Source organism: Mirounga leonina, unplaced genomic scaffold, assembly GCF_011800145.1.
Source record: "Mirounga leonina isolate KUSES-001 unplaced genomic scaffold, KU_Mleo_1.0 Mir_115, whole genome shotgun sequence".
In the NCBI taxonomy this organism is placed as follows: Eukaryota; Metazoa; Chordata; class Mammalia; order Carnivora; family Phocidae; genus Mirounga; species Mirounga leonina.
In genome coordinates this window covers 27,925,294-27,997,382 of record NW_023270268.1, presented here as the reverse complement: position 1 = coordinate 27,997,382, position 72,089 = coordinate 27,925,294, and the positions used below count along the sequence as shown (strand labels likewise).

Genomic DNA, 72,089 nt, shown 5'->3' with positions numbered 1-72,089 from the left:
CAAAATCATGAATGAAAGAGGAGCGATCACAACCAACACCAAAGAAATACAAACAATTATAAGAACATATTATGAGCAACTCTATGCCAGCAAATTAGATAACCTGGAAGAAATGGATGCATTCCTAGAGATGTATCAACTACCAAAACTGAACCAGGAAGAAATAGAAAGCCTGAACAGACCTATAACTACTAAGGAAATTGAAGCAGTCATCAAAAATCTCCCAACAAACAAAAGCCCAGGGCCAGATGGCTTCCCAGGGGAACTTTACCAAACATTTAAAGAAGAATTAATACCTATTCTTCTGAAACTGTTCCAAAAAATAGAAATGGAAGGAAAACTTCCAAACTTATTTTATGAGGTCAGCATTACCTTGATCCCAAAAGCAGACAAGGACCCCATCAAAAAGGAGAATTACAGACCAATATCCCTGGTGAACATGGATGCAAAAATTCTCACCAAAATACTAGCCAATAGGATCCAACAGTACATTAAAAGGATTATTCACCACGACCAAGTGGGATTTATCCCTGGGCTGCAAGGTTGGTTCAACATCCACAAATCAATCAATGTGATACAATACATTAACAAAAGAAAGAACAAGAATCATATAATCCTCTCAATAGATGCAGAAAAAGCTTTTGACAAAGTACAGCATCCTTTCTTGATCAAAACTCTTCAGAGTATAGGGATCGAGGGTACATACCTCAATATCATAAAAGCCATCTTTAAAAATCCTACAGCGAATATCATTCTCAATGGGGAAAAACTGAGAGCTTTCCCCCTAAGGTCAGGAACGCGGCATGGATGTCCATTCTCACCACTGCTATTCAACATAGTATTGGAAGTCCTAGCCACAGCAATCAGACAACAAAAAGAAATAAAAGGCATCCAAATCGGCAAAGAAGAAGTCAAACTCTCACTCCTTGCAGATGATATGATACTTTATGTGGAAAACCCCAAAGACTCCACCCCAAAACTGCTAGAACTCATACAGGAATTCAATCAAGTGGCAGGATATAAAATCAATGCACAGAAATCAGTGGCATTCCTATACACCAACAACAAGACAGAAGAAAGAGAAATTAAGGAGTCGATCCCATTTACAATTGCACCCAAAACCATAAGATACCTAGGAATAAATCTAACCAAAGAGACAAAGGATCTGTACTCAGAAAACTATAAAATACTCATGAAAGAAATTGAGGATGACACAAAGAAATGGAAAAACGTTCCATGCTCATGGATTGGAAGAAAAAATATTGTGAAGATGTCAATGCTACCTAGAGCAATCTACACATTCAATGCAATCCCCATCAAAATACCATCCACTTTTTTCAAAGAAATGGAACAAATAATCCTAAAATTTGTATGGAACCAGAAAAGATCCCGCATAGCCAGAGGAATGTTGAAAAAGAAAAACAAAGCCGGCGGCATCACAATTCCGGACTTCCAGCTCTATTACAAAGCTGTCATCATCAAGACAGCGTGGTACTGGCACAAAAACAGACACATAGATCAATGGAACAGAATAGAGAGCCCAGAAATGGACCCTCAACTCTATGGACAACTCATCTTTGACAAAGCAGGGAAGAATGTCTGATGGAACAAAGACAGTCTCTTCAACAAATGGTGTTGGGAAAATTGGATAGCCACATGCAGAAGAATGAAACTGGACCATTTCCTTACACCACACACAAAAATAGACTCCAAATGGTTGAAAGACCTCAATGTGAGACAGGAGTCCATCAAAATCCTAAAGGAAAACACAGGCAGCAACCTCTTTGACCTCAGCCGAAGCAACTTCTTCCTAGAAACATCGCCAAAGGCAAGGGAAGCAAGGGCAAAAATGAACTTTTGGGACTTTATCAAGATAAAAAGCTTTTGCAAAGCAAAGGAAACAGTCAACAAAACCAAAAGACAACCGACAGAATGGGAGAAGATATTTGCAAATGACATATCAAATAAAGGGCTAGTATCCAAAATCTATAAAGAACTCATCAAACTCAACACCCAAAGAACAAAGAATCCAATCAAGAAATGGGCAGAAGACATGAACAGACATTTTTCCAAAGAAGACATCCAAATGGCCAACAGACACATGAAAAAGTGCTCAATATCGCTCGGCATCAGGGAAATCCAAATCAAAACCTCAATGAGATACCACCTCACACCAGTCAGAATGGCTAAAATTAACAAGTCAGGAAACGACAGATGTTGGCGGGGATGCGGAGAAAGGGGAACCCTCCTCCACTGTTGGTGGGAATGCAAGCTGGTGCAGCCACTCTGGAAAACAGTATGGAGGTTCCTCAAAAAGTTGAAAATAGAGCTACCATATGATCCAGCAATTGCACTACTGGGTATTTACCCCAAAGATACAAAAGTAGGGATCCGAAAGGGTACGTGCACCCCGATGTTTATAGCCGCAATGTCCACAATAGCCAAACTGTGGAAAGAGCCCAGATGTCCATCGACAGATGAATGGATAAAGAAGAAGTGGTATATATATACAATGGAATATTATGCAGCCATCAAAAGGAATGAGATTTTGCCATTTGCAACGACGTGGATGGAACTGGAGGGTATTATGTTGAGCGAAATAAGTCAAACAGAGAAAGACATGTATCATATGATCTCACTGATATGAGAAATTCTTAATCGCAGGAAACAAACTGAGGGTTGCTGGAGTGGGGGTGGGGTGGGAGGGAGGGGGTGACTGGGTGATAGACACTGGGGAGGGTATGTGCTCTGGTAGGCGCTGTGAATTGTGCAAGACTGTTGAATCTCAGATCTGTACCTCTGAAACAAATAATGCAATATATGTTAAGAAAAAAAAAAGAAGAAGAAGGTAGCAGGAGGGGAAGAATGAATGGGGGAAATCGGAGGGGTAGACGAACCATGAGAGATGATGGACTCTGAAAAACAAACTGAGGGTTCTAGAGGGGAGGGGGATGGGAGGATGGGTTACCCTGTTGGTGGATATTGAGGAGGGCACATTCTGCATGGAGCACTGGGTGTTATGCACAAACAATGAATCATGGAACACTACATCTAAAACTAATGATGTAATGTATGGGGATTAACATAAGAATAAAAAATATATATATAATGACTGCTAGGTTAACCAGAAGAATTTCTAATTAGTTTCCACTACTTTTTCTGGCCTCCCAAAGTAGTTATTGATGAAGCTGTTACTGGGAGGGCCATTCCCATCAGTGAATGGATGGGTTTATACCTCCAGGTAAAGAAGTTCTGTTTCATCTCCCCGGAGACAAATATAGCAATTGGTCTGTCCAGTGATAGAAATGGAATGAGAAGAAAGGTTCAATTACTTGGGTAATAAGGCTGATAAGATAGGTCAGTGGCCCTGCTTACCACTGTCAAAATCTCAGCTCTCTGCTTGTCCATCTTGCAAATGTGTGCCTGGTTCCATCCAGATGAAAAGAATAGGGTGTCTTCCTGGCTAACTCATACAACCAAGTCCTATCTCTCAGGAAATGTTCTATTCAAAAGTCTGTCTATAATAATTATTGTTTAGAAGAGGAGAAATGAGTCTCTTTGACAAATAGAGTTTCACCAGTAGCAATTTTAGGCTAACAACATAGTCCAAACTCTTGGTTTTCTCATTTTATCTAGGAAATTCCAAAGTCTTATTTTCACACTATCTAAGTAAGCATCATAACTCAGTGAGTCACAGATTGACCATGAATGGCCAAGTCTATGGAGGAAGGCTAAGTGACATAGAGACCTTTTCACACATACATACACACAAAAAGATGAAATTTCAAAAAATAAGTATTGAATTTGCCTGAATTTGGCTGGAGTAAGTCCACACAAGCCTCCAGTCAGAAGCTAATTCCTAAATGAGGACTCAAGATCCAGACCTGGGTCAGACATAATAGTTTCCCAAAAGAGTCATGAGTGAGAGGATCCCAAGGATTAGGTAGACCCTAAAGAGTCCTGAACATCAAAGGTTGTATTCAGAGAATAAGCTAGACACCCAAGCAAGTCAAAGAAACATTACAGACACTAGAACAGAGCAAGGACAAAGATCAACGGTAGTGATGAGGCGAGAGGATCCAGAGCAATTTTTGTGAATCTGACTGGAATGCCTGAGTTTGTTTTATATTGTCTTACGGATAGATGGTAAATCCGATCTAAATACCCAGAATTGGTTTGGATATGTCAGCAGCAAAACTGTTTTCTGATGATCATTTCATGTGATTGATTAGGAGTGGCTCATTTCTGCATGCTTTTAGGGTCTGTTTTGTTCCCTTGTTTTAAAACTTCAAGGGTTGAACACCTAGGATGGTTGCATAGGCAATAATTAAACAAGAGTAGCAAGTAAATGAGCTTATGTTGGGAATACACAATAATCAGTTTCCCTGACTGTGCCAAGACTTCCTCCTGGCTGTCAGTGAGTCCTCCATTGCCAGCTTGTGGTTTCCAGACCCATTAAGCCACACAAATAGAGTCATCTCTTCTTTTCCGGTCTTCAAGTGCCTTTTCCTCCTCAGGGACCCAGCAGGAGGTTGTCTGTAGGCATCAAATCATAGCAATCAATAAACCACGAGCAGCATGGCTTATTTAGAAACAGAGACACAGGCATTTTGCTGGAAGAAACAGTGATTACTTACCACAGGTCCAGAGAATCATGGTGTTTATTAGAGGTCAAAAATGTGGGATTCAGCATGGCCCAATACTAAACTATCCCTTGGCCCTCAAACTTGTTTTTCTGTGATTCCTGTCTAGGTGAATCGTACACCAAAATACCTAAGCCAGAAGTTTGGGAACAATTCTAATTTTTTCTTCCTCCTTTTCGTCTCTCTCGACCCCAACATCTACTTAGAGATTGAGACCTATAGTTGCCATTTCCTTACTATCTACATGATCTTCCCAATTTCACAGGTTAAGTTCAGGCCCTCATTGGACTTCTGTTTCTCCCTCTTGTTCATTCTCCACTTGGCAGCCAGAGTGATCTCTCTATATTGCCTGCAGAGGACTAATCCAACCAAGGAATTCTATAGAGTATTCTGCCACTTGATAAATACTGGGGTGAAATGACTTCATAAAAACAGTGAAATAGCACCCTATTCCAATGGTCATGTAATCAGTGCCCAGAGTATCTGCACATGAAACATAGTAGATATTCAGTAAATATTCATTCAATGATGAGTAAATAGGCAGTATGGTATACAGAAAAGCACAGACTCCCCCAAGAGACCAAGGTTCAAATCCCAACTTTACCACTTTCTAACTGAGTAACCTCAAGAAAGTTACCTAACATCCCTGGGCTTCAATTTCTTTCAAAATATTGTTATCAGTACCTACCTAGCAGGTTTGTTGTGAGGATTAAGTGAGATGTGCTTAGAGAACTTGGCAAACAAAAATAAATCAAATGCTAACTGTATTAAAAACAAATAACTTGACAGAACAGAAAACATGTAATTATTAGGCACCACCTATACAGGGTACTTTACAAGGAAAATTGATGATTTGTGACGTCTGACCTCCGGAACTTAAAGCCTACATTGCACATCTCACCCCAGTTCAGTCAGTCAAAGAACATTTACCCCAGGCTCATCACTCAACTGGAATTCAAAAACTTGCCAAAAATCTAACATGGGAATCTAATAGGGAATTTAACACGGGGATACCCCAATGTCAATTTAGTTTGATAACGTCAATACCTATTGGAGTTAGATCTGTATTGGGTAAAAATCAAATGGAAGATTTTAGAATTTGCCTTCCAACTTTGGTGAGTCATTACTATCTAGAATGGAGGCAATGGCACAGGACGCATGATACAATCATTCTTCCCAGAGTTGATCAAGTATGATCCCGCTGGTGGGTGGGAATGACACTAGTGAAGGAGAAGGAATCACTTAATTTTTCAATCGTTTTAAGAGTAGGACAGAAACTTAAGGACATTGAGTCTAATCCTTTCTTTCTCCAGATGATAGCCTTGAGCCCCTGAGAAACAAAGTATCCTGCTTAAAAAGGTAACAGCCATTCTGAGACCAAGAGCACTCATTTCCTGACTCTGTCCAGTACTCCTCCCACTGAGAGCTGTGCTGAGCATTTGTTTCTGTGACTCGGTGAAAAGCAAATCTTTATTCAGAATGTTGAGATTTCCCCCCCAAAGTGCCTCTCTCCCTAGTATCTCTCTAACATGAGATGTAGGTGGGCTTCTATTTCTTTTCATGGCACATATTGTGGATACAGTGTCTCAGACTCTTGAGTCCTGAAACGGCCTTTCTGTCTTACAACTCTGAGGTTATAAAGTTATGACGTTATAGGTTATATAACTAATCTAAATTCTAAATGAAATAGATTATATTCCTAATCTAAAGTCTAAATTCTATATCGGTTCCTACAGATCCTCCAAAACATTAGGAGGGAATTGTTGCTTACCATTTGTGAAAAGTCCTCCAAGATTCTTGTATGAAAGATGCCATTCACATGTTTGTTTCATTCACTCATTCATTTACCCAACTGAGTCCTTAATTTTACACTTTTTCCATATGGGATTAATGTCTGTTTTTATGACTAGACTGTAAGCTTTATGCAAGTAAAAATTAATTCATCTATCTTTACCATTCATTGCTCTATGTATTGCACCTAGCTCATTTCCTGACAGTGTAGATACTCAGTAAAGGTGTGATAATGAACCAAAAAAAATAATAATAAAATAGGAAAAACAAAACCCATAGTCACTTTTTCAATCTCCTATTATCAAATATATCAGATTCATCTGCAATATGCTTCAGGAAATATACAGAGGAGGTAAAGATATAGAAAAGAGAGACCGGGAGCCAAGAGAGTGCGAAAGAGGTCCTTAGAACTCCTCAAGGAGAACCATACTTCATTATATGTTAAGGATAGTATGCATCATACCCCAACAGCCTACTAGACTGACTTATATTATTGAATATCTGTGCATTGAGTAGAGATTGTGTTCATATTTGCAATTCACATAAGGAAGTTTCCTGAGTCCAACACCCATCAGCCCCTGATTGACTATCAGCTTCTCAGATGGATCTTACACCTGTAAACTTGGTAGAAAAGAGTGGTACAGTTTGAACCAATTCAGAGTGACTTTGATCATGAAGATAGAGCTCTTGTTGAAAGCTTGAGGCATCAGTCACTGTCAAAGCCTGCCTCTTCACTGTGCCCACACAACCACGGGAGCTTCAATCTTCCTAAAGAGTAGCGAGGTGTGAAGTTAAAGAGGTTTGGACAAGCATTTGGGAGCCTCTGAAGCTTATCTGAACTAACCAAGCCTCCCAAAGCCATAAATCTCCAATGAAAGCTTCCAAGAGTGACATACTTCGTTGTGGAATGTCTCAGGGATTGGCTGCAGTCCAGAAAAGGAGATGTGTGAGCTGCAAGATAAAGCCGACGTGCACATCACCCTTCCCTCCTGGGAATCTCTCAGTCCAACTCTCATGAGGGTAACCTTTGAGAATGTTGCTTGCCTGCTTAGAGCAGTGCTGCATTGCATGATCATTAAGGAGTCAGGATGGCTCTTGAATGTTACTTTCTGTTTGTGGTCAGGTTTCTCATTGGATTGAAAAAGACAGTGTGAGCCAGGATGTAAATATAACTATTGCCACTGTCATCCCAGACTCCTGGATTTTCTGTCTATTGCTTCTCAAAGTGTCCAGAGGCCACGTGCATGGAAACTGGCAACATGCTTGTTTCGAAGGCAGATTCTTGGGACTCTCCCCAGAAAACTGAATCAGAATCTCTGATAGGGCCTGGGAATCTGAAATTTAACAAGCTTTCCTTAGGCATACTAAATCCTTAGGCATAACATTTTCTTATCACTGTTCCTTTAATGCAAGCCAGTCACTTTGCAGAAGACGACTGAGGCCCAGAGAGGTAGAATGACCTGCTTAATGTCTCCTAGCTGGTTAGCATCAGAGGCCACGCCAGGACCCACCTCTGTGCTTTCCCAAATCTGTCCTTTTTCACCACCACATCTCCGTCATCATATCCTGGAGCATTCATCATGGCATAGCACAAGTTCCTGCAGGGAAGTGCTCTGAGATGCTTGCAGTGTCTCTGGAGCATGTAACATGAGGGAGACAAGAGACTCAACTGAGCAGATTACATTCCAGTCCCGTGCAGGCTCAAGGGTAAACAAGAGGATGGAGAAAGTAGCTCTGTGTCCTCCAGTTGTCCCTGCAGGCACCCAGAGTGCTCTTCTGCTCTATCTGTCCTTACTTTATGCTCAGAAGAGGATCTGCTTTTAGCCATTTATCCTTCTATATAAATAAATTAAAGAGCTCTTATACTTGCATATGCCGCTTGGCAGGTGCTATTTTCTTATTTGCTCTTAGAAGCCTTCCTGACTGTCCATGGTGACAATCCTTGGCACAACCCCCCAGTTTTGACATGTCCACTGTATTATCTATTTGCAAGTGCATCTCCTGTGCTAAATTGTCAGCATCTTGAGGGTAGGAGATAGTCTTTCATCTCTTTATACCCATTGCCAGCATAATCTCTCGTCCATGGTAGGTGATAAATAATATATATGTGTCAAATAAATTCTTGCAAAAACCTAGTGAATAGAGAGGACTTATCATCCCTACCTTACAGATGAATAGACTAGGTAGGAAAAGGCAAAGTGATTTGGGGATGATTACACAGCTGTCCAGGGAGAGGGAAGAGATTTGAATCAAATTATGAATGACTCCAAGCGTGCTGCCATTTCTCCCCTTATTAAACCACTAGCATGTTACCCCCAAGGTCAAGGTATTCCCTCCCCTGGGGGTCACTACATCTTCAACCAACTCTCTAGTTTTGGAAAAGGCAGTTTGGCCTGATTACTAGAAATGTAGTGAGACAAATGCAAAGTATAAATTGAGAGCAGATTTGGAAGAAAAAGCAGCAGTTGACAGCAAGAGAGTCGAGAACCAAAAAAGCAGATTGAGTTAAATGGCACTGACCCGAGTCTACAAGGGGAATTCATGCTTTGGGATCTTCCTCCCACTAAGCACCTGGTCTAAATTTCAGGATTAGAGGAAGCTGCATCATTCTGGACATATAGTACTGAAAAGGAACAGAGTACTCCCCCACTGTATCTAGACTTCATGTCCCAGATGCTCTGTTCCTCTTGAGGTGGGGATCAGTGAGTGAGGGCAGGCCAGGCAGGGAAAACAGATGGTGGATGACTATGCACAGCCTCATTTATAGGGTCCACACTGGAATTAAAACATGCCGGCATACCCAATATTTAGTATAGATTTTTTTTTAAAAGACGGGTGCTAGGACCTACATTTTACAAGGTCTTGCTTCATCAACTAAGGCAAGACCTCTGACCTCGCTCCCCTCTACTTTAAAGTTCACTCTTCAATTATTTCTTTGAAAATTTCAAGCAGGTTCTTGCATCCCTCACCCACAAGTCATTTCAGCTACCTCATGGCATGGGCCATGCCCTCCACCCTCCTTTTGTGCATTTTCTCCTGCTTCTGCTACCCCTGAAGCCAGCTGAAGGCCCTTCTCCACTTTCACTGGATCAGAAGCATTAACCCCAAGCCAAGGCACATCATATTCCATGGATCCCAGAGATTCCAGCACCATTTTCTCTCTGCTGCTGTTGCTGCTCCCATTATCCCTCCTCCCCCAGCCCCCAAGCAATACCTCCCCAGCGTGGAGGTGCACCTGAGTCCCTGTGACTGCATTCTGGTACTCTCAGTGCATCAGAACCACTCTCTCTGTTCTCTTGGCCTACATGGACCCTGCTATTTTGTGAAAACTGCTCTTTCAGGCTACCTTTTTACTGAAAGCCCCCTCCCTGGGAGAACTCAGACATGAATCCTCAGGGGCAAAGCCTGTGGAAAAACCTGAGTGATTGTCACCAGACTCTACTTAGCCTTGCCCCACTCCTGTAAAATCCAATTCTTTGTTCCTGGACCCATCTCTCTCTCCTCACCTTAGATTGAGTCCCTCAGATTGAGAGACCCAGCCTACTCCCTCCTCACCTTAGATTGAGTCCCTCAGAAGATACTTGGACTGTCATACAGACAAATTTCCACTAGTCCTGCCCACCATTCCAGCAAAGGTGGCTCCTAGAGATGGACGTGGTTGAGGCCTCTCCCCTCCATCTAGATCCTACATATAACCATCCAACTGGATCCAGCTTCAGGCTCTGCTCTGCTGTGAAGCTCTCTGTCTTTACTCCATGTAGCACTCTGCCCTGCCAAACTCAGAAGTCCAAATCAGAGTATTCATGTCACAATGGAGGAACTACTTTTAACTCTTATCCTAACAGCTGGGTCAGTCAGATAGTTATTGCCAGATCTGCAGTGAGCAATCAAAATAAAGTGATTAAAAGATAACCAAGGGAGCTTGGATCCTCTCCCCATGGATATACCCAGCCAAGGTCTGCCTGTGCAAGTCACAACCATCAAATAAACAAATATATATTTGATATTCTTTTTGTAGATATTTAGAGTGCTATATAAACCACTAAACCAATTTTGTGTTAAGGGTTGTCATTGCATTTTTACAAAAAAGAAGTCAACCCAAATACTAAATTATGGGTGAAATTCTCACAAATCCCTAATCATGGCTGTCTTGAAATATGATTGCATGTATTTGCCTAAAAGCCCCATAAAATGATAGAATATTGCCTGATTTCCTAAAAGTTGCAGTTAGAAAACTGATCTAGACTGAGTGATATGAGAACACAGTCTGGTTTCTACATTGTTAGCGTTTAATCTCGATGGTCTCAATTTAAAATTTGACCTTTAAATGAACCCAGTAAGACCCCTCCTGGGTTAATCATTCTGGGCAATTTTAAAGAGTTCTTATTATCAAAGAGAACATTAAAAATGTATATAAGTGTATTCTTCCCTGAGAGAGGTCAGATATCATGAATTAGTTGATTATTTAAAAAAAAGAAAGAAAGAAAGAAAGAAGGAAAGAAAAGAAAAGAAAGGAAAAATAAGCTGTCCATTGGAAAGGCACCCGGCAGAAGTATATTGTGAAGCGATGTGGTATAATGACAAGGGCCCTGGATGTAGAGAAATGAAGCCAGGTTCAGGGTCTCATTCAACTCTTGCTAGCTCTGCACTTGGGAATAAGTCACCTTCAGTTGCTTTATTATATTTTAGGATCATCATCTGTAAAAAATGAACCCGTTTTCTCCCAGGGGCTGGGTGGCTTTTGTGAGGATCACCATGAGACAATGAACAATGGACTTTTAGCTCTCCAAGGTGTATAAAGATACCTAGCAAAAGAGAGCAAAGAGAGTATTGTTGAATTAGCCAGGTATTAATAGTTAAATAAGAATTGTATTGCTTTAATATGATAGTCTCAGACTTTGGAACAGAAGGTTGAAAAAGGAATAAAGATGCAATGTCATGTAACTAGGGAATTCTGGATTGGAAAGGAACTTCACATTCCTTCCAATTCTCGTTCCTCAGACACCCATTTTATAGATAAGGAAACCAAGGCACAGAGGTTGAGAAGCCTTCCCGAGGTCTCACGGCACTACCCGCAGAGGTCAGACTAGAATTTAGCTCTCCTGCTTCCCAGCCCCTAGCACCTGTGACTACAATCCTTAAATTATGTCCATAATCCCATTTCTGCATTCCTACACCTACAACCACCAAGGCTTATTTTCTGGTTCAGTTGTCTCCTTTAGTAAAAATCAACGAGATGAATGCAATATCTTCCTTTCCCTTTCCAGTGTAGACAGGACCAAACACTCAGAGAACGCCATCAACTTGACTCAGGGAGAGAGACCTTTTTCATTCACTTATCAAATATTTATCTGAGTTTTTACTTGTGCCCAAGAATTGTGCTAAACCCTGATAAAAAATCTGAGTGTTCAGAGGTTTCCTTCAAGTCGTGGATATAGGCCAGTGATGACCATGTAGCTGGAGATGTTAGAGCAGTTATAAATAGATTGCAATGGAAGCTTAAGGGGATGGTATGACTATGGAGCCAGGAGAAACGTGACAGCAAATTCTGCTTCACCTAAACAAATTAAAGGAGACACAAATAAATGGAAAGACATTCCGTGTTCATGTATTGGGAGACTTAATATCATTCAAAATATCCATACTCCTCCAAGTGGTCTACAGATTCAGTGTTCTCTCCATCAAAATCCCAATGGCATTTTTTTTACAGAAATAGAAAAACAATCCTAAAATTCATATGGAACCACAAAATCTCCTTTATTTTAAAGTCAACTGATTATTAACTGATCAACTGTGTCTATAAAATAATTTCACTGCAACACCTAAATTAGTGTTTGATTAAATAACAGTACTGTAGGGGCACCTGGGTGGCTCAGTTGGTTAAGCGACTGCCTTCGGCTCAGGTCATGATCCTGGAGTCCCGGGATCGAGTCCCGCGTCAGGCTCCCTGCTCAGCAGGGAGTCTGCTTCTCCCTCTCCCGCTCCCCCCTCTCGTGCTCTCTCTCTCTCTCTCTCTATCTCAAATAAATAAATAAAATCTTTAAAAAATATAACAGTACTGTAGCCTAGCCAAGGTGACACATAAAACTGACCATCACAAAAGGCTAATGAACAGTAAGTTGGCATACCTTTCTTATAATGGGTTCCATGCAAATATAAAATAAGAACAGGGTGGAGTAATGCAAACTCTCAAGACACACCTATCTATGCAATTCACAGACAGAGCTAAAGACCCCAGAGAGCATGCACACACTGCTGTCTGTGCAGCCTCTTGCATGGGTACAGTGAACATTTTCTCTCTGTTGCTTGGTGCATTCATTGAGCTTCAGGGAATCTTAATAGTTTATAGTTTTAATCACAGAATGGGTTTTTTTACACAGAGCAAATTAAGAAGACCTCGATTCTGAATTTCTGCTTCCATTAAGAGGCAATATGGTATATTTGAAAATATATCAGCTATGGCACCAGACACCTGGATTCAAATCCATCTTTGTCACTTTCTAGGTGTCCAGTCAAGTCATTTAATCTCTCTAAGCCTGTGAATGGCAATTACCTATGAATGGTAATAATAGTATTGTCGTTTCAAGGTTACTGTAAAGGATTAAAGACCATAAACCAAATGGCAACGGATTCAGAAAAGATGATCAGTTAAGACAAGCTATGAACTTCTTTTAGTTCAAAGATTATCTAATGTTAGCTGAGTGGTCTTGGGAAACTTACTTTACTTCTCCCTGCCTCTTGTTTCCTTATCCACAAAATGAGCATAACAGTAAATTGTTCTGGGGATTAAATGAGTTGATATATATTTTTTATATATATAAAGTAAATATATATATATAATAAATGCTCAGAACAACATCTGGTACACAGTAAGCACTATATATGGTTTAATTATGATAATTTGCTATTTGTGTGGTAGCTGTGAAATCAGGGATGTGGGAAACCTGGATTTTAGTCGTAGCCCCGCACTGGGTGAACTCACAGAAGCCACTTCACGTCCCTGCCATAATGGCCTTCTCTGTAAAATGAGGGAGTTGTTTGGACCCCCTGTGGAGCTCAGACATGGTAAGACTGCATACTACACTCTGCTGCGAGACGCAGGAACTTGAGAAGACTTCTGGCTCACAGAGAATTTCCAGCTGCTGATCTCTCACAGGTCGGTCAAGGCTTCCTTATTGATTCACACCAAGAACCCTGCCTCGGTCTCAGTTTTTCTACAGGGCAGCCGATCTGTTTACTTTTCACCAAAATGCGTTCCTCTCTCAACCACATCAGAGCTGTCACAAGCCAGCTTCATGGCACAGAGAGATGGAAAAAGTGTTTTTGTTTTTCTGCTTCACTGTGTCTTCCTTCCTTTAAGGTCCCTTCTGAGAAAAGTCAAAGCAGACTTCTGCATCTGCCGTAATGAGAAATGCTAGCCAATCGAAGAAGCAGGGCCCATGTGAGCGACAGGGCCTGCCCCCGGGGGGGGGGGGGGGGCAGGATTAGAGTCCTGTCAAACCTGACTCCTCCTCTCCAGCCCGTGGAGGGTCCATGGTCACTCTCTCTCTGCCCCTGAGAGATAGCACATTACAAATGTCCTGAATGTTGTGCATGGCGGGGAGAAGGAGGGAAAGTTACTAACTACAGCATGAGGGGATATCTAATAGTGGGCAAAAAAGGAGTAATGTGGTTTTTGCCTAAGATTTCACGACAAGATGAAGTACTCTGTACATCCCCTCTTGCTTTTTCTATATTCCACTAGGACTAGGGAGGCAGGAGGAAGGGGATTCAACCCCTTCTTCAATGCAGAAGTGTTGAAAAGGCTGCTTCCACTTCTTTTCTCTCCTGTGCTTCTGCCCCCTTTGTCTCTTTATCTGCTCCTCAAGGTAGAAGAGTATCTTAGCGTCAGCCTCAGGTGTCTCAGGGCTGTATTTACTACCAGGCAAAGTTAGGAGCCTTAAGGACAGGGTCCTGAGAACCACCCTTCTTTCTTTCTGTGTCCAGTCCCAGGTCATACATGTGTAAAGAGGGAGAGGCAGTAAGGAGAGACTGGCAAACAAAGAGAAAAACCCCTGGTTATTAGTGACTGCAGATCAATGCACAGTATTCAACAATGTCATATTTACAATGCATACTCTGAGCCATTTTTCCAAGTGGATGAATCATTGATTGGTTCCACCGTCCATTGGAATAAATGAGGAAGAACTTCGTCCTACTTTGAATTAAAAAGGGAGTTCTCGTCATTCCTACCAAACATTGCAGTGCTTAGCATTGCAACCAGAAAGAGCTAAGCCTTTCACTGATGTTATTTTGCAACCTATACAACTCCAACTAATCTTAGCATCTCCAAGTTAGAGGAAAATTCAAAGAACATCCCACCAAATCCTCTATAACATTGTCTACTTGACTTTCTCTACCACATTTTTGGGGTATAGTCCTGCAGTTTCTTCTTAAACATTTCCAACAATGAAACACTCACTCTTACACAAACAGATGACTATTTCTGGACAGGTGTAATTCCTGAGAAATACTTTTTTTTGTTATTTCTTTGTAACTTCCTCACAAAATTTGTTCTCCTCCTTTTGGAGTCAAAGTAAGTTTAAATACCTTTTCCTATGACAGCACTTTAAGGACTTAAATGGTTCTCAGACTGGGTTATGTGGTAGCAATCTCAGTGGCTGAGAACGGCAGTGATTTATTTCTTATACATACAAATGTCCATCCTGGGTCACCTGGGGACTCTGCTGCGCATTTCGCTCACTTAGAGACTCAGACTGATGTAACGGATCCTATTAGTAGTTTACTTTTAGCATCTACCAATTGAGTAAACATGTAATGACCAAAAAGCATAAATTGAATGGTTTCAAACTGAATGTTAATTGTAATTCTCCAACTTCCTGGGGACAAAGATTCATTTCAAAATCTAGATAAGATATCTTGAGTTCTACTTCCATGTACTGCAGAAGTTGACACCCTCCCCAGTGTTTCTGTGGGGTTCCATTCCTAGGAGTCATCTGTCCAGCTCTCTTTCCGCAGCCCTGCTCCCTCAGTTTTTAATCCCTACGGGCCATATCACACTGCTGTCCTATCTGCTTGTCCCAAAACATGGACATAGCCCCTCACCTTTATTCTCCAAGTCACAACAAGCAAAATGTTGTTATGGGTGGCAGATTTACTAGAGTCTCAGGGATAACAGGAGAGGAGGAAGTAGAGAAGACACATGAGGGGAGAGATATCTAAATGACTTGACCTTGAAATTTAGACCTCACAGTTTCCAAAGTTCCTTACTTGTCTCTCACCTCTTCCTACTCCAGTATCAGGCCCATCTTCAGCCCTCTGATGAATCCTTGCCAAACTTCTTCTCAACCCACAGCCCTGGTTTATGTGTCTAGTTGCAAAGGGAAAACTCAGCTTGACATTACTTTATTCAGCAGAGCAGTGGAGCTCCCTTTGTCTTAACCTCCTCCACTTTGATTTATTCTGATACAATCTCCTTCATAACCAAAGGAGTTATTAATACGTTTTCCAAGCAAAAGAATTATCTACCATAGCTTCCACATTGAAAGAGAAAGCAAAAGTTGAGAAATTCGTTTTTCTTTGAGATGCCTTCAAAAAGAGGCGCCTGGGTGGCTCAGTTGGTTAAGTGTTTGCCTTCGTCTCAGGTCATGAACTCTGGGTCTTGGGATTGAGCCCCCACCCCTGTTGGCCTCCCTGCTTAGAGGGGAGTCTGCTTCTCCCTTTCCCTCTGCCCCTCCCCACTGGTCATGCTTGTGCTCTCTCTCTGTCAAATAAATAAATAAAATTTTTTAAAAATTAAAAAATTAAATTTAAAACTTAATTAAAAAAAAAAAACTATAGAAACCAAAGGCATACTACATCCCACATGCCACACTCTAGGATTGTGGCATCTAGACCAGGCATCTCTCATCAGTTCTTCCTCATAAAGTTCACAATGCCGTCAGCTACTGTGGATGCATTCTTGATTTTTTTTTTTATAAGATACTTCTTTCCTCTTGCAGTGCATAGTGTGGGACTGGGACTCCAATGGCAAACACGACTTCATTGGAGAATTCACCTCGACATTCAAGGAGATGAGAGGAGCGATGGAAGGGAAACAGGTAGGTGGTAAACCACACATGATATTTCGCCCAGACACTTCTCTCATGATGCAACCTTAGCACCCACTACACATGGAACACCTAGAGAAGAGATATCAATATTTGATTAAATGTGACAAGTAGGAAGCGTGGTGGGATTTGAGTACCTAGATTCTACTACTAACCCAACCAAAGCACCCAGTATGACCTTGGAGATGACACTGCACCCGTGTGGTGCGGTTTCTCTATCAGTAAAACAGAGAGGTCAGAGGAGAATATTTCTAATTTCCTTTAGCTGTGTAGCCCTGGATTAAGTGGCTTAACTTCTCTGTGGCTCAATTTTCTCACTTAAAAAATGAAGGTGGTAAGTGTACCTACCTAACAGAACTTTGAGAAGATTAAATGAGATGATCCATGGTAGGCACTGAGCAGAGTGTCTAGCATGTAGCTAGCACTTCCCAAATACCTGCTTATGGTAGTACTATTCTTTCCATGACTTGGTGACATTAATTACACATTCACTGCTTTGGAAAAATTATTGGATTCCTCCAAATATTCATTATGGCCACTAGATTTTAATTTGGCTCCACCATTTCACTCAACGCACTGGATACTGAGACATGGACCCAAACACTAGCACGTAACAGGGGCATATAGGGATTTCATAGCATCACACAGAAACCTAAACCTCCTCTCCATTTCTCTCAGACACACATACATTCACATATCTATAAATTTATAGACATGGACATGGACCCTAACCATGTAACTGCTGTTCTTACCTGTTCATTGTTCACCTGCCCAATTTCTAGCCATAAAACCTGTATCTCTTTGCCTATGGGCTTTCTCTGGTGATTGGAGCCTGTTCTGCCTATGCCCACAGCAGGCTGAAGTATGAGGGGAGGTGTAGCTCCTTCCAGGGAGCAGCCCTCAACAAGTAACTAATAGGGAGTGAAGTATAAGTATTCCAGCTCTCTTGCCGCACAGGGGGCAGAACTCTGAATGTGTCCTCTATGCAGTTTCCTAGAGCTCCCCAGCAGAAATCGGCCCTGGTTGCCCACAGTGGTAACTGACTTGCACAGCTCTTTGACAGCCTCCACATCTCAATTCCCCACTCCTCAAATGGTGCTTCCTGGTATTACCTCCCAAATGAACTACTTACTTGCCTCAGGGGAACTCAAAACCAAAATACCTGACCTTCTTACTCTGGGACCCACTGTCCCCATGGAACAGAAAAGAGTGACAGCTGAGCATTCAGTGGCTTTGAGAAAGGTCTTTCCCTTAGAGATAATATCCTATACCTGACCTGGTCAGAAGTGCTGATTACAGAGGATGTCCAACAAATCATTTTTCATGTCTCTTCTTTCAGTTATAAGGTCAAGATATACCTAGACTGGATGGGAATAAACATTCTTTAGAACTGGAAGCTTAATCTGAATCAGACCATTTGTCAAGTACTTATATTTGGTCTAGAAAATCAAGGGCAATTTCCATGTAGTTCCCACAAAACCTGTTGTACATGCTCTGTTAAATATTCAGGATTCCAAACAACTTGTGTAACATGGAAAGACATTCACCACGAGCAAGCATGCAGCAGTTCAGGGCCACAGTCAAAACCAACACTGAATTGGGACGCCTGGGTGGCTCTGTTGGTTAAGTGTCTGCCTTTGACTCAGGTCATGATCCCAGGGATTTGACCACATCTCATGTGGTCCTGGGATCGAACCCCACATCAGGCTCCCTGCCCAGCGAGGAGTCTGCTTCTCCCTCTCCCTCTTCCATTCTCTTGTGCTCTCTCTCTCTCTCAAATAAATAAAATCTTAAAAAAAAAAAACCAACACTAAATTGTAAGTGAAGTCACACCCAGGATAGCAAGATAGCCAGAGAAGTTATTGTTCTGTTGAACCAGACCCTACTGGGCTAATAAATTAATGAGTTATCAATACCACGTATTAGAGTTCTAAAAAGTTTCACAAAGTTGTGCCTTATTCTCCTCTATAAGAAGAAAGAGCCAAATCAATAAATGTGGGAAACATTTCATCTTTAGGTTCCTAAGAGGGTAGTACAAGTAAAATTATAGCATATATTATAAGTGAAGAACACCAAAGTCTAATGCTTTCAAACAAACAGAAATGAATCTTTTAAGTTCCACTGAGGAAATGAATCATATGCTATGTATTTTTCTGTATCACCGAGATACCAGAAAGATTTTATTTAGTCCAATCACTCAGCCCCGTATGGGCACATATGCACTATGGGAAATGTTCTCTTATTTATTGATTCTACTAGTATTTATTACAGAACACCTACTAAGTGCCAAGTTCTATGTGTGTCATGACTGTGCATCAGAGTAGAATATTAACATGAATCAAATAAACAAAAAATGAAAATGTAATTACAGCTTTTGACAAATGCTATAAAAAAACTGAACAAGTTTTGGGATGCCTGGGTGGCTCAGTCGGTTAAGTGTCTGCCTTCAGCTCAGGTCATGATCCCAGGGTCCTGGGTTCGAGTCCCACATCGGGCTCCTTGCTCAGCGGGGAGCCTGCTTCTCCCTCTGCCTGCCACTCCCCCTGCTTATGCGCTCTCTCTCACACACAAATAAATAAATAAAATCTTTAAAAAAAAAATGAACAAGTTTAGTATAAAGGTGTGGTATTGGAAAGATAATCTGAAAAGGCAGCATTTAAGTTGAAGTCCCTTAACGATGAAAAAAAGCCAGCCATGTAACAAGCAAGGGAAAAGCCTGCAGGCTGAGGGAATAGCATTGCTCAGTCCTGAGTGAGGAAAGAGCTTGGTGTGATTAAGGATGTGGAGAGAGACCAGTGTATCTGGATCAGAGAGGGTGGATGGGATGTGCTCAAAGACAGAGGCAGGGGCCAGGAAAAGCACATTCTAATAGCTCGAAGAAAGGAATTTGGATTTTCTTCTAAATGTGATAAGAGACAGCTTTGTGCTCACCAGGACAGGAGCCACTAGCTACATGTGAGCGTTTTAGTCTTACTTTTTTTTTTCTTTAAAGATTTTATTTATTCATTTGAGACACAGAGATACAGAGAGAGAGAGAGAGCATGAGCAGTGGGAGAGGCAGAGGGAGAGGGAGAAGCAGGCTCCCTGCTGAGCCAGGAGCCCGATGTGGGGCTTGATCCCAGGACCCTGGGATCATGACCCGAGCCGAAGGCAGACGCTTAACCATCTGAGCCACCCAGGCGCCCCTAGTCTTACTTTTAATTAATTAAAATTAAGTTTCAATTTCAATTCCTCAGCCACACAAGCCACACTCCAAGTGCTCCTTAGCCTCATGCGGCTTCAATATTGGTTGGTACAGATATAGAATATTTCTATCATTGCAGAAAGTTCTCCTGGACAATGGTACAAAGAGGTCCAAGCCAGAGAATAACATGACTGGTTTGAACTTTTTAAAAAATGACTCTGGCCACTGTGTAGATAATTCGTTATAGTGAGCGAAGACAGTGAAGCAGATCTGTCAGGAAGCTACTACTGTAGGCAAGACAAGAGGCGATAATGACTTAGGTTCAAAAAGTGATGGTGGAGATGGAGAGAAGTAGAGTGATTTAAGATGGATTTTGGACACAAGAGCTACAAGCCGTGTTGAGGGTTTGGATGTGAGGGGGGTAGATGAGTAAACATTGGTGCTATTTCTTGAGTAAGGAAGTCTGGTTTCAGGGAGGTCCAGTTTGTGAGGAAAGTTCAAGAGTGGGGCTGGGGCAACTGGAAGAGAGGCCTACCTAGGGGTGTATTTTAGAGCCATCAGCAAACAGGTAGTTAATGTCAAGAGAATGGGGGATAGGGAGGGAGGATAGAGGAAGTTGGAACTGAGGAAACTCAGTAAGGAGAAACAGAGACAAAAAGAGGAGCCATCCTCTTTAAGCTCCTTCCTGTGAGAGTCATGGTTCTGCAGGGTAAATTCTTGATTAACTTGGGTTAATTCTCGGGGGCCTTCATGAACAACTTTAGTTTGAGGTGGCCAAAAGGAAACTTGCAAGAACAAATAGGAGAGCCCCTCCAAGGCCCTTCTAGGGGAAGCACTATGTTAATAGGCCAGGTTTTGAAGTGAGACTGATGTGGTAAATCCCATCTCCACCAGTTGCCACCCATAAGACCTGAGTGTCATCTTTCACCTCTAAAAGGGAGTTGGGGGAGAGTTAAATGGGATTGTAGATGTAAAGCAAATAACCTATAATAACATTTATCCCAACACAGATGCAGAATACTTAGACCTGGTTCATCAGCACCCCCCTCCCGCCCAACAGGCATAAAAGCCCCAAGTACCTGCAGGTTCTGATTCAGCTTCCTTAGAGCCCTTGTCTGGCTGTACCAACCCTCCCCTACTGGTTTGCCTTAGCCTAAGATGGAAATGAGTAGACTTTTCATGGATTATCACTATAATTCTTCAGATAACTTGAAATCTAACTCATTCGAAGTTTCATTTGTTATGTCCCGCTTGATCGAAGAAATTGAGGTTAATAGAAATTATTGAAAATGACAAAGGAATCATCACAGCTAATTTTGCATCTTTTCTTTCCAATTGTAAGGTAAATCCCTATGCTACTTGTTCATATGGTGATATTAGAGGAAGATTTGGGGGAAAGGCAATTTCAGTTTTGATGGGTTTGGGAGGGACTTGGGGTGCTTTGTCTGAAAATACTAGATCTACTTTAAGACAAGCTAGAATTCTTGTTTATCAAGCACTACCCACATGGAGAGCTAATGAGAAGAGAACCTAAGAGAGGGAAAAAAGACAACCATCATCATGATGAAAAGATTAGGCCTTTAAAAAAAAAAAAAACAGGGTTGGAAATGTCTTGATTTCAGATTCAATTTGACTCTTCTTTCTTCCTTTCCTCTCCTCCCACCCTCCCTCCCTCCCTTCCTATCTTCCTTCCTTCCTTCCTTCCTCTTTTTTGTTCCTTCCTCTTATGAAAAGAGTTTTAGAGGACCCTTAGCCAGTACAGGATTCCTTTCTTCCCAACACTTATGTGGTTGCCCAGCCCCTACTGGACCTTCCCCAGTATTGAGAAACTACTGTTCTCAGTTATCTGTTGCTGAGGAACAAATTACCCCCAAACTTCCTAGCTGAAAACAACAATCATTATTTACTCACAGTTCCCTGGGTTGGCAATTTAGGCTGAGTTCACCTGGGGCAGCTCCTCTCTGTTCTACATGATGCCAACTGAACTCACTCATGCATTTGTGCCTCAGCAACTGGGATGGCCGGGACATTTCTCCATATACTCTTTTATTCTCCAGATCAGATATCAGCTTTTTTACATGATAGTAAAAACTCCCCAGCAGCAGGAAGAAGGCAAGCCCCAATGCACAGGCACTTTTTAGTCCTCTGCTCATATCACTTTTGCTAATCTCCCATTGGCCAAAACAAGTCACATGACTAAGCTCATCATCATTGTGGAGGGACCTGCACAAATGGATGAACACTGAGAGGAATGGAGCAATGGGGGTCAAAGCTGTATCAGTCTACCCCACTCACATCTGCCTCAGAAACTGCTTTATTTTCAGATACTCCTAACTGTCAGAGAGAAAGTGAAAATTTGTCTCCTGAGTGGAAATTCAAGGATCTGGCTCCCACAGAATGGTGGGCAGGAGCATTCAGTGGCTCTTGGATGTTTGACTTGTAGTTGGTTTTATCACATGAAGTCTTCTGTGGGCTGAAAAGGTTGATATCTCTTCCCCTAGACACTCCCTTAGTTCCCAGCTACCTCCTCAGTTCCAAGCCACTCCTGCAGCTCTCATACTATCCCCTTTGGAGATCTATTGTGTCACCGTTGTGTTATGTATCACTTCATTATTTCAGTTCTCAGCGAGGGTCTATGCAAACTCGTCATTATTCCCACTAACTTCCTGTAGCCAGCATTCAATGTCTCTCAGTGTTCTGACCTTTTAAGCCATTTCCTAGGCACTAAGACTCAACACTTGTGTTAGGAATGTGTCTACAGACATCTCCTTCCCTCTGTTGCTTGATTTGACCCTATTTAATAGAAAGCATTCATAAGTGCCAGGCACTGTTTTATTTATTTATTTATTTATTTATTTATTTATTTATTTATTTATTTGTAGTTTTTAATTTTATTATGTTAGTCACCATACAATACATCATTAGTTTTTGATGTAGTGATCCACGATCCATTGTTTTCATATAACACCCAGTGCTCCATGCAGTACGTGCCCTCCTTAATACCCATCACCGGGCTAACCAATCCCCCCTCCCCCCTCCCCTCTAAAACCCTGTTTGTTTCTCAGGTCCATAGTCTCTCATGGTTCATCTCTCCCTCCAATTCCCCCTGCCCATTTTTCCCTTCCTTCTCCTAATGTCCTCCATGTTATTCCTTATGTTCCACAAATAAATGAAACCATATGATAATTGACTTCCTCTGCTTGACTTATTTCACTTAGCATAATCTCCTCCAGTCCCATCCATGTTGATGTAAAAGTTGGGTATTCATCTTTTCTGATGGCTGAGTAATATTCCATTGTATATATGGGACCACATCTTCTTTATCCATTCATCTGTTGAAGGGCATCTCGGCTCTTTCCACAGTTTGGCTATTGTGGACATTGCTGCTATGAACATTGGGGTGCATATGGCCCTTCTTTTCACTACATCTGTGTCTTTGGGGTAAATACCCAGGAGTGCAATTGCTGGGTCATAGGGTAGCTCTATTTTTAAATTTTTGAGGCACCTCCACACTGTTTTCCAAAGTGGATGTACCAACTTGCATTCCCACCAACAGTGTAAGAGGGTTCCCCTTTCTCCACAACCTCTCCAACATTTGTTATTTCTTTCCCTGTCCATTTATGCCATTCTAACTGGTGTAAGGTGGTATCTCAGTGTGGTTTTGATTTGGATTTCCCTGATGGCTAATGATGATGAACATTTTTTCATGTGTCTGTTAGCCATTTGTATGTCTTCTTCAGAGAAGTGTCTGTTCATCTCTTCTGCCCACTTTTTGACTTGATTATTTGTTTTTTGGGTGTTGAGTTTGAGAAGTTCTTTATAGATCTTGGATACCAGCCCTTTATCTGTAGTGTCAGTTGCAAATATCTTCTCCCATTCTGTGGGTTGCCTCTTTGTTTTGTTGACTGTTTCCTTTGCTGTGCAGAAGCTTTTTATCTTGATGAAGTCCCAAAAGTTCATTTTTGCTTTTGTTTCACTAGCTTTTGGAGATGTATCTTGAAAGAAGTTGCTGTGGGCGATGTCAAAGAGGTTACTGCCTATGTTCTCCTCTAGGGTTTTGATGGATTCCTGTCTCACATTGAGGTCTTTCATCCACTTTGAGTTTATCTTTGTGAATGGTGTAAGAGAATGGTCGAGTTTCATTCTTCTGCATGTGGCTGTCCAATTTTCCCAGCACCATTTATTGAAGAGACTGTCTTTTTTCCATTGCATGTTTTTTCCTGCTTTGTCAAAGATTATTTGAACATAGAGTTGAGGGTCCATATCTGGGTTCTCTATTCTGTTCCCTTGGTCTATATGTCTGTTTTTGTGCCAGTACCATGCTGTCTTGGTGATCACAGCTTTGTAATATAGCTTGAAATCGGGCAACGTGATGCCCCCAGCTTTGTTTTTCTTTTTCAACATCTCCTTGGTGATTCGGGGTCTTTTCTGATTCCATACAAATTTTAGGATTGTTTGTTCCAGCACTTTGAAAAATTTCATTGGAATTTTGATCGGGATGGCATTGAAAGTATAGATTGCTCTGGGTAGCATAGACATTTTAACAATGTTTATTCTTCCGATCCATGAGCATGGAATATTTTTCCAACTTTTTGTGTCTTCTTCAATTTCTTTCATGAGTTTTTTATAGTTCCTAGAGTATAGATCCTTTACCTCTTTGGTTAGGTTTATTCCGAAGCATCTTATGGTTTTTGGTGCTATTGTAAATGGAATCATTTCTTTAATTTCTCTTTCTACAGTTGCGTTGTTAGTGTATAAGAAAGCAACTGATTTCTGTGCATTGATTTTGTATCCTGTCACATTACTGAACTGCTGGATGACTTCTAGTAATTTGGGGGTGGAGTCTTTTGGGTTTTCCACATAAAGTATCATGTCATCTGCGAAAAGAGAGTGTTTGACTTCTTCTTTGCCAATTTGAATACCTTTTATTTCTTTTTGTTGTCTGATTGCTGTTGCTAGGACTTCTAGTACTATTTTGAACAACAGTGGTGAGAGCGGGCACCCTTGATGTGTTCCTGATCTTAAGGGAAAGGCTCTCAGCTTTTCCCCATCGAGGATGATATTCGCTGTGGGTTTTTCATAGATGGATTTTATGAGCTTGAGGAATGTTCCCTCTATCCCTATACTCTGGAGAGTTTTAATCAGGAAAGGATGTTGTATTTTGTCAAATGCTTTTTCTGCATCAATTGAGAGGACCATATGGTTCTTCTCCCTCCTCTTATTAATGTGTTCTATCACATTGATTGATTTGCGAATGTTGAACCACCCTTGCATCCTGGGGATAAATCCCACTTGGTCGTGGTGGATGATCCTTTTAATGTATTGGTGGATCCTATTAGCTAGGATTTTGTTGAGGATTTTGGAATCCATATTCATCAGGGATATCAGTCTGAAATTCTCCTTTTTGATGGGGTCTTTGCCTCGTTTGGGGATTAAGGTAATGCTGGCCTCATAGAATGAGTTTGGAAGTTTTCCTTCTGTTTCTATTTTTTAAAACAGCTTCAGTAGAATAGGTATTATTTCTTCTTTGAATGTTTGGTAGAATTCCCCAGAGAATCCATCAGGCCCTGGACTCTTGTTTTTGGGGGAGGTTTTTGATCACTGCTTCAATCTCGTTTCTGGTTATTGGCCTATTCAGGTTGTCAATTTCTTCCTGTTTCCGTCTTGGCAGCTTATAGGTTCCAGGAAGGCCTCCATTTCATCCAGATTGCTCAGTTTATTGGCATATAGTTGTTGATAATAATTTCTAATAATTGTTTCTATTTCCTTGGTGTTAGTCGTGATCTCTCCCCTTTCATTCATAATTTTATTAATTTGGGTCCTTTCTCTCTTCTTTTGGATAAGTCTGGCCAGTGGTTTATCAATCTTATTAATTCTTTCAAAGAACCAACTTCTAGTTTCGTTGATCTGATCTACTGTGTTTCTGGCTTCTAATTCATTGATCTCTGCTCTAATTTTAATTATTTCTCTTCTAATGAGTGGCTTAGGCGTCGTTTGTTGCTTTTTCTCTAGTTCTTTAAGGTGTAGAGTTAGTTGGTGAATTCGGGATTTTTCTATTTTTTTGAGTGAGGCTTGGATGGCTATGTATTTCCCCCTTAGGACCGCCTTTGCAGTATCCCATAGGTTTTGGACCGATGTGTTTTCGTTCTCATTGATTTCCATGAATTGTTTAAGTTCTTCTTTGATTTCTTGGTTGACCCAAACATTCTTGAGCAGAATGGTCTTTAGCTTCCAAGTGTTTGAATTTCTGCCAAATTTTTTCTTGTGATTGAGTTCCAGTTTTAGAGCATTGTGGGTCTGAGAATATGCAGGGAATAATCTCAATCTTTTGGTATTGGTTGAGACCTGATTTGTGACCCAGTATATGGTCTATTCTGGAGAAGGTTCCATGTGCGCTCGAGAAGAATAAGTATTCTGTTGTTTTAGGGTGGAATGTTCTGTAAATATCTAGGAGGTTCATCTGGTCCAATGTAGCATTCAAAGCTCTTGTTTCCTTGTTGATTTTCTGCTTAGATGATCTGTCCATTGCTGAGAGTGGAGTACTGAGGTCTCCTACAAATAACGTATTGTTATCAATATGACTCTTTATTTTGGTTAACAGTTGGCTTATGTAGATGGCTGCTCCCATGTTGGGGGCATAGATATTTACAATTGTTAGATCTTCTTGTTGGATAGACCCTTTAAGAATGATATAGTGTCGTTCTGTGTCTCTTATTATAGACTTTAGTTTAAAATCTAATTTGTCTGATATAAGAATTGCTACCCCAGCTTTCTTTTGAGGTCCGCTGGCATGGAAGATAGATATTCATCCCTTCACTTTCAGTCTGGATGTATCTTTAGGTTCAAAATGAGTCTCTTGTAGACAGCATATGGATGGGTCCTGTCTTTTTATCCAATCTGCAACCCTGTGTCATTTTATGGGAGCGTTTAGGCCATTCACGTTGAGAGTGATTTTTGAAAGATATGAATTAATCGTCATCATGTTGCCTGTGAAGACATTGTTTTTATAGATTGTCCCTGTAAATTTCTGTTGTAGATCACTCTTGGGGTCTTTCTCCTTTTATAGAACCTCCCTTAATATTTCTTGCAGGGCCGGCTTATTGGTCACATATTCTTTCAACTTCTGCCGGTCGTGGAAGCTCTCCATCATTCTAAATGAAAGCCTTGCCAGATAAAGTATTCTTGCCTGCATGTTCTTCTCATTTAGTACCCTGAATATGTCTTGCCAGGCCTTTCTGGCTTGCCAGGTCTCTGTGGATAGGTCTGACGTTATTCTGATGTTCCTCCTCTGTACATAAGGAATCTCTTCCCCCTAACTGCCCTTAAGATGGTTTCCTTGGTTCTAAGATTTGCAAGTTTTACTATTACATGCCGGGGTGTTGGCCTGTTTTCCTTGATCTTAGGAGGGGTCCTCTCTGCCTCTAGGATGCGAATTTTTGTTTCATTCCCCAGATTAGGGAAGTTCTCAGCTATGATTTGCTCAAATACATCTTCTAGCCCTCTCTCTCTCTCCACTCCCTCCGGGATTCCAATGATTCTGACATTGGAACGCCTCATGGTGTCACTTATTTCTCTGATTCTATTTTCATGGATTCTGAGTTGTTTTTCCCTGGCCTCCTCTTTTCCCTTTTTATCTATTATACTGTCTTCCAGATTGCTTATTCTCTCTTCTGTCTCAGTTACCCTAGCTGTTAGATTATCTAGATTGGATTGGATCTCATTGATAGCATTTTTGAGTTCTGCCAATTCACCTTTTATTTCTGCCCTTAGAGACTCTATGTTGCCATTAATTGATTTCTCCATTCTAGCCATTGTCTTCACAATTGCTTGCCTGAATTCCATCTCTGACATCTTGGTTATATCTGCATCCATTTGTAAATCTGCAGCATAAGTCATAATCTCTGAGTCTTTTCTGTTTGGGGGGCTCCTCCTCCTAGTCATTCTGTTGATGGGTGTTTGAGGGAATGTATAGAGTCCACATTATTGACCAGAACCCAAGCAAGATGCACCTGTTTTCTTGGGACCTTAGGGTTGCTGGCCTCTTGTTTCCCCAGCCTGTCTTCTGCGGGAGGGGCCTGCCGCGCTGTTACTCAGGCAACGCTGTTTGGTTGGAGTTGCCCTGCACCCCTGTGGTGGGGGATGGGCTCAGTGGGAATCAGTCTTTGGGGCTTTTGTTCTCTGGCGCCTTTTCCTGGTGGCTTTCCGTGTCTCTTCCGCGAGTCAGAGCAGAAGAGACCGTTTCCAACCCTCTGCCTCAGAGCAGAGAGACCTCAGTCTGTTCTTCAGTGAGCTCTCCAGGCCACACCGTCTCCGTCTCTGTCCGAGCTGCTATAAACTGCAGCAGCCTGGGTTGTGCGCCCCTCCGCAGCGCTCCCAGTCCTGCCTCCGGTCGGCACGTCTCTGCCTTTTGTGCTTCTAAAACCACCAGCCGCTCCCAGTTCGCACACGCGCGACTCCGCCGCTTGGGGTTCCGGCCCGGGGACTGCATTTCGCCTGCGCGCAACTCCGCGGCTCGCTGCTTGGGGTTTCCACCCCGGGGGTTGCAGTTCACTGGCGCAGCCCCGGCGCACCGGGTTTCCATCTCGGAGGCTGCAGTTCGCATGCGCGCAACCTTCGCTCCGGTTTCTGTCCGGGGGGCTGCGGTTCACGTGCCCACGACCACGCTGGTCTGGTTTTCCACCCCGGGGGGCTGCCCTAAAGTCCTTTCCCGACGCTACCGGTCTGCGACTCTGTGCCCGTCCACAGCGCGCGCGAGGCTGTCACTCACCGGCGGTGTAGGATCCCCACGGCCAGGCTCCCTCCTGCTGCCGTTTATCCTCCGATATCTGCCCGCAGGATCATGGCTCTCTGCTTCGTACCTCAAAACCAACCGCCTGTGATATTCTGTTTGTAGAGATCCAGATCTTCTTAAGTCTCAGCCTGGTTTCATGGGTGCTCAGAGTGGTCTGGTAGATATCCAGCTCAATTCCGGGGACCAGTTGAAATAAGGTCACCTACTCCTCCGCCATCTTTCCCCTCTCATCATAAATGAAATAGTTCTGGAGGCTGGAAGGTGCCGATCCTGGGCTGGCAGGGCAGGTTTCTGGAAGAGCTCTCCGGGCTTGCGGCTGGCAATCCTTCCGCTGTGTCCTCACAGGGTGGACAGCGAGCTTGGCCCTGGGGTCTCTTCTTACTAGGACACTAATCCTGAAGGATCAGAACCCCACCCTTACGGCCTCGTTTGTCCTTAATCACGTCCTCAGAGGCCCCACCTTCAAGTGCAGCCACACCAGGGGCTGGGACTGCGACGTACCGTTGGAGGGGATCATTGAGAGGCCGCCAGGCACTGTTTTAAATGTATTACATGGATTAATTACTAAAGCTTCACAATAATCCTGAGATAGATACAATTATCACCTCCATTTTACAGAGGAGATATCCAAGGCATAGAGGAATCAAGTAATTTGCTAAGGGTTGCGTGGCTGGAAATTGGTGGGATCAGGATTCAAACCAGGCAATCGGATAGCACTCACCCATGCCTCTGAACTGGGTTATGACACAGAGACTCAGATCCATTTGCTGCAGCACCTGGGGGCTTAGTCTCACTGAATCGCTCCCCTTCTTCCTGAGCAGGCTCTCTTGTTGCAGGTGCAGTGGGAGTGCATCAACCCCAAGTACAAAGCCAAGAAGAAGAATTATAAGAACTCGGGCATTGTGATTTTGAATCAGTGCAAGGTATGTATGTAGTCCCTCTCTTTCAAGGAGTGTGAAGCTAGGGCTGTCTGGGAGGAAGAGCTCAGGTTGTATGGTCAGTGAGAGAGAATGTCAAGGAGGTGTGGTGTTTTTTAAAATAAAAATCAGGAAGTCAATGTATTAATGGATGTACAATGAGAAATGTAAGCATGGGTGGTCTTGGAACTGTGGTGGCCCGGTGCCACCATCCCTTCCACAAAGACAGTCATACCCCCAAAGATGGGGAGTCCTGGTCACATGTCAGGCTCTTCTCTGTCCAGAACAGCATCAGAGGGAGATCCCCCCAAAGGGTAAGCCAACATTTCCAGAGCGCCTATTGTATGCTTGTCACAGTGTTCAGTGCTTTCTGTGTGGCGCTTCACCCATACTGAGTGGTACCATGAACACAAAGCAGTGGTGAAAGATCACAAGGGCCTAGAAACTCCTCCCAGAAGGGCTCTAACTTCACAGAAAATCCTACATGCTAACAATCAAATCTCTTAAGTCACATCTGAGAATAACTCTGGCACTGGTTGAGTATTTACTATGTGAGAGTAATGATGATGAATTCTGTTTAACTTGTATCCCAACCCTGAGACTTCAGTTGTCAACTGAGATCATGTAACTAGTCACACACATGGTAAGTTTAAGAGCTGAGATTTTAACCTATGCCTGTTTGACTCCAACACACAAGACTTAAATGCCATCTAGTTTCTCTCTGTGTTTGTCAGGTTCCTTCTCCCAGATTGGCCTCTCCATGGCTGCCAGGCGCTGCACATCCTCTCATAGCAAGAGCGAGGGGAAAGAAAAGACGGATATGCCCACCTCTTGAACCAATCAGTGGGACTAGGGGATAGTATATTGGGATTGGCCATCTGGGATCATTGTATTAATTGTGTCTTTTATTTTCTACAGTTTTTGATGCTTTAACATCTTGGAGCCTTATGGACCCGCGTAGGGTCTGCACCTCCCAGGGTTAGCTAAATTTCTGGAGATAGCAAACAACTTGCTTGTGAGCCTACCTTTGATATGTAGACCAACCAATCCAGAGCCCATACCCCCAAACACCTCCTTTATAGAGCTCTCACATATGGAGCCAATATTCCTGTGGTCCTATATGACCCCGGGTCCAGGCTTCAGATAATTAGAGACCATCCTTATAGCCCAGAGCCACAAAAATTATTCAGACTCTCCAGTACTAAAACAATTTAACTGCTTACCCTGCCCCACTCATTCCTTACCACAAACACACACACACACACACACACACACAAAATAAAGACTTCCGCCCACACTTTCCTTTCAATCTTTCTGCCTTCTGACTGACCCTGGTGCTTCCCCATGTGGCCCCTGAGTGGTATGACATGCTTCCTATCCTTTGGGGAGTTGTGAGTAATAAACTCTTCTTCTAGGGATGCCTGGGTGGCTCAGTTGGTTAAGGATCTGCCTTCGGCTCAGGACATGATCCCAAGGTCCTGGGATTGAATCTTTCATTGGGCTCCTTGCTCCACAGGGAGCCTGTTTCTCCCTCTGCCTGCTGCTTTCCCTGCTTGTGCTCTCTCTCTCTCTTTCTCTCTCTCTCTCTGTGACAAATAAATAAAATCTTTAAAAAAAAAAGTCCATATTTTTAAAAAAATAAAAATAAACTCTTCTTCCAAAGGCAGATCACTGGTCATCTTACCTTACAAATCAAATCCCAGGCACATTCAAAGCATCCTTGTGCCCAGGGAAGCAGGAAAAAAAAATCTAGATGAACCACTTCAGTGGTTGTCTATCTCCTTTAGGTGGCTGTGTGTAAGTCTGTTTTGATTCTCCATGAATTGATCTTATAGTTTAGTGCTCAGGGGCCATGTTACTTCGACTCATTCCCAAGTTCTTATTTCCTTGATATACAGACAATAGTAGGGTGTCCCAACCATCAAGCAAAGCATTGCATAAGGAAGCCAGAAGCATGGGGCACCTGGGTGGCTCAGTCAGTTAAACATCTGCCTTCGGCTCAGGTCATGATCCTGGGGTCCTGGGATGGAACCCCACATCGGGCTCTCTGCTTCTCCTTCTCCCTATGACCCTCCCTGCCTGCTCGTGCCCTCGCTCTCACTTATGCACTCTCTCTCTCTCAAATGAATAAATTAAAAAATCTAAAAAAAAAAGGAAGCCAGGAGCAGGCACTGTTCAGGGGGCCAAGTAAACATCAGCCCTGAGAAAAGTCTGCCAAGAGATGTGTGCCACCTGGAGGTGGTACCTAGAGACACCAACATGGGATTTTGTGGGTTGGTCTCTGAGAAGCTGCCCTGAGCATCAGATGGAATCTGAGGATTGAGGGTCAAAATCACAGTTACTCCCTGCCCAGATACAGGGGCCAGTCTGCAAGCTCCACAACTGCAGGGATTGTGTCTGGTTTTCTCATCACTGTATCCCTAGCATCTAGTGCATAGTGGGGGCTCAGTAAATCCTTGTTCAATAAATAAATGGATGACTGTCACCCAGAGTCAAGCAGCAGAATCATAAGGAAGCAGAAATGAAGACCAGAGATCGGTAAGGCACACGACCACACAGGTGATCATGGTTGGGCAGAAGGCAGGGGCCGTACTGACTTCTGGCACAGAGGTCCAAAGGATGGACTACGCGGTCCAGACTGCCGTCATTAGAGTCCCACCTCCACCGTCAGCTGGGTAGGTGATCTTAGCCTCAACTGCCTCCTCCACAAAATGGCACAATAATAATGATAGTACCACTTTTATAGGGTGGTTCTAAGAATTAAATGAAATTACGGATATTAAGCCCCTGGCTTAGAGTTAGTGCTCATAAGTGTTAGTCATTGTTCATGGCATGGCAGGAATCTAACGAATGGGAAACTCAGGAAAGGCCTTCTCAGGACATTTCAATCCTGAAGCCACCAACCTATATTACTTGTGGGATTAAGAATGTTACCAGGACTGGGACTTAGATACAGGGAGCAAAACTGAAGGCAAGTGTAGTCTCTCGCCGGAGGCTTCCGTAACCCAAAAGAGGGGTGCAGGGCATAGGTAGTTGCAGCCCTCACAGGGCCATCTGAATTGAGCATTGCTTTTTCTTGCCTGTAACATAACAAAATCAGCTGACCCCTCTTTTCCTCACAGATCTCTTTATGCTCTTTCTTCTAGGTTAGCAGCCTAACCCCAAAGATTAAGCTTCCACTTCATAAGAAAATAGATCATGCTGTTACTAAAACGGTTTCCTCTCCTCCTCCTCCCATGCAGATCCACAAGATGCATTCTTTCTTGGACTACATCATGGGTGGCTGCCAAATCCAGTTTACAGTAAGTTGTTTCCATATTTATTCATATTCACGGATGGGGAATGGTGTGGGGAATGGTGCTGGGTTGGGAGAATGAGGAGACAAAAGTTTGTTAAAACCCTGGGTCAGCTTTGTTCAGATCTCATTGCTGGAATATTGTATGGTATCAAGTTTTTAAAGTGACTTCATACTTCTGTTTTCTCCAGTGAGTATGGTTGTCAGGAATTTATATCAGGAAATTCATGCCACTCATCCTCAGGTGGTTTGGGAACCCTCCTAATGCTTCCCATTCTTTCAGTAACTACATGTGGTGTGGGGCAGTGGGCATATTGCCAGGTCTGATCACCTGGTGAGTTGGATGGCAAGGAAGTAAACCATGCTGGCAAGTCCCACTGAGCCAAGGCAGATGCAGGCCAAACACAAGCCCAATGCCCACTGGTTAGTACCAAGAGGAAGCCATCCAAATGGTTCATCAGACAATGAAGAGGTGAATTCCAAAATATTGGGGAACTAGTCTTTCAGAGTTGAGAAATAGAGTACTAGACTCAGTGGGTGGATCAGGGATCATCTCCTACATGTAACCTGTGAGCGCATGGGATTTATACACTCCAAATATGTATTTGGGTGGGTAGGCTGGGTCTTTTTAAGATGCCTGGTAGACCAAGCTTATGAATGCATCTGCTCTGGAATAACTTACTTAATATTCGAAACCCTCCTAGGTTTGGGCAGATGTGACCTCCAGAAAGAGCATCCCCAGATGGCCAGAGATAGATCTGCTAAAACCTATGGGAAAGCCACATGGCAAACAAGAGAAACACCATCTGAACAGCTTTTGTTCCTCATCTTATAGACGTATGCTCATGAAGTTCAGCCCTGTTTAGCTCCCTCAACTGGCTCAGTCATATGAGGAAAGCAAGGCAGATGGTTTAATTGTTTTGTCCAGCTTTAAGCCCAAGAGAGTAGACAGGACCAATGTCTTTCTGGGACAGGGATGGTGATACTCAAAGGACTAAAAGGGGGAGTTCCAAAGGGGTGAGGTAAGGGGTTGTGTGATAGGCTGACCTGTCCTTAACTAGAGGCTTGTCCCCTAATCTCAGATGGGTCTACCTTTGTCCTCCCTAAACTTTGGGCATTGTTCACCTACCCCTGAATGGTTATGAGTTAATTATAGAATTTGGTCGTTTCTTTAGAGTCTAAGGCTCTCTGAAGGTGCACCCACCCAGCCCTCCTACGTGCATTGCGTGCCGGCACACACAGAGAGTAGCAGACCTGTCCATCCTGAGTGCGCACATCTAACACCAGCTGTCCTGTGAGCTCGCTGTCATGCTGGATGTACACAAATGGGAGTACAGAAGCCAGCAATGTCATAAAGGAGAGCTACTGGAGATAGTGTCTCACAATCTTAGGCAAAGGAGCCATTCAGGAAACTATTTATAGGTTTTCAAGGGAAAGCTCTATTGATTTGGGTCTGTTTTAGAGTCTATAGATTCCATGCTCTCGAACAACTCTTTATTCAACCTTCAGGGGCTTGCTCCGCCCTTGGAGTTATACTGCATAGAACCAGCCCCCGTGAATGCCGGAAGTTTAACCCCACAGGGTCCCTAGCTCCACATCCTGGGTCCACAGGGCCTGCCTGACACAGAAGGATGATCCTCCCCTCCTTTGTCACTCCTGCTGATCCTCCCCAGCTGGGAGGCACCACCTTAATGGCTCTCACCACCACCTCCCCAGTTCCAGCTCCTCCTCCCTTACCTTATTGACTTGGTCTCCCTCAGACTTTTTGAATTGTCCTTTTATTAGGCTCTCCTGGATCATCCCTTTTGAAGGGACCATTTGTTTCCTGTCAAGACTCTGACCAGTACACTTTACAAGCAGGAGCTCAGAGAAAGCTTTTACACTTTCCACAGATACCTGGTGCTTCTGACTCAACCTTAAGAATGTCAAAAGTGGAGCATCTTTTCCTTCAGGTACCAGGCTGATGTATATTAGGTACTTTTATCGAATTATAATGGATTGAACCCTAAACCTTAAAGGAGAGGTAAGGTTTAGGAAAAAACAAGAAATGAGATGAATAAATAGTATACTAGGATTTTCCTTTAAAAGCATCCCTACAGGGGCGCCTGGGCGTCTCAGTCAGTTAAGTGTCCAACTCTTGATTTCAACGCAGGTCAGGATCTCAGGGTTGTGATCGAGCCCCGCGTCAGGCTCTGCGCTGGGCATGGAGCCTGCTTAAGATTCTCTCTCTCCCTCTCCCTCTGCCCCTCCCTGCCTCCACCTCTCTTAAGAAAAATAAAAGAAGCATCCCTATGAACTTAAATGTTTATGCATCCGTATATTCTAATGATAAATATCGAAACCATATTTGTGTTAACATGCATAAACAGGGTATCTTCAGAGGAGTATTGGAGAAGTGGTTTGGATTAAGAATTTGAAGGGCTTTTAATTTTGAAGTAATGTGGTGGGTAAGGGAACGGTCAGAAGAATCTTGAGCAGGACACTGAAGCAATTGGGCACATGCTTTAGGGAACTAAACTGGGAGTGTTGGTAGAAGGCATCAAAGGTGGTGAGGGGGCTCTGGAAGATGAAGCAAGAAGAGATTAACAGTCCTGGTGACAGGTAACAAGAGGCTAAGCTAGCAGGGCAGCAGGAGGAAGGAACACTGTGGCAAGAGAGTCCAATAAGCCTTGGCCCGTAATCCAGTGAGGAGACGGAAGGCAGAGGATAATGAGTAGTCCGGAGGACTCAGATCTTCTGTGCCTGACTGGCAAAGCATGGCGGGCCTATTCATGGCAACATGGAAATCCAGAGGAGCTGCCAACAAGATGATTTGCTTTTGGACCTGATGGAACAACTTTCAGGCCTCCTAGTAGAGATGGCACTTATAAATATGGCCCTAGGTTTCAGGAGAGGGGTAGAAGTTGCACACAAATGGGTCTGGGTGAGATGGCCAGAGAGAAGAATACAGAGAGAAAAGATGTCTCAGGAAATTGTAGAAGATCTCCATTGGGCAGCAAGGCAGAGAGGGGCAACCACCAGGAGAAGAAATGCCAGAGGAAAAGGTCCAGGATGAGGCAGTACTTCAAATGACCAGGAAGAAAATTTTATAAGATCAAGGGCAATAATCCCATATGTGAGAGAGAAGTCAGAAGGTGAAGACTAAAACACTGGGTCACGGGATAAAGAGGCACATATCATCTTTTGAAAGAGCAATTTCAACAGCGTGAGACAGGGAGACCCAGGAGTTAGGGTGTAGACAGAAGGTAAGGAAGTGAACACAGCGGGTATAACTATTCATTCAAGAAGGCTGGCAGTGAAGAGGAAGCAAGAGGGGAAAAAGAGGATAGCAACTTGAGGATTAAAAGAGGGGAGGTTTCAGGCTAGAATCTGACCATAAGCAGAGGAGAAGCCCCAGTGGAGGGAAAGAGATTAAGATGCTAAAAAGAGCCCTAGTTAATGATTCTTTTTTGGTCAGCGGCCCCACTTGAGAATCTGATACACAATCTATATCCTCTCACTGCAAAATGCACACACCTGATTCTGCATGCCATTTCGGGAGGTCAAGGGCGCCCTGAGGACGTTCCGTCTCCTCATGGGAATCCTCAAATCATAAGAACTTGAGGGCAATTGTCACGTGGCAGTCTTGGAGGAGGTGGGAGGGGTGAGCGGACGAGAAACAGACTAGAGAGGGGGAGATGGAGTTCACTGTGTTTGGCACATGGCACAGCAGCCAAAAATAAAATTTGATACTAGAATTTCACACACAAAACACAAAATTATAGACAGCATAGAAGAGACAGACACCATAAGGTATTTGGAAAGAAAATGGTAGAAGAGTTCACTGTTTCCTTTGAAAGTTACTGCTTTTCCAGATGCATAAAAATGTACTTTGTAAAGCAGACTTTTCAGAGACAAGCTGTAAGCAACCTAAATGTCCAACAATAAGATAATGGCTAGATAAATTATAGTACCTCATTTAGGTGGATTATGATAAAGCCATTTTAAATGATAATTATAATGATTGATGATAACATGGGGACATGTTTATGACATAATGTTAAGTGAAAAAAAAAAAAAAGAAGGTAAAGCAGAGCTACCCTATGATTACAACCAGGTAAAACGTTTATGTCTTAAGACATGAGAGAGAGGAGAGAGAGAGAGAAAATCTAGAAAGGGAAAAGAAAACATGACTTGTTAGGCTAGTGAAATCCTTGAGGAAGAATTGACCTCAGGGGCATCCTCGACCTCTCAAAATTGTGTGCAGAAGTAAGTGTGTGCATTTTCTGATAAGAGGATATAAATCTTGTATCAGATTCTCAAGTGGTCCAGGTGACCCCCAAAAAGGTTTTGTTTTTTTTTTTTTTTTTCATATTTTCAGATGGCCATTTTCATATTGGTAATTTTCTAACATTAAGGATGGTATTGCTTTCCTTTATCTCTGATTTTATAGTCTACAGTTTGGTAATACAATATGATATAAGAAGCTAAATGTGGCTCCTCCCAGATTAACCTTCCAGCCTAAAGAAAAGTATCACCTATGACAAATTCTCTCAGGAAATCTTCCCAACCCTAACATGTTCAGGGCATCCTATGTCCACACTGTGTCCCAGTTTAAGTTTTAAATCTTTACATTATATCCCATACTAAACACTGGCGGACTCTGGTGTAGACCTCTGAGAAATGAGAAGGAGCCCTGGGTTGAAGAGGGGAGCGCTTTGCAGTTTGTGGGAAATTAACCAGGCAACCTTGGGGTCTCTCCCATCTAGTTGCTATTTCTTTGCCCCCAGCGGAGTTTTGAGGAAATAGAAAAGTACAAGAGTTTAACCTGTCATTTAAGAAATGGTCCAGACTGAACAGTATCTCCACCTACAAGGTTTATTGTATGGGTCCGAATTGTATACAAATATAAAAAACAAACAAACAAAAAACAAAGAAAACAGCTGCCCCAGCAGATGATAGGACAAAGGTTGACTGCAGGTTGATTACAGAGAGATTAGGCCACTAACCAGAGGTTGGTTCACAGTAGCTTGTCTTAGAAAATATCCGGGAGGTTTCAGATGGCTTGTTTGTCACAGGCAGACAAGGGGATCTGAGGAGTGGGCTCGTTTCACGTAAGAAGCTAAACATGTCCAAAGATAGATGCTTATCGTTGGCTTCCAGCCTTTTCCGGGAAGCAGCTCTGCACCGGGGACTTGGTGGCAGTGGAGGGAGCATTTCGCATTCATATTCTACAAGGTTTTGCAAAGCTGTTCCACAGCTCTGCTTAATGATGAGTGAGGCCTCCTGGGCAGAAGAGGAGAGCCACGGGCTCCGCCTGTTCCAGGGCTGCCTGCTGAGAAGATTGAAGTACATACCAGAACCACAGGCTTTCCTAAATGCTTCCTATCGGCCAATGAAAACGTGGCCGCCCCGCGAGCTCACCAGCATTCAGGAAGCCAGGCGTCAGTGGCCACCTCCACAAACTGGCATTTTTCAGTCATTTTCTTGCTTTTATTTCTCAGTTTAATCCCGTCTTTCACTGCCTCCCTGTTGCTTTTTAAAATAAACCTAACCTTTCGCTCTGTTCTCTTTCCACTAATGCTAACTTAAAGAGCACAGAGAATTCTTGGTAGAAGGCCACCTCCTGAAGATATTTTATCTCCAGCTTCATCAGGGAGACTTGAGAAACCATCACTTGCCAGGAAAAAGATCTTTCAGCTTCATGCCCTTAAGACCATCCATGGCTGTCTAGTCAATGATAAAATATTTTTGTTCTGAGCAGTGGGAACTACAGAAAGGGGTAGGTGGTAAGGATCATTGCTTTATTTCCTTTTTCACCGGGTTACTTTTAAGTTCATACCCTTCCCCAAAGCTCTATCAGAATCTCTGGAGCTAGAATAGCCTCTGTGGGTTTTCACAGACACTGGGGCCATCCCCATGGGAAAAGTGGAACCCCACCCCCCACCCCTACCCCCACCCCACTGCCCCCAGAGGCCTGCCTGCAGAAAAAAAGTAAAATTTCCATCAGGCCTGTTCATATGTCTACACAGCACCACCAAGAGCAGGCAGCCCAACACCGACCTTCTAACGGTGATCTTCAGATGCTTCTACTATCCTCAAGATGTTATCTCTTCCATTTCCAAAGAAATGTGGCCACTCCTTTTCCCTAACTGCCATCCATCAGTCACCAAATCCTCTTCATTTGCTATCCTAAATCTCTTGGGCCACAATCCCCTTCTCACTATCACCTCTGCCCCACACTAGTTTGTTAAGCATAAGGGAATTGTTCCAAGCCTGAGGATGAAGAGTTGATAGAAAATGAATTGACCAACAAGGCCCGAATGAGGATGAAGCAAGAGAGGCACCTAGGGTCCAAGATTTAAAAGGAGGCATTCACTCTCAAGATCATGCAAGTGTAGGGTCAGCCGGGAATGAATGCCTTCTTGAATTTGTGCCCTCGTCATCTCTCTTGCCTTCCCCTAGTCCCAACCCTATGATATGTTGCTCTATTTTAAAATACACTGTTGCCAAAATCTGTGTGTGTTCATCTAGACATTGTACACACTTCTCCCCATAACACAACATATTCATTCAGGTGATACACCCAGGCTTGGATGCTGTCACTTGGTGCCTGCATACTTGGAGGATCATGCCATGCCTGGGGAGGATAAGAGGAACATTTAGGTTTCTTGAGTTGTCATTTTTTTTTATGGAGGTTTTCCCTTCTGGCCTTTCTATTACCTGGTTTCATCCTCTGGTTTTATATCGAGACACCAGCATGTTTTTGTCACCATGGAATACCCTTGACACTCAGGTAATCAGCACATGGGACAATTTTCAACTGCAGCATCAAGCACAGGCAGAGGATTGTGGCGATCCATGATGAAGAGCATCTTAAACAGAACTGATGTGAGCCACAGGTACTGGCTATTGATAACAACATCTTGACACCTGCCAGTGATTTGCATTTTAGATAAATTGGAGCAAAATCAAGGTTATCTCCATAACAACATTCTCACATTCTCTAGAATTCTCTAGAGTCCTAAAATGCTTTCTTCAGTGAAAGAGGTGGCTTTACATCTGGCCTTCCCAGCACTGTTTTTACCTTATAAAGGCCATGTACACATGTGGGAGGGGCCAATACCCCTTAGTGTGTTCTTATCAGGACCAAAAGGCTGAGAATGGTGACTCTGCATGCTTGAGCTTCATAAACCAGGAGGACCCTAGGTGTATGGTTTCTTCAGACACTGTCTCTCAAGCACCTCCTAAGGGTTCTCCTTAGAGAAGTTTTCCAGAAATAATCTGCATGTATTTGGACCTCTGTCTGTTTGAGGCCCCATGGGTGGGTCCTGGAGTGCTTTACATCTCCTTCTTATTCACAAAATACATGGAGGCCCCTGACACATGACCTTTGCATCACAGTCCTTGATTAAAAGGACCTTCACCTATTGTCTTCCTCCTTTTTTCCGGTGGCTTCACTTCTACCTTGTGGCTGGAATCTATGTCAGAAGATGCTGGATTTTACTGGTCCTCTTAGATCACCTCCAGTCATCCTCAGTAACACATTCTCCCTATTACACACACACACACACACACACACTTTAACTGCTCTTTTCCTACCTTTTACAACTGTTCTGATTACAAATAGCTGTTCATTCAAAGCCATTCATCTCTCCTAAATTATCTAGTTGCCTCTAGCTAGTCTCCCTACTTCCAGGCTAAATCGCCTCCGTTCTTTCCAGGAATAAACATAGCCATGTGACATCGTGGCATGTTGGCCGCAGCCATGTATGTTCTCTTGGGTGTATAATGGCATAACGGAGGAGCAGTCTTCAGAGCCATACAGACTGGGGTTTTAACCCAGCTCCATCCCCAGCAAACTTCATCACCTTTGGACACCAGGATCTTCATCAATAAAAAGGAATAGCAATCTCTGCGCCCCAGAGTTTTTTAATGAAAATGAAATAACACAATACCTGGAAAGCAGATCGTACAGTGTCTGACACAGAGTAGGGTTTTAACAAAGGTTACTCCTCTCTTCGTCCCTTTGTTATCTGGGCTAGGGCATCTCAGGGTTAAGGAAGTACTGTGTGATTTTTCTCCACATGACCTTTCCTTTTGAAACACTGTTAGTACTAGCATTTTATCAGCTGGTACTCCCTTTGTTGAAAACATCGGGGTATTCTGAAAATAGATTTTGAATCCTGCTTAAATTTTTTTCAACACAGTCCTGGGGAGGGGTGAGGAAGAAAAGGGGACACAAAATCAGTGATCAAAAAAATAACTTCACGAAAGAAAAAAGAAAGGTTGTAAGTGAACTGTTAGTCTATTGCTCTTTCTCTTCTAGTCACTTGGATTCTATTGCAGCATTACAATATAAGGTATGGGGGCTATTTTTGCCTATCAACCTTACTCTTACAGGCTGATCTTTCAGGAGCAGAAACAAAACACATAGCACCTTTTCTCTGTCCTTCCAGAAGTAATATCCCCCCTAAATAAATCCAATAATAGGACATTCCAATTATGTTTCATAATGGAATTTTGTCAAATAGTATACAAATAACATTTCCCACCCACAAGATCATAAGAGAAAATAAAGCCTTTCTGTCATTAGTAAGCCCGTGAGTGGATTCTGGCAGGCCCTGAAGAAAAGGAGAAGATATAACATGAACATTTCTTTCTTTTCCTACAACTCCTTTTATTTTAATACCCCATCTTTTCTCTACCCCTCGCCACTCCCAAGCTGAAGCTTTTTTTTTTTTTTTTTTTTGAGAGGTGTTTTCTGGGTTAACTTTTATTTAAATGGTAATCATGTTGGAAATCAGAAGAAATGTTCCTTCCCATTTTAGCACTCTCCAGGCTTGAGCCTTTAGTTGTTGTTTGTTGTTGTTAAGAGTGTTAAGTGAGTCAACTCTTATTTAGATAATGATGCCAGGGGCCAAAAAAAATTTAAGAAGTTCAAGGATAACATCTACTCAGTGGCAAGACAGAGGTTTCTCTTCTCTACCTCCCAGTCATGATGCCATAGCACTCAGCCTTCTCTGTTATAGGCAGGACTTCTCACATGAGTGGAAACCAAGAGCTGAATGTCTCACTCAAAGCTGCTGCTTGTAGAAAATTTATTATAACCACTTCAACACATCTCTGCAACTCACCACACACGAAAATATGACTATGGCTTTTGGAGATAGACCACATCTTTTTTTTTTTAAGATTTTACTTATTTATTTGACAGAGAGAGCACAAGTAGGCAGAGAAGCAGGCAGAGGGAGAGGGAGAAGCAGGCTCTCTGCTGAGCAGGGAGCCCCACATGGGGCATAGACCACATCTTTAGCACAGAATTTAGTTTTTAAGGGATTTTACCTCTGCCTCTGAGATGGAATTGTCCTGCCTGGAGAGCAGAGAAGTCTTTTCCTAGTGAATTAGGAACTGGGGAGCAGATATTCCACCCGTCCTCATGCTGCTTGGTGATGTGGATCAGCAGTGGCTGGCCCTTCGGACCGACATGTCCATCTCAAGTTCTGTTTTGGCACTGGGGGAGAGGACAATTGAAGACTATGGAAATGGCCTCAACCACATTAATAACTTTCCTTTTGGGCAGGGTATGTGATGTGCTGCTTTTTTCCATCTCGAGCCATGTCTTTTGTGTGGCTGATCACAGTTCCTATGAGATGCATTCACTTTAATCTACCCATTCTCCTATTTTCTCTTCTAGGTAGCTATAGATTTCACAGCCTCAAACGGGGACCCCAGGAACAGCTGTTCCCTGCACTACATCCACCCTTACCAACCCAACGAGTACCTGAAAGCCTTGGTGGCTGTGGGGGAGATCTGCCAAGACTATGACAGGTACAGGACTTCCCGTTGGCTCAGGCCTTCTCTCTCTGTGCATTCTGATGGTCCCTAGCTGATCCTTGGCAGAAAAATGGAAATTAAGTCCAGCAGCTACCCATACTGAGGCTCATGAAGGAACAGGATAAAAGCTTGCCCAAACATTTTATCCTCTCCACACCTAGAGAAACTGAGTTCAAACACACACACACACACTCACACACAAACACACACACACACGCACACAAAATCCTTTCTCGGCTTTCTCTTCATATTTGTCTTACATTTTGTGAAGTTTCAGAACGTGTCTTGCTACTCAAAGTTTGGTCCGGGGACTAGCAGATAGCACCACCCAGGAACTTAGAATCTTGAGCCCCTCTCCAGACCTATTGAATTAAAATCTGCATGTTAACAAGATTCCCAGATGATTTGTGTCCACTTTGGAGTTTGAGAAGCACCAGTTTATTGGACCTTATTGCATCTAATCTTCACATTCCACCTTATGGAGTAGGCACTATTTAACAGGAGAGGAAAACTGTGCAGGGAGGTTAAGCAATCTGTGCACTCACTCAGCCCAAGGCAGGATTTGAATGCAGATCTAATTCATTCCACCGCTAAAGCTCATAATCATGGTGTTTCACTGACTTCAGAGCTATTGGTAACATTAGCAGAGGGTGTGAGTCTGCTCATGTGCATGTGTGTGTGCCCGTGGAAGTGTGTGTGTGTGTGTGTGTGTTTGTATGTGTGTATATAGAAAACATGATTTGGGGATCAGATCGATATTACATTTATTTTTTCTTGATGGTAGATATTGACCTTTCCCACCAAGAGAATTGTGATTTATGTAAATTACATTAAACTGAATTTATTTTGCCTTTTCAGTATTTCCAGGTTGAGGTGCAGTTGTTCACATGTTCAAGAAGGTTCTTTGAGGTAGAACCGAAGTAAATATAAATATGGGTAAATCTCAGTTGAGTCCTTAGTGTGATTATAAAACAAGGCTAGTTAGTAATAAGAAGCAACAAACTAACTAATCCTTTAAATCAGGAAAATAAAGTGATTCTATCCCCCAGTTTCAGAGAAATTGTATAGGAGAGCATGATTTCTGTTCTTCTTAGTCTCATAATTAGTGGTAGTTACATTAAAAATCGGTTGCCCCAAGCACTATAGGGAATGAGACAATCTAGTGACCACAATGTGCAGAGAAACCAACAGGACAGGTGATAAGAAGGGTGTCATCAGCATCCTTCCTGCTGGTGATTTTCTGGATTCAGCTTGGTCATTGCAAGTAACTCAACAGGGTATAAGGGCAGCTGGGGACTGAATGAACAAGTCCAGTAAAATCAAACAACTTTAAACACTCTTTAAACACTCAGGCCCTTGCTGACACTTGCCCTCTTGTACATTTAGAACAGAGGGCAATAGCATTTTAAATTACCTTGTTGAAGTGATACTTCTTATACTTAACCTTGAGATATTGACTACGAAGACAACTTGAATTTCAGCTCTGATTTCTTTTGGCCCAAATACACGGAGTATTCCTAGAGAGGGTATATATCGTATGGAGAGTTCCACCAAGGAAAGAAAAAACTGACAAATTGCATCCCCACTGCCAGAAACTTCTTCAGCCATCCCCAGGACACCAAAACAGTCATCTCTCCTTTCTAATATGCACACGAATGTTTTGTTGTACTGGTGTATACATAAGAGGCAAGAAAGAAGGGGGAGGTGGATATCTACAGGATTCTTAATAACTTTTAAATCTTGACATGCTCATCGAAGAAATAAAGTAGTTAAAGCACTCGGTACAATATAATAAATAGATGCTTAACGATAATGTTGACTCTCTTCAGGGGACAAGGCAGTGTTCTAATGCATTCCAATGAGAGGATTGGTGGGTTGACCAGAAACTAAGCTGCCAATGCCCGGAGCCTTGGCTGTGGTTCTGCAGCAGATTTATGGGATGATCTGGAACAAGCTGCTGAACCTCCTCTGTTTTCTGGTGACCTCACACGCAAGATGCAGATACTACAATCCCAGTGACCCATACATCTTTTAGAGCTATTATCCCCTTAAAACATAAAAGCCAGGCAAAGGCAAAGCCCAGAGAGTGTTTTGTACTCATGAGAAAATACAGATTCAATGTAAAACTAAGATCTGACACCTTAGGAGTTACATGAAGAATTATTGTAAATGATTCTTTTAAAAATTTTAATAGGATAATCCCGAAGTTATCACCCCAACTGTCCAGGAAAATCAGGCTGCTGCAGCCCAGTGGAGCTTTATGTATACGTATACGTATATGCAAAAAGAAGGCAGCTCCGCATGAAAGGGGCAAATACCTAAGGGGGAAAAGGCCTGAAAAGCCCAGGCGCTCTTTTGAAAGACTCCCTGGAAGAATGTGTAATGCAAGCTGCTCACTTGAGAACTGACAAGCTTCCGCAGTTTCTCCTTTGCGTGGGTGGATAGACAATAGACAGGCAGAGTCAGGAAATTTCAAGTTGGGGCTTTGGAATTAATTTATTCTCACATCAAAGTCACTGAGGTTGATGTTCAAAAGAAACACTTGAATAAAAACTGACAGAAGGCGACGTACCCCCTCCTGCAGCGACAGAGAGGTTTTTAATCCCCATGAGCCTTAGAAATTGCTCCCAGCCTCTGACAGCCCGGGGTTTTTCTTTCTGCCTTGTACAGTCATTGCTGAGGGGTCAGTACGAGGTGATCAGCGAAGCAGAACAGCTTGAGAGATGCATAAAGCCCTTCTCAGGGTGGCCTTGAAGGGGAAGCTTTTCCACAAATATCTAGGCCTAAGCCCAGAAGACAGTCCTGCGAGCCCGCTCTGTCTCCCTGTTTCTGTGCCTTGGAGAGAGAGAACACTGCCCATACTCTCCCCTCGGACTCCCCAAGCATGCACACATGTATGTGCGCTCACGCAGGCACACACACACACACACACACAAGCTCATATATTCCCTGTTGGTTGTAGCACTTGCCCAGCTCCTGTGAACATCCTGCTCAGGCTGCTCAAGACCAAGGTGACATCCATTCCTTGGGCCCAGCAGAGATGTGGGTCTCTGACCACCTGCCGTGTCCTCCAACAAAAGGCTGGTCTCTCTGCTATTAAGAGAGTATAGATACTGAATCTATTGCTTGGAAGCATAGACTGCCATTTCATGGATGTGGCCACCCCACATCTGAGGCAGGAGACCTCCTGCATGGTGTGCTAGGAGGTAAAGTTAGGGCTGATGCCCCATCTGACAGGTATTGGGGTTAGAATCAGAAGATAGGTTTGTATCACAGTGCCATTCCTTCCACTCTACAAACACCAGTCGGGGGCTCTCAGCCTTGGCTGCGCACTGGAATCATTCGGGAAGTCTTAAAATACGCTGATGCCCGGGCCCCACCCCAGAGCCTGATTTAGTCTGGTATACATCCTGAGGAATCAGGATTTTTCATGGGCATTTTCCTAATGGGCATCCCAAGTTGAGATCCAGAGTTAAATCAGTTAGATGGGTCAGATGCAGCCACGCAGCACCGGATGGCTGCCGGGCGCCTCACATGGTGCCGTAAAGACAGAGACAAACTAAGAGAGTGTAATTTCCCCCCAGCTGCTTCACAGTCTCAGGGAGAAAAAGCCATGTAAATAAACCACAGCCCGGCATAGTCAGGGCAGCTTGCCCTGTGTAAGGACAGGGACTGCATCAAGAGAAGGAGTAACTTTCCTACATGAGTTTCCAAGGTAGTCAAGGAGGGCCTTCTGGGGGTGGCAAATTCTGGGATGTTCAGAATTCTGCTAATTCTGTCCTTTGTTGTTACTAGAACATGGATGGACTTATCTTTATTATTCTGAGTCTTTAGACCAGACCAGTTTCCTACAAAGGGCAGAGTCAACAGGGGTGATGGAAAGAGCATGGGGTCCTAGTGACAGGTAGACCCTGGGTTCAGACCCCAGCTCTGCTGCCTCTGTTCTGAGGTTTCCTTCCATTCCATGGGCCCTGATGTCCTTGATTTCAAATGGAAGATTTATCAAACTTTTCTTGCAGAGCAGTTGTAAGGATTAGATATAAAGTGGCTAGCTAGCACATGTTCTGCCTGTGATACTCAGTAAATGATAGAGGCTATTATCTTCGATACTCTTAATTAGTTTTAAAAATAAACAACACAAAAGGAAAAAAGGATTACAGTGTCAGATCTAAAGGACATTTTGGATCGATAACCTTTAATTTTTAGTTTGGGCATATACCCCTAATAAGAATTTTATAAAAATGTGTAATCTCACACATTTTTACATTGAAATCTAATGTTTTCCATCATGAGTTTAAACAATGACAAAGACCGAAAATCCTGGTGTATTGTAAATATGGACATTTAGAAATAAAACTCTTACATAACTCTGTGAATACATTTAGTAGGATCTAAATGCCATAGCTCTGTGATACTCACCATCACCCATTTAAAAAATGCATGAACAAGTTCTTTAGCCGGAGTTGAGAATTTATTTATTTCTTCTTTTTCATGAAACTGTATTTCCAGTCCCCTCCCCCAAAGAATTTCATCCTAATGTTTCTTTAAGATTTTGGTTCAAAACCCTTTTATTGATTTCTACAATAAAAATATGAATATAAATTTTAAAATTTCTATTTTCTAAAATTTTCTGTGTTGAAAAGACTCAAAATATTTTTAAAAATCTTCTGTTTGAGTCTTTATTACAATCATCATTAATGCATAATTGATCAAAAGAACATAAATATAATTATTGCCTATAAAAAATAAAACCTTTTAATGAAACAAAATAGTGGGGTTTTTTTCCCAAGTAGTTTACATATCTGTAGATGAATGAATGGTACTAGAATAGAAGAGTCTAGCATCAATTCTAATCCAATTTTTTGTTTTTATCATTATAAATACTGAGAAAACTTGTTCTTATAAATAAGTATATGGTAATGAAAAGAGTTTGACTAGCAGTATTACTTATTTCTTTCTGTTCGAGGTTATATATCAAAAAAAATCACATAATGGTTTATCACCAAAATGTATTTTTAATGATCTACCAGCTGATATCAGCACTTCCTACAATTTTTAAAAGCAAAAATTAGCAACTGGGACGCCTGGGTGGCTCAGTCGGTTAAGCATCTGCCTTCAGCTCGGGTCATGATCCCAGGGTCCTGGGATCGAGTCCCGCATTGGGCTCTCTGCTCTGCGGGGAGCCTGCTTCTCCCTCTCCCTCTGCTTCTGTCTCTCTCTCTGTCTCTTATGAATAAATAAATAAAATCTTTAAAAAAAAAAAATTAGCAACTACCTGACTTGCAAAAGGATTTGTTTCCTAGGTCTCTTGTTTTCTACTGCAGAGTTTTTGCACTCTGGAACAACGCACCATTGTGGTTAAGATTCAGAGTGGGTAAGGAGAAGGATAATTGTGAAAGGGAAGGTGTGAATGGAGAGCAGGTCTTTCTATCACAGGTGTTCCCTGAAGATCCATTTCAACAGAGAATCCATATGCAAGTAGAGAAACTGAATACTGATTTCCTTTAAAAAAAAAAAAGCCATGCTCTCTTACCCCAGAAGGGCTTTGCATTTCCATGTACCCCAGTGTTAAGACCACTGTCTTAAAGAACAGTCTTAATTAAATGTCTAGGTGTTCCGAAATGCTGTTTTGCTCTGAGTCAGTCAGCCTCTGTTTCCTTATGGATGAGGTAATTTGTCTTTATTTTTATTACTCTCTTTCTTCATCCCAAAGTCTTCCTTAACAGGAGGGTAAAAATGGTGTTTGAAAATGAATCTTCCATCTGGACATCATTGGACCAAGATCATTCCCTAACAAGTTCAGGAACGCATGCTCATTACCACTGAAGACTATGGGCTCTTTTATTGTATTTTATACTGTTTTATTCCAATGGTACGAATAAAAGATTGCCTTTAGCAATGTGGCAATATTGAATTTTCCAAGTTGGCAAGTTCCACCGATCATTTTCCCAGTAGTTGCAGAGTGGCCCCTTTTCTCGGTGCTGAGTGGATTCAATCTCAAGTTCTTTGATGCGCTGGCGTACCGTGCATGTGTGCTCAACCTGCCTTCTCTTGCCTCTTGCATAAGACTCCTCTCTGCCTAGTTTTATTTTTAGTCAGGAAGCATGGACATTTCAATCTATTGTGCTTAGGCTTGAAAATTTTCCTTTGGTATGTTTGTTAGTTAGAGACTTTGTGGTGGCTAACTTCAGAGAGTTGATGTCCTCCTGGGTCATTAATTATTCCTCTTGTAGGTGAGGCGTTTCCCCTACCTCCCTGCTCTTGAAATTCAATTACATAACAGTGCATCATGCTCAGCAAACTTCACATCCCCCAGGGTAGCTTAGAAGGTATTAAAAAAATATCATTAAGGCTGGAACATTGGTTTGGTGATTAGAAATGGATGGAATATTAGATCTCACCCTTTCTAAACTCATCAAAAGGCATGGAGCCTCCTAGGTTTCTGTTTTGACTTCTGAGCCATCTCCAGGTTGGAAGAACCAGAACCCATTCTCCACCCTGGACAGTTTTCTTCCAGACTTACCCCGAAAGCACCTGTGAACTCTCTCTCACAGATTCCTTTTCATACCTGCTCACCCTTGTCTTGGTTAAGGAGGAATTACTGAGGCAGTGTAAGTCAGTATTTCCAAGGACCAGAAGTATTTTTTTCTCAGAGTTGTGGCTAATCCTTCATAAGACGTTGTGTTTTTCTATTTACCAATATTAATACCTTTTCTACTACATGCCAGATGCAATGCACCACAAAGCCTGTATCTACACAATAGTGAGGAAAAGGGAGAGCTGGTGGTTTTCTAGAGAATTTGACTAATTCCAAAAATGCTGGCTTCCTTGTATCTCCCAACCCCTACCCCAAATTTGCTTGACTTGGCTGCATTTTGGTGAAGTGTTATCAAAGCCATCATTGGCTACTAATGACCTCTACATCTGTCGGGTGGTGATGGCTTTGGTACTTTAGTACTTTGATTTCTCTGTCAGCCTTGGGAGGTCCCCTTTGGTTGACAGAGCCATTCAGGGACAGTGAGCCCTAATCTGAATTTCCTTTTTTCCTTGACTAACTCTGCAAAGAACTGTGAAATGTAGGAATTGTTCCAAGAACAAATCTCAGTTGTATTTTTAATGGGAGAGAACGTAAAAGGTAGATGGCATGCGAAGGATGTGCCTTTGCCAAGAGCAATATTCCAGAGCCCCACTGCAACAGTTTTCCTAAAGAGAGTCTTACTTGTCTGGTCAGGGGGCCCCATTACCGGAAGTTCCAGAAGGAAATTACATTTAATGCCAAATAAAATCATTGAATTATAATGGGACAACAGAAAAGGCATGGGCTTTAGAATCACACAGTCCTCCCAGGTAAATACCTTCGGCCATTTTCTTAGCCTTTCTGAGACTTAGTTTATTCATCTATAAGCAGGAATAATAAGTAGGTGGAACTTCAAGGGTTGCGTGAGAATTAAATAAAAATGTACATTGCCTAGCATCATGCCCAGCACATTGTATGTACCAATTAAAGTTAATTCTTCTCCCCATCATCTCACCTATAGTACAGTAAAGTTGGAGTTAATATAACATATGTAAATGAATAAATTAAGAGAGAAATTTCAATATGCATAAGAGAAACGAAGCCATGATTCAATTCATGAATTGTCTAGTCATTAAATATTTATTGTGCACATACTCTATGGCAAGTATGCTGAAGGAGAGGGTCAAGGGGCAGTTTGGGACAGAGGCAGTGGAGATGTAAAGATATTAATACCAAAAAAACCCAGCATCTCTTTGCATTCAGGAGATAAGAAAAGACATGTAAACAGTTTATGTTGTTTGTATGAGTTAAAGTAATGGACGCAATGAGTCCTGTAGATGGAATCAAGTTCTGACAGTTAGCCAGCCTTCCAAGCTTCCCATTGATTTTTAATATCTCTTTGGATTTAGACTCATCTGGATTTGAATCCTCGCTCTAACTAGCAGCCTGATCTTGGATAAGTCACTTTACCTCCCAAGATATTTCCCCACCTGGGAAATGGGAATAATGGTCCCTCCCTACAAAGATTTTAAAAGATAATATATATGAAAAACCCTAATAGTCAACCATTGGAGTTACATAATTCATAACCACTTTTCAAAGACAGAAAACTGGGGTAGGGGAGGTGAGGCAATCCTGGGCCATTTTATCCCTTAGTATCAAATCTAGCAAAAAGTTATGGGAAGAAATTGCAGACTAATGACTATAAAGAACTTTGTGGATTCCTTCTTGATTTTAATTACCCATGCTACTGCTATCCCCTGTTACCACAGATAATCAAGAAGCATGAGTCAGCATTTGACATAGTAACATGTCCTACTGAGGTGATGCAGGTTCATGTTTTTCTTCCTCATTAGATGAACAATTGAAGCAACTTCTTTTTTTTTTCCAGTGACAAAATGTTCCCAGCCTTTGGGTTTGGTGCCAGGATACCCCCAGAGTACACGGTGAGTGAGTAGAGAACCTTTGCTGTAGCCAAAGGATGACTTGGGTTTCCCTCATAGGAGTTCACTCTTTTGGCCCTTGATAAAATTATGTAAGTAGAGTGCCAAAACTCAGAAATGGTCTTCAGAACCAGTGGGATTAGCTCACTGGAGCCTATCTTTTGATGAAATTCAATCTCCTGTATTCCGGATGGGTCTTCTCAGAGGTCCAAATGAAGGGTCCCATTGTTGAGCTTCTTAATAGATATGGTCAGAGACTGAGAAAACACTCAGGAAGTTGATCTCCACTGGCTCAGAACCTATCTATCCAGGTCTCCTCCAGAGAAAGGTCCTACTGACAATGCCAACGGTGAAAGTTCATGACAGGGATATCTACAGACTCCCTCATTCCAAGTCTCTGAGCCCCAGGCCTATGTGGGGGAGAGACACAGTGAAGTCCTGAAGGAGAATCACTCTGGCTTCGAGTATTGGGAAACTGAAAGGTTTCTGTGAAAACACTGGAGTCCTATTTGATACTGATTTCTCATGAACAAGGAAGGCAAAGATTGTGAAGAGAGATTTGTACTGCAGTGGAGCTGAGGCATTGTGCTGTGGTATACCAGATGCTTCTGTGGGACACTCTCCACAGAGAACTCTGCTCCCACTGGTAGAAGGGCCTTGGAGAGACAGCAAGGTCCCTACCCCAGCCTCACCAATTCCTCTGAGGTACAAGCTAAGTGGAAGCAATACTGCTCAGTGATCAGTTTTTCTTTTACTGATTGAGTCACAGAGCAGGAGGAAAATGCTGACATTTGCTCCCACAACAGAGCTGTCAGACCAAGGGCTTTCCCCTCCTGTGAAAAAAGGGAATCCATATCCCTGTTACTGCTGGAGTGAGCAGTGGATAGAGTGGCATGTCTCTCTGACCTGTCCTTTTTCTTGTTTGCCTTATATCCCACACTGCCTTCCCTGCCAGGCATGGCTACAGAATTTTAGAAGCATTTGTTGGAAATTGAGCACATGGGGAGGAAGAACATAGAACAGGAGCTGCTGACTGGTGGCCTGTAGACATTATTCAGGCCACAAGTGTATTATATCTGACACACATTTTTTTTAAGAATTATACAAGTTCATATACAATGTCACACTTCTTGCTTCTCCAGAAAAACTAAAAGACCTGGCAACACTACGATTAAAAAATTACACATGCAAGAATTAGTCAGAACTGAGGAGATGCAGTCCCCTTTAGATGGGGTATCAATTCCAGAATGTGGGCAAATGGGTGCCAACCTTCTTCCCAGAGCTGCTGAGCTTTGAGAATGAAATGCACCTCAAAAACCACCAGTCCATGGGGTGCCTGGGTGGCTCAGTCAGTTAAGCATCTACCTCTTGATTTCAGCTTGGGTCATGATGTCAGAGTCATGAGATCGAGCCCTGTGTAGGGCTCCTCACTCAGCAGGGAGTCTGTTTGAGATTCTCTCTCTCCCTCTCCCTCTATCCCCACCCTCCCCATCTCTCTCTCTCTCTCAAATAAATAAATAAATCTTTAAAAAAAACAAAAGCATAAAAACAGTCCAACTACCCAAAGAAGGGTATTTTTTCAGGCCCTCCTTATCTCATCTGTGATATCTGCCTGGCCCCCCTCCTGGAGTAACTCATCCTTCTTGCTGTTTTCTGAAGTCCTCATGCTGACCTGATCCCTTGGCTCCATGCTGCCTGTCAGCTAACTTATTCTTCCTCCTGTCTTAACAGGCATCCCTCCCATATCCTCATTGCTGTTCTTGAAAAGTCATGCAAATGCCCCTTTCCCATGCATAATTTCCCCTCTGCCCTGACAGGCACTGATGGTCTCAGCCTGTCGGATGCCCCCAGAGAGTTTATCACAATTGACTTCTTTAGGATAAGATCTCAGAGTTTGCCTTGAAACTGAGCCACAAGCACCTCTGTCTTAGTTTGCACTCTCTCGGAAATAGACCTTGAGACAAGGATTTGGATGCAAGTTACTTATTTGAGAGGTGGAGGAAACCTCAACAGAGGTGGGGACATGGGGAAGTCAACATAGGGTATGCTAACAAGCCAGTTACCACTGTAGGCAGCTGGAACTTAATTCTGCTGGGGGCGCCAGGGAGATAGTGTAGAGCATGCACAGACCCCAAGAGATAAGACAGCTGGGGTATTGATACACCATATCCTGTCATCCAGTGAGTGATTAAGGGCTGCTCCCCAGGTACATGAGTTTCCCAACACTTACAGCTAGGCAGGCAAAGCAGGCTCTGGAGGCCTGAGAAAGACTTAAGACTCAATAAAGCAAGTGAGATCGTTGGAAGTCAGCTGACTTGCCTGGAAGTGCTCAGGGCAAGGAAATGTGGATTAGGGCACCAACACTAAGAAAAGAGGGGTCTTTTAACACAATGACTTATCTTCTAGCCCCCAAAAGAGTCAGTGCTTGGAAATAGCCTTTGAAATGGAAGTCTCTGTATAATTCCAGATGATCCAATAAAAATGTCCAGATGTCAGAACATCCCTCTTGTTTTATCAGGTTTTAGAAAGAAAAAAAGTAAATAATATCCTTTTTGACCTTATGCATAGGTCCTGCCAGGTAGAGGAAATTGTGTTGGAAGAGTAAAAGTTGTATTACTTTATTACTTTTCCAAGAGTAGAGTCTATTTTAACCTGTGTATATGTGAAAATCCTTCTGCCCTGTATTTCTGCATATCATGTTAGAATGATTCTTAAGTGTCAACAGCTTAGCTGGAGCCTTCATAACCGTCACCATGTTGGGCAGACAGCTTGCGTTATTGAGCTATCATTGTTTTTATCACTGGGTCCAAATAGAGCTCAGCCAAATCTAAGCCTCCAGGCTGTGGCCAGTTCTATCTGGAAGCTATGTGGAGTTACATTTTTCAGAAATCTTTTCTTCGATTTCTTTTTTATTTGCCTTATTCTCCTCTCCTGCCAGCATTTATCCGATTTTAGAAAGTCTTCCTGTCACCTCAACTCCACAGGGAGCTTAGAATTCACCCTCCATCTCAGATTGATTGTGTAAAGGCTTAAAATGGTTCCTGCTGCTTAACACATGATGAATGTAATGGGCATTTGTTTGCAAACTCTAAACTCCAGTGCCTCCTTACTGGATTAAAGTTATAATTCTCTTTTCTTCCTTTTTTAAATTTTAATTGGTGTCTAGGTCTCTCACGACTTTGCAATCAACTTTAATGAAGACAACCCGGAATGTGCAGGTAAATCACACATAAAAGCAAGCTGAGGTCTCACAGCCCTTTCGTGGGTACCTTTCCCATTTTAGTCTCTCTGCTCCAAGGCAGCATCTCAGTTAGCCACGGTCATCTGTCCACAGCAGAGAAGTAGGCCTTCTGGATCCAAATAAACCATGCTACTCCAAAGGCAATGGAGAGCCATAATAACAGAGTGGAAAAATAGCTATAAAAGACAGAATGCAGAAGAGATCTTGAGCTTACAGCAAGAGTATTGATACCAATTCTGGATTTCTCTGGCCAAAAAAAACGTGGGGAAGAAATATACCCAATGGGCAGTGGTTAGCTACCCCTCTTTCTGCTTTCTAAATTTTCCTTATGTATTTATTTATCACAACTTCCTCTCTGTGAAGGAATAAGGAAGGGGGAGACGTGGAAAGCATTTGACACTTTCTGCATGCTAGCAAAGGTTATGACTTCAAACAAGTAGCTTTATGCTTTTGTGCCAGAAAGAGCCTTCTCAAAGGCTTTGGTCGGTGTTGCATTATTTCCAGCTAGAAATTCCTCAACATATTCCATCAAATAATGATGATGAAGCGATGTGCACATGACTCCTACAGGTGTCCCAGGGTGGTATATACTAGAGGAGACTTAGCAGGTGGTGTGAAAACTAGAGAAGCATTAAAGCTGACTTGCCTAGTGGCTGAGAGCACAGCCCTTAGATAGAGCCAGACAAGACCTGGGCGTGAATCTTGAGACTACAACTCACTTGCTGTGTGACCTGACACAGATCATTTAACCTCTCTGTGCCTCAGTTTCTTCACCTATAAAAGGGTATAACATCTATTTCGTTATGCTATGAGGATCTAATGAAATCATATGTGTAAAGGGGGACATTAGGGAAAAGTTTGTGTAAATGGTTGCTTTTGACTTGAGCTTTTAAAGAGAATGATTTCAGTGGGAGTGTAGGCAACACCAGGGATGTGGTATTTTCTTTTTTACCTTAAGGATATAAATGTGATGTTGATAAGGACTATTGGGGGCAACTAAATGCTTTATTTCTGTGTGTGTTTGATTACACCTGTATTTGAGGGGACTACTGAACTACTGATCTTTGCCAATTTCACCTTAGGAATTCAAGGAGTTGTGGAGGCCTATCAGAGCTGTCTTCCTAAGCTCCAGCTTTACGGTCCTACCAACATCGCCCCCATCATTCAGAAGGTCGCCAAGTCAGCATCAGAGGAGACTAACACCAAGGAGGCATCGGTAAGGAGAGGCTGGTCCTCCTGCTAATGGGCGTTTACCTGGATATTGGCCTTAGCACCCATCCCACTCTGACAATAAATCCAAACATTTCTACCTGTGTGAGTTTGGACAAATGCCTTAACCTTCCCCTATCCTCAGTCTCCTCAACTGAAAAATGGAGATAATCATACCCAACTCTGCTGGGTTATTGTGAGGCTTAGCGAGGCCACATCTCAAATTCTGCAACATTACCTGAACGCAGGAGACACTCAACAATGGAAGCTACTATAGTCACCAGAGTATGGGTCATACCCACCTCATGTTCTTGGGGAAGAAAAAACTATCCAAAAGTAAGCTTCCTTTCCAATGTACCCATACTACAGATGAAAGCAAAGCAAAACAGAAGTAAAACAATGGATGAATCTGTCTCCTGGTGGTCAAATGCGACAACACAAAACATCATGGCAAAGATTTGTTTCACATTCTGTTCGTGGTTTTCTTTTTTTTTTTTTTTTTTTAAGATTCTATTTATTCATTTGAGACACAGAGATACAGAGAGAGAGAGCATGAGCAGGGAGAGAGGCAGAGGAAGAAGGAGAAGCAGGCTCCCTGCTGAGCCAGGAGCCCGATGTGGGGCTCAATCCCAGGACCCTGGAATCATGACCTGAGCCGAAGGCAGACGCTTAACCATCTGAGCCACCCAGGCGCCCCTGTTCATGGTTTTCTTAAGAAAAATGCAAACCAAGCAAAAAGACAAAACAGAGTTTGGTGGGTTTTTTTTCCCCTAAAATTTTAGAGTTAAATATATTACCATAATAACTTTTCTATATATCATTTTTAATGATATCAATATATTCCTTTTCTAGCCTTCTTAATTTTTTTTCAGATTTAGTAGAATATTACCGATGTCTGAAATTTTCTCTAATTTTATCCTGGGTTCCAAGATACTGAACTTGCATGAAGAAGATTATATACTTCTCCCTCATCTGCTGACATGAACTCATCCAAGCTATTTGCACTGTACCCAGGTTTTCAGCCGTCCTCATATTAGAATGGATGGAGGACCATGCTCATATCTGATGTCAAACTCTTGTGTACTGGGGCACATTCCCTCTCAATTATCCAAGGACATTGACCCAGCAGTTATGTTCCCCTTCTCTCCTTATCATCTGTTTCCCCTTTCTACTGAAGACTCATTCCCATTAGCAAATAAAACAGGCTATAATACCTATGAATTAAAATCTCTCCTTTGATACTACTTAACCCTTTAGCTACTGTCCCTTACTTTACTGTCCTTCAAAGCACAAGGAGAGTCTCCCTCACTGTCTCCATCCACCCATACCAGTCAGACTTTCCTCCCCAACATTTGTCTGAAAATTATACTTCTCAGAGTCAATGACACCTCCAACTTGCCAAACGCACGAGGCCATGGAGCAAATTTGAATCCTCACAGATGCAAGATTTAGAAATAAGGGTTGAACAGGATCAGTATTTCATTTTACGGGGTTTTTTTGTTTTTTTTTTTTTACTTTTTTTCATCACCAGAACTTCAAATTCAAACTCTTCAAATGATAACTTGGCTCAGAAACCCAACATATAAAGTATATTTTAAGGAAATAGACTGTCCTTGCTAAATCTGGACTAAGGGGTGGGGTTAGGTGGGTCTGCTCTGAAAGGGCAGGTCAAGAATTGGTGGAGGAAGCATCTAATCCACACAGCCCCAAATAATTTACCCTATAGGCCAGAAACACTGATGTTTTGCCCCAGAGATTTTCCCTGTTCTTTGAACAGTGCATGGTCCAGGGCCCCTTGCTATTACTGATTGCCAAGGATCCTAACCTTGAACCTCTTTGGCAGGTTGTGCGGGGAGTCTATGGCTGTCAGATTTTCTTCTCGATTTTTGTGGAACTCTTGTACAAATTAAAAACAAACAAAAAAAATCCCCTCCTTATCTAAACAGGACCTCAAGTTCATTCAAAGATGGTACTATTTCATCTGTGAGCATTTTCTAGCCTGACTTTAGAGGCAACTACTACTGATCGCTTTATTGGAAATTTCCATCAGGATTTCAGTCCAGCAGTCTGCAGCATATTACCTTTAGCTAGATTGAACCTTGAAGGAGCAGATTCTAGAATCCTGACAATCTCTTCAGATCAGTGGTTTTGGACCTTTTTTGTTCCATGAACACCATTAACAGCTGGTGAAGCCCATGGACCCCTTCTCAGAAATGCTTTTAAATGCACAAAATAAAATATATATTATAAATAAATCACATATATTGAAATGCATTCAGCAAAATATTTTTAAATGTGGCTAAGAAGCAAGATAAATATAGCAATAAAATGCTGCTTTTATTAATATTAAAGTATGAGAACCAGTAACTAGTCTAATAATTCTGTCATTTCTAAGTAGTGTTGATATAAATGGTATAGTAAGATATTTACAGTCACTGTAATATAATAGGAAAATATTCTGTGATTTCTATTGGTGACTAAGTCACAAGCACAGTTAAAACTAATTTTATTTGTTGATTATAATTGAAAAAAATTATAAATTTTAGTTAAAGGTTAGTGAAACTAAAATATAATTTACCCCAAGTTCACAGACTGTCTGAAATCTTTCAGTAGTCCACCGGCCCAGTTCAAGAATCCATGCTCTAGGGGCTCCTGGCTGGCTCAGTTGGTAGAGCGTGTACCTCTTGATCTTGGGGTTGTAAATTTGAGCCCTCTGTTGGGTGTAGAGATTACTTAAAAATAAAATCTTTAAAAAATAAAATAAAATCCCTGCTCTAGATGAAAAGTCAACAAACTGCATTCTATAGCGTGTTTATCAATGGCTTGTAGGCTAAGAGTGGCTTTTACATTAAATTGTTGAAAAAAAAATCCAAAGAAGGATAATAATTTCATGGCACATGGAAGTTATATGACATTCAAACTTCAGTGTCCATCAGTAAAGTTTTACCAGAACACAGCCATGCCTGTTCCCATTAAGTAATGAATATAGCTATTCTCTCACTACACTAGCAGGGTTAGGTTGTTGGACAGAGATCACTATGGCCCTCAAAGCCTAAAATATTGATTATTGTCCCTTTACAGAAAATATTCTCCCAACCGTGTCTCTAGACCATTCCAACTCTAAAGTTTCTTGATGTGGTAGTGTGGCTATCAGGTGTTTTGTTCCTGGAGGTATTGAGCAGGTAGGAGCGATCCACCCTCTTGGACCACAAAGATCAAATCAAATGGGAGTTGGGAGAGGTAGAGAAAGGAGGAAGAGGACACAGAAGTGTGACTCACACAAGGGCCCATCTGCTCTTGAGTCAGAAGTGGTCTCCCTCTAGGTGTGGCATCCACCTGGCCTTCCAAAGTGTACCCTGGGAAGGGTGATATATGATTCTGGTGTATTCCACACTCCTTCCCCCTATCCCCAACAACCAAGCTGCCTCCTTCTGCCCCTTCTCTGCACCTCCCTAGCTGCACCATCAGGTCATCCTACTGAAACCTTCCTCCAAACTCCCAGGCCACCTTTTTTGTGACTGTATATGACTCAAAGAGCATGGATATGGATGAAAATGTACAACTTGAATGAATTTGAAAATTGGTTGGTTAGCTAGAACTAGGGATGGGTAGTTAGTGGACATGGAACAGAATTAGTCTTTACATTAAACTATATAGAAAGCATTTAAAACGTATGGCTGTCTTCATCATAGTGTGAATTTCTGTTCCCTCCAGTTGCACTTCTGACATGTTACTTTGTTTAAAATATTTTTTCTGACTTACAGAGAGAAGCGGGAACCTTTAACACTAACAGCCTGTGTGCAACCTTTTAAGCATGATTCTCAAAACCAGATGTTTTCAGAATGTGGCTAGGCTATCCAGCCTTTCTTCTTTGAAATATGGCAACTTAAAATGGCTTACTAATCCCACATTTACCCCCTGCAGATGTTGGGCATATTGCAAAAATTACATTAGATTGGCATGAATTGGCATCCCAGTGGCCTGCTTCCCTCCCATCTCACAGTAGATGCTCACAACTTCTGATGGCCTTCCTTCTCCAGACCCCATAGCAGGTCCTGAGCCCTCCCTATGCTGATGGAGACAGAATGTCTTCTCCAGTTTCACTCTCAGATGAGCCCCTCCAGCCTATCAAGGTGGAAAAAGGCCAACCAGGCTGCAGGCAAGGAGCTGGGACTTGGAGCAAGAAGCCACAGGAGCTCAGCACCACAAGCACACTCAAACTAGACCAGACTATGGTGTATGGCCTTTGGGGCAAGAGGCAGCAACCCACACCCTCTGCTAGCAAGGCTTTAGACTAGTGCTGTCCACTAGAAATATAATGGAGTTGTATATGCGATTTTAAATTCTCTAGTAGCCACGTGTTTAAAAGTTAAAAGAATCAAGGGAATTCATTTTTTTAAATTTTATTTTATTATGTTATGTTAGTCACCATACAATACATCATTAGTTTTTGATGTGGTGATCCACGCTTCATTGTTTTCGTATAACACCCAATGCTCCATGCAGTACGTGCCCTCCTTAATACCCATCACCGGGCTAATCCATCCCCTCACCCCCTCCCCTCTAGAACCCTCAGTTTGTTTCTCAGAGTCCATAGTCTCTCATGGTTCGTCTCCCCCTCCGATTTCCCCCCCTTCATTTTTCCCTTCCTTCTCCTAATGTCCTCCATGCTATTCCTTATGTTCCACAAGTAAGTGAAACCATATGATAATTGACTTTCTCTGCTTGACTTATTTCACTTAGCATAATCTCCTCCAGTCCCATCCATGTTGATGTAAAAGTTGGGTATTCATCCTTTCTGATGGCTGAGTAATATTCCATTGTATATATGGACCACATCTTCTTTATCTATTCATCTGTTGAAGGGCGTCTCAGCTCTTTCCACAGTTTGGCTATTGCGGACATTGCTGCTATGAACATTGGGGTGCATATGGCCCTTCTTTTCACTACATCTGTGTCTTTGGGGTAAATACCCAGTAGTGCAATTGCTGGGTCATAGGGTAGCTCTATTTTTAATTTTTTGAGGCACCTCCACACTGTTTTCCAAAGTGGCTATACCAACTTGCATTCCCACCAACAGTGTAAGACGGAATTAATTTTAATCATATATTTTGTCTAACCCAATATAACCAACATATTCTCATCTTAATAAGTCTTCCATATAAAAAATTATTAATAAAATACTTTAAATTCTTTCTTTTGTACTCAGTCTTCAAAATCCGTGTGTATTTTATAATATATCATCTTAATTTGGATACTAAATTATCACCGCAAATACTTGATCTTTTTAGGTTTTCTATATTAATAGCTGAGAAACTAGAGTCACATGCCTGAGTTGTTCCAAATGTATTTAAAAGGTTTTCCAATAACTGAATCAAGTCTTCATTTTGAAGGTTAAATTTGAATTCATTAAAATGAAATAAAATTCGAATTTCAGTGCCTCTGTTACTCTAGCCACATATCAAGGGCTCAGTAGGCACATGGAGCTAGTGGCTATTGTATTGGGCAGTGTAGCTGTGGACTCTGCAAATTCCCCGAGCTGAAGAGGTCTGGTCCCACTCCTCAGGAGATGAAGATGGTGTAGACCCGGAGGAGGTAAGTTTTCCCAGGAACTCAGAGAGTGGAGGCTTTGAGGCCAGCCTGTCCTGACTCCCCTCCACTGCTCTGTCCCCCACACTGTGCCCTGTAACTGTCACTAAGGTGATTCTTAGAATTAACCCACAATTACTCTGCCTGCATTGAAGCTCCATTCATCATAGCCTTAAGTCTTTAGGGCTGCCAACACAGGACTTATTAAAGTCTGTCGGCATGGTCGCTGTGGTCAGTACGCACGGAAGCCACCCGGGTGCATAACAGGTATTGTCCTTGTCTCCCCCACCTCCCTGTCCCCATGCTCACCTGGCCTCCGGTCAACCCCAGCAATACTTCATCCTGCTGATTCTCACTGATGGTGTCATCACAGACATGGCCGACACCCGGGAGGCCATTGTGCACGCCTCCCACCTGCCCATGTCGGTCATCATCGTCGGGGTGGGCAACGCGGACTTCAGTGACATGCAGATGCTGGATGGAGACGACGGCATTCTGAGGTCACCCAAGGGAGAGCCTGTCCTTCGAGACATCGTCCAGTTCGTGCCCTTCAGGAACTTCAAACACGTACGCATATCTCTGGGGCTTCCCATGGGAGAGCAGAACCAAAGCAAGCTCACTCCCACAGTTTCCTACCAGTGTTTGGGGTAAAGCAAGTGGTTCTTAAACAAGCTATCTCTGCCCAGGCCAGGCTGTCTCACACCCAGGATATGTAGAGCTTCACTCTCTGGAGAAAGACGTGTAAGTCAAGTAATAGCCGAGGAGTCATGCAAACTGTGGCAGCCAGCATTTCACTGGTGCTTGCCCTCATCCATGTAATTTAGGCTCTCTAGTGCATGCAGGGCTCCATGTACAGTTGGGCGGGTTGCTCTCTGCCTAAGGGTGCCTGGCTGAAGTAGCGAAGAGAAGCTGAAAGTCAGCGTGGGTTCTCTTTGTCAAGCCATGTACCCTGGGAGAAGCCTGTGTTTGCCTTGGGAAAGTATATTTTTGAAATCATAGTAACCTAAATCCTCTGTAAATATACAGTAGGCAGCATCAAAGATTTATTTAACTCATTAATGAGGGAACCAGAAAGACGACAAAGCTAGTTCAAAGGAGGGTATAAAATAGTTGATTATGGTCAGGGAGCGGGGGGGAATACTGGAATAAGTTTCCTAAGGCAGATTCAAACTGGCTAATGACCAAAAGGGTTAAAAAATCATCATCATCATCTTTAGATTACCTTGTCTACCGGGCAGAAATCTTATCACTTTTCTGCAAGTTAACATTTAGCTTTACAGTCTTGGATTCCCATCAATAACAAATAGTAGGTCAAGCAGTGTCACAGTCCCCAGATGACCCTGAAGCATCCCCAAATTTGGGATAATTATCAACTCCACAAAAGAAGAGGTACCTTTATTTTATTTTCTTTTTTAAAGATTTTATTTATTTATTTGAGGAGAGCGTGAGAGAGCACAAGCAGGGAGGAGGGGCAGAGGGAGAGGAAGAAGCAGGCTCCCCACTGAGCAGGGAGCCCGACTTGGGGGCTTGATCTCAGGACCCGGGATCATGACCTAAGCTGACCTAAGCTTAACCAACTGAGCCACCCAAGTGCCCTGAAAAGGAACTTTTAAAATTTACACAAAACCCTGCACCCTTAGGGCTGCAGTGGGCGAGGGTGACACCCTCTCTGATTCTCACAAAGGCTCCCTCTGTGCTCGGTAGTGGCCCTGAAGAAGACTTCGGAGCCTCCTCCAGCTGTATCTGGGAGTCACATAGGGCGTCACAGACAGTCCTCTGTGTTCTTTTGTTCTATGCCCCTCGTGGCAGCCACTCCAGGGCAGAGCATCCCTGACCCCTGCTATCCCTCTGCTCTGCATGAGGTGCCAGCGAGCCTGCTCCCAGGGCTGGTAACTGAACTGGAGCTGCCCTGGCAGGAGGGAATCTCCAGAACCCTCAGTGCCCTGAAGAGACCCTGCAGTCCCCTGGGAAATGACAGGAGTCCCCTCCTTTCCATGCTCCAGAGACCCTGCTGTCACTTGGACCATTAATGCGGTGAAGGCCATGTCCCTACACCTCCAGGATCCCTGCTGCAAATGTCCTTCACTTCCTCTCCAGCCCCCTCCGTGCTCAGGCCTGAAGTCAGTTATTTAGGGTCAGGGTGAGGAAGGGACAGGCACTGAGCCATCCACTCTGAGCTTTCCCTGACATTTTCTGGAAAAGCCTTTCTCCTCAAGCCAAAAGCCCTCATTCAAATGAATCCCTTTCGCTCTCCTAGCCATTTTATCAGATCTGTCCAGAAATCCCTGAATTCCAATTTGGGCTCAGGCCGGGACCCCAGCTACGCTGGGTAAGGCAAGTATAGGAGCAGAACAATGGCTGGATCATTGCCAATTATCGACAAGTCCCAGCGCCAGAGTCAGAGCCTTTGGCATATGCTTTTTGTAAATTGTTGTTTGCCACCTTCTTGGGACATGCTTTAAAGCAAACATTCAGATAAATAATGAGCCCAGCAGCCTCCAGTGAACCCTACATCTCTTGGCCTGCCAGGACCACTTAGCGAGATCCCTGAACACTCCAGGGCTCCCTGAGCAATAAGGTATTGCTCATAATGGTACTGCCACACAATTGCAATTCTCCTTTTAGGGAGGACTGTGTGTGATGAGCATCATTAGAGGAGTCTAAAATCAATCCCTGCCTACAGTGTTGAATGCAAAGGGAGTTCCAAGTAACACCCAAGCCCCCAGCAAGCACAGGGGCAAAAGCGTGGGTGAGGGGCTGGCTGTGCAACCACAGCTCCCCTTCAGTTTTGCCTGGGGGTAGGTGGGGGAGTGTTTCCAAATGAAACCACTTGCTAAATAAAAGAGGCTCACCAAGCCCTCAGATCGTCTGCACGTAGGAGTGGTATCCGCTATGTGGAGGGATGTCCTAGAAGAGGTGAAATTTGCTGCAATCGTGTTCATCACGACTGAAGTGATATGAAGTGACTTACTTGCATAATGCCCAAGGTGGGGAAAGGGGGTTGTTCTTCCAGATTTTCATGTCCTGCCCCATTTTGTCAGCCGGACAGAAGTAGCCACATCACTGACCACCACCCATTACTTTGCATGAGTGAAGTGGGGTCAAAGAGCTCACTCCCTAGGAGATTCATGCACTTCCCCAAACCACCGTCTTTCTGTCCCTGCATGCACGCACACGTGCAAACGCACACACACACACACACAGCCGCAGAGCCATGCACGTTACAGCCTCTCCCCCAAGCTCCTCCTGTTCCTCAAACACTCATGGAGCGCCTGTTGTGGGTGCAGCATGAGCTCGCCTGGGGCCGCGGTGAGATGATAAAGCCATGGGTCCAGTCCCCAAGGAACATACTGGAGAATTACATGGTTGGGACATAGGTGTCAGCAGAAACCTCCTGTGCTAAGCAACCTATGGGTGGTGAAAAGGGGCTCAAATGTTGCTACAGGACTTGAGAGCAGAGAGGAGCAGCCGTGAGGGAAGCCTGGCAGCTTGCGCTGGTAAGAGGAAGGACAGACCGTTGGTGCGCAGGGAGTTGAGGGGGCCTCAGCAACAAGGGAAGTGCCCTGCCCAGGGCAAGGGAGTGGGGCCCTGCTCGCAGGTGTCTTCTACACAGTCTCCAGCTGCTCTGTGGGTGACGAAAACAGCACCGGGAGCATATCACGCCGCTTATCTTCACGGACTTCAGCTTAGAGTTTGAAAACCATATCATTATCCAAACTTATCTATTCTGAATTCAATACACAGTAAAGAAAATGGAAGGTGAGCTAACATCCTTTCATATAAGCCAGTAACCCATGAATTGCCTCCCTTTGCGTGATAACGCACAGCTTTGAAGTGGACAGGGCACAGACTCTGAGCTGTGTAGCTCCCCGCAAGTTATTTAACCTTTCTGTGCCACAGACTTTCATCTGTGAAATAAGGCAAATGACAGACACATTAGAAGAGTAAAGGTGGTGCCTACATAAAGCTTAGCACGGCACCTGGTCGTCGCAGGTGGTTAATAAATACCACTGCTGCTACCAGCTGCTTTCCCATTTCTGGCCTTTTCCCAACCAGATAATGCCCCCAAGTCCTAATTGCTCACCAGAGCCACCAGCCCAGATACGCAAAGGAGTGGGAGAGTCGTTTAGAAGCTGTCTAGATACAGTGACAAATAGCTACGTGGGGCTATTTAAATTTAAATTAACTAAAATGAAATTTAAAATTCAGTTTTTCAGTCACACCAGCCACCTCTCAAGGGCTCGATAATCGTGTGTGTCTAGTGACTACCGCACTGGACAGGGCAGATTCAGAGTATTTCCACCACTGGACCAAGTTCTATTTGACAGCACTATTGAGGGATAGCATGGCTTCACATAACAGCAGATCCATCTCACAGTGGATTGCACAAGTGATTCTTAGCCGAGGACAACTTTGGCAACATCTGGAGACATTTATGATGGTGACAGCCTTGGGGTGCCATTTGCATGTAGTGCGTAGAGGCCAAGAGTGCTGCTAAACGTCCTACAATGCTCAAGACAGTTCCCCACCCAAAGAATTATCTGGCCCAAAATGGCAATATTGCCCAAACTGAGAAACCCTAGATTGTATAAAGACAAATACGTTGTTCTTAGGTAACTAGATGCTAGGGACTGGTGGCTGCCCACATCTTTTTTTCAGTGATTTGATAGTATCAGGGCAAGCACTTGGTGATTCCCCTTGCTGTGTGCTCATGATGATAAAACAGTTGCCATAGCTCCAGGAATTACATGCTAGTTCAAGGAAAAAAGGAAGAGGAAAGGAAAACAGAACCAACCATGTCTCTCCCCTCTAACCAAGAAAGAAAAGCTTTCCAAGAAACATCCTCATGTCTTAAAGGATGAAATTGGGTCATATTGGGGCGCCTGGCTGGCTCTGTCAGTGGAGCGAGCGACTCTTGATCTCAGAGTCATGAGTTCAAGCCCCACGTTGGGCATGTGGCCTTCTTAAAATAAAAATTAAAAAAAGAAAGAAAGAAAGAAATTGGTCATATGGCCATCCCTGGGTGCAAGGGAGGCTGGGAAATTAAGTGTTTGGCTTTCTAGCCTTTATATGAGATGCTGCCAGAGAGAAAATGGTAGGAATGGCTTTCATAGCTACCCTAGTGTACGTGTGGACCATGCTCTAATCCACAACCCTGAGCAGACATTTATAAACTAAAAGAGCATTCGTGGATGCCAAGTGCCCAACATGCTGGGACATCTTTGAAATGTGAGGGGTTACTTTTGAAAAACCCCTCACCGTGTTTTCAGATTGTTTTTAAGATTAGTGTCTCTCTTTTGAGCCTCCTAAAAACTGAGATAAAACCAAACCCTGTTCTTTGCTATTTCATCTCTGAGAACACTGGGGCTTAGCCAAGTCGAATGGCTGAGTGGCAAGCCACATGAGGAAGGAAAGAGCAAGAAACCAGGTCATTCGGCATTTAGTCTAGCCCTTTCTTTACTTTGCTGAGGAATCTCAAACACTCGTTAACTGGTCCCTCGGCTTCAAGTTTTCGGCTTCAATAATAGTTAATAATGAGGCTCAGGCAATTTTACTTGCCCAGGGATTGGAAAGTTAGTACCGAATGCCAGAGCCAGAAGACAGATCCAGCTCTGCATGACTCCAGAGTCATGCAGAATACCAACCTCCACCTTCCTCTGCCCCAAATCAGACAGTGGGATCATAATGCTGATAGAATAAAGGCTACATTAATCAGTGGTATTCAAGACCCTCCATTGCCTGGCCGCAAGCTTATTTTCCAACTGAATACCCCCACAATCCTAAATCCGCAACACACACACACACATACACTTTCTTTAGCCCCATCAGATGACTCACTGTACCTAAAATGATCAAATGTCATTCCCCCTCTCTACATTTTAAAACATGCCCAACTTAAACACCACCTCCCCTTGGAAGCCTGCTGTGATTTCCTCTAAGATGACTTAGTCTTTTCATTTTCTGTACTCTGGTCCCAGGGTGCTTGTGACTCTAGAGCAGTGCTTCTCAAATTTCAGTATGCATAGGAATCACCCTAGCACATCGTGTTAAAATGCAGATTATGATTTAGTAGCTCTGGGATGCTTCTAGCCTTCCATATTTCTATTAAGCTCCCATGTGATGTGATGCTGCTGGTCTGTAGCATGTAGCAGTGTTCATGTGGGCCACACCAGTCTCCCCTCTCATGATTATAACTCCCTTAATGGCAAGAAACACAAACCCATAAACCCTAGCACAGTGCCTGGAATTGAATGCAAATTGGGAACAAAACAAAGAAAATTCATTCTGCCCTCCAACTTTCACCCATCTTCAGATGTGAATAGTTTTATATTTTGAGACAAGCATGGGAAAATATCATTAGGAAATAAAAGGTTCATTTTCCAAGAATCTGACAACTCTTGGTTGGAGTAGATGCTCAACAAATATCGGATGAATGAATGAATGAAGGAAGGAAGGAAGGAGAGAAAGGGAGACTAGCTGCTCAGAGCAAGATGCAGTCTTTTAGGCTGATTCTGGATCAGATTCCTTTGGCCAGGTGCCAAAATCACGGTGATTTCTTCTTCCCTCCAGGCATCTCCAGCTGCCCTGGCAAAGAGCGTGTTGGCTGAAGTCCCAAATCAAGTCGTGGACTATTACAATGGCAAAGGGATTAAACCAAAATGTTCATCGGAAATGTATGAGTCTTCCAGGACACTAGCACCATGAACTCCACATACTTTTACAGAGTTCTGAAATACTATTCCTGCTAATATTTAATACTTCTACTACTCCTGTACTTAAAAAAAAACACACACACACACTTACACATTTAAAAAATAGCACGTTTTGGTGATTTTTAACTGACGATTTTTTTTGCATGTGTAGCCCTGAGGCCTGGATCTGTTCAGCTCTTGTATTGTTAAAGACTTTTTACAAAGAAACATGAATAATTATAACTTACTCTTTACATTACAGCATGTCGCCTTGAAATAAAATGTTATCTGTATCTGTTTTTTATACAGGTTTGTTGAAATTTTGCTAAATTTCTTATTATCTTTACACTGTAAAGCATTTTGACACATCTATTGAACGTTGACAGCCAAAACATAATTTGGTTTTATCTGCTACAGGATGAGAGACTTTTCAAAATGGCAGATGCATGGACTGTATTTTGCATGTTTAAAATAAAAAAAAAAAAAACACTGTTTTTGCAACTGTTATCTATAATCCCTCCCTGCTAAGAATGGTCTCTTTATTGAAGAAGAGGTTTACCCACCTAGACATAGTCTTCTAGAAGTGGGTCTGGAGCACTTAGCCCAGCACCCCTCAGACTTTACTGTGCACACAAATTACCTGGAGATCTTGTTACAAGTCAGACTGTGGTGCAACAGGTGTGCGTGGGCCTGAGATTCTGCATCTCTAACAAGGTCCCAGGTGATGCCATTGCAGTCCACACTTAAGAGTACTGAGGTTCTAGACTCTGGGGTGTCGTCCCAGAGACCATCTGACACAGGGAAGCACCTAGTCTGCTTGAGAAGGGCACTTTTCCCCTGCTAGTAGCCCAAAAGTCCCGCCTGTCTCCGAGGTGGGAATAAAAAGTAGTGAGACTGATTCCAGAAGCTGCATACCCCACATCAGTCTCACTGCTTTATAGTCACACCTCTTCCTTAAACAGACTAGGGAGTATTCCTCCTCACCAGCCTCCACCCTCTCAAAGGAGGCATCCCACAACCTCAATGGGAATGGTTCCATTTTTATGTCGACCCCTTGGAAGGACCTCAAAGAGTCTTTGGTGGCACCACAACCACAGAAACTCGTCCATGGCAAATGGCCATGCGGTATGGCTCCCCAGAAACCTGGCCCGCCAAGTTGATCTTTAAGCTTAGTGTGGGGCGTCTTGTTGCCTCTTTTTATCACTCCTGAGAACAAAGTCTATCAGCAGAAATGCCTAGGATCATTGTTTTGCGTGGAAGTGTTTTGTTTTGATATGAACTGGCCAGTCTTGAACCAGAAGAATGAATGTTTCCCTTGTGTAATGTTCTCACAGAGAAATGGACAAGTGTTTTGCAGGTATAAAAGGCACAAGGAGGAATTTATTTTTGGTGAGAGAGATAGGGAGTAAATCACAAGGCAAAATAGATCTGTTTGTTGTTTGTTGCGGGAGGAAGTATTAATAAGCAAAGCAAATGCCTTGTATGATTTCCGGTGTTATAGATCCTAACCTTGCAAATACATGTCAGCCAAATGCACAACATTTTGGGAATGATGGTAAAAAAAAAAGTGTATGACTGAAAAAAAAATCATAAATATTTCAACTGTATTGTTTTATGAATAAATTGGGTACTTACAGAATTTTTTCTGAGAGTTATAGTCTTGTTTCTCTTTTCAAGGCAATTCGCTAACAGTGATTTATTTCATGTAGACGACATGCCCTCAGATTAGGACTAGCTCTTTCACAGTCCCACAGAAACAAAAAGATATTGTTTTTAACAAACAGGGGATTAAAATATGTAGGCCCTATTGTACAGAATTATCTGATGGTGGTTTCTAACCCCAAAGGAGGACACGAGCTTCCATGTAGATGTGCCTGGAATATAGCAAGCACTCAATAGATACTTAATGAATAAAGAGATGACTAATTGAATGAATGAATGAATGAATGAATAGACTTGTTAATGTGCCTCTTGAGTGATCTCAAATCTATTGTCGATTTAAGAGGTGAATTAAGTGGCTATGCCTGTCAATCAAAATGATGCACCACTATGTCATTCTCAAATATCTGTTGGGATCTATTACATTCCTGTCAGGATCCCTGGGATCTGTGAGATTGGGTGACAAGTACAGAGTCCAGTTTGCCTAGCCAGAACCTTATAGCAGCTTACGTCCTTTTTCATAGCCAGAATGAAGCCCGGCTCAAAAGAATAATACAAATAGTAGCTAACAATTATTAAGGGCTTACTGGTGCCCCGTACTGTTCCAAGTGCTTGCTATATACTATCTCATTTAATTCTCCCGGCAGCCCTATGAGGTAGATAATATTATTAGTCCTATTTTGCAGATGAGGAAACTGAGACATAGAGAGTTTAGGTAACTGATGCGAGGTCACACAGCTATCAAAAGACATAGCCAGAATTTGAATGTAGACTGGCTCCTGAGCCCATTTCCTAATCCTGATTTCAGCTGCCCTCCTGGCCCTATACCTATTTGCCATATCAAGCAGTAGATAATTAGGACATTTGAGAGAATGAGGCTTAACACATAACCTTTGCCTCCATTTCAGAAATTTCTCTCCCATCTGGTGATCTCCGCTTCTTGATGTAGGCTCTGCAGCAGTGGAAGAGCGCCGGGATTCAGCCAGGTCTTCCCAACTTCCTGCCACCAAGGAGACCATGTGGATCAGACATTACAAACACAAACACTCCCAGGAGCTGAGCGAGCCATGTGAGCAACTGAGGAGGAACAGGTTTAAACAAGGGACATAAAGAGTAGAGTGTGGTGAGGATGGAGAGAAACTGGAAAGCACGTGTCCCAAAGAGGGTCCGGCCCCGGGGGCCCTGCACAAGTGTGGACCCAATGCAGCCAGCCCATCAGTTTCTCAAGTGAATTGGAAATTGTGGTATTTCATATTTATTCAGGATTCAACAATTGTTTTAAATACTACAAGGGCCAAACTGTAGGACTCAAAGGAAAAATACCTCTGGGCTTAAATTGGCTTGGAGGGCAAATATGGACCCATGTGCGGTCTGCGGACCACGGGGCCTCAGTAGATAACATACACTCCAAAATTCTACACTCCAAAATTCTTGGGGACCCCAAAAAGATTTTATTTCTGTGGTTTATATCTAGCAATATTTGCTGTATTCAAAATATTTAGTAATTCATTTACATAACAATAACAAACCCATTACACACTAACATAAATAAAATATTCATATTTTAAAAACTATATTTCAAAATAAAATAAAATAAAATAAAATAAAAAACTGTATTTCTGGGGTGCCTACTGGCTCAGTCAGAAGAGCGTGCAACTCCTGATCTCAGGGTCATGAGTTCGAGCCTTACGTTAGGCGTAGAGATTACAAAGAAATGAATGAATGAATAAACGAATAAATAAATTTTCAAAACCAAAAATAGCAAGGCAAGCAGCATTGTACGTCTTGCTTAATAAAAGCCAGCTGGATTCTCATATCTCCTTCTGCACTCACCCTGTTGTATAATGATGTTTTGGTTGAGGTACAACGAAGAAACTCTAGCCTTGCGTGGCTAGGTATGTGGTAAGGGGAAGAGTATTTTCAGCCTTCTCAAATAACTGTGCTAATTCTTTTCACCACACCAAATCTCAACAAGTTTCTTAAAGGTTAGTTGCAATGTGAAATACGAAATCACGTCAATAAACCCTTCCTGGCATTTTCAATGTTCTTTTACCCATGCATGACTTTGTAACATCGTGCACCAGTCACTTGGGAAATATTGATCCGCTCACTTATTTAGATGTTCTAAATGCTTACATAGTTTAGTTTACCACACCAAAAAACTCACATTCTTTTGCTGTAGAACATCTCTGCTATCTCATCAGACAGACTATTGAGAATCTGTCAATTATAGTGCCGGATTCAGGTTTTCCAAAATTCTAATCTTTGCTAGAAAGCTCAAATGTTTTCACTGGCAACAAATACTGTCAGTTGTTTTTGTTGAAGTGACAGATGCATTTCATTCATTTTCAAGAAAGTATCTCCCAAATACCCACATCTGAATAACTCTAGTTTATATCAGTCTTTTTCCCCCCCAAGTATAAATGGCGTTCTGTGAAAAAAACAAAACCAAAAAAAGTAGCCAGTTCAGGTCACAACAGGAAGGCACGCATGCCTTCATTTGAGGCAACCGTCTTTGGTCGGACTGCAGTAGGTATGCTGTATGTGTGCTTTGCATTTTGTCACCCAGCATATGAAGAAGCCATGGACTCAAGGATCAAGACTTGATAAAACTACTCACTTTTCTGCTCCATCAAGAACATCCTTAAATGAAACCGTGCATTCTTTCCTGGTCAAGTGTGGTACCATCTTCT

The 72,089-nt window shown here is 42.8% G+C and overlaps 1 protein-coding gene across 1 annotated transcript; it reads left to right on the top strand.

Annotated features, from left to right (window-relative positions):
* Nucleotides 1-16,449: 16,449 nt before the first annotated feature.
* LOC118003622 (copine-4) lies at nucleotides 16,450-68,163 on the top strand. The gene is made up of 9 exons (XM_034994684.1): nucleotides 16,450-16,534; nucleotides 29,355-29,441; nucleotides 32,678-32,737; nucleotides 42,407-42,540; nucleotides 50,955-51,009; nucleotides 54,173-54,224; nucleotides 55,330-55,463; nucleotides 61,376-61,612; nucleotides 67,616-68,163. The coding sequence occupies exons 1-9, from the start codon at nucleotides 16,508-16,510 to the stop codon at nucleotides 67,748-67,750; spliced, it is 921 nt and encodes a 306-aa protein (XP_034850575.1). The 5' UTR covers nucleotides 16,450-16,507; the 3' UTR covers nucleotides 67,751-68,163.
* Nucleotides 68,164-72,089: the final 3,926 nt, after the last annotated feature.

Bases quoted from the DNA above. Each gene is read 5' to 3' on its own strand.
- LOC118003622 (XM_034994684.1), top strand. From the start codon at position 16,508: ATGAGAGGAGCGATGGAAGGGAAACAG. The intron at 32,738-42,406 runs GTAAGTTGTTTC...TTTCTCTTCTAG, and splicing joins GCTGCCAAATCCAGTTTACA to GTAGCTATAGATTTCACAGC. The intron at 55,464-61,375 runs GTAAGGAGAGGC...GGTCAACCCCAG, and splicing joins CTAACACCAAGGAGGCATCG to CAATACTTCATCCTGCTGAT.